Source organism: Musca autumnalis, unplaced genomic scaffold (assembly GCF_047663935.1).
Source record: "Musca autumnalis isolate F117 unplaced genomic scaffold, ASM4766393v1 scaffold_2, whole genome shotgun sequence".
Classification (NCBI taxonomy): Eukaryota; Metazoa; Arthropoda; class Insecta; order Diptera; family Muscidae; genus Musca; species Musca autumnalis.
The window spans coordinates 128,519,595-128,591,683 of NW_027411755.1; the positions used below are offsets into that span (position 1 = coordinate 128,519,595).

General features: G+C 35.9%; 2 protein-coding genes across 40 annotated transcripts in view; both read right to left on the minus strand.

Moving 5' to 3' along the window:
• Positions 1–7,969: 7,969 nt before the first annotated feature.
• LOC141394636 (sodium- and chloride-dependent neutral and basic amino acid transporter B(0+)-like) lies at positions 7,970–31,319 on the minus strand. The gene is made up of 11 exons (XM_073969359.1): positions 31,018–31,319; positions 21,910–22,044; positions 21,691–21,845; positions 21,565–21,601; positions 21,470–21,506; positions 21,287–21,413; positions 20,899–21,226; positions 12,394–12,542; positions 12,207–12,335; positions 8,541–8,747; positions 7,970–8,388 (listed from the first exon to the last, which is right to left on the minus strand). The coding sequence occupies exons 1-11, from the start codon at positions 31,178–31,180 to the stop codon at positions 8,077–8,079; spliced, it is 1,779 nt and encodes a 592-aa protein (XP_073825460.1). The 5' UTR covers positions 31,181–31,319; the 3' UTR covers positions 7,970–8,076.
• Positions 31,320–42,772: 11,453 nt separating this feature from the next.
• LOC141394628 (sodium-dependent proline transporter) overlaps positions 42,773–72,089 on the minus strand; it is a 77,226-nt gene continuing 47,909 nt past the window's right edge. For all 39 annotated transcript variants that reach the window (XM_073969331.1, XM_073969327.1, XM_073969325.1 and 36 more), the window contains exons 3-11: positions 66,000–66,131; positions 65,730–65,908; positions 65,620–65,660; positions 55,920–56,040; positions 55,506–55,848; positions 55,260–55,417; positions 55,060–55,188; positions 43,577–43,783; positions 42,773–43,442 (exon numbers count right to left, since the gene is read on the minus strand). In XM_073969331.1, the coding sequence (XP_073825432.1) occupies positions 43,164–43,442; positions 43,577–43,783; positions 55,060–55,188; positions 55,260–55,417; positions 55,506–55,848; positions 55,920–56,040; positions 65,620–65,660; positions 65,730–65,908; positions 66,000–66,131 (1,589 nt within the window). In that variant the 3' untranslated portion in view covers positions 42,773–43,163. The remainder of the gene's footprint in view (positions 43,443–43,576; positions 43,784–55,059; positions 55,189–55,259; positions 55,418–55,505; positions 55,849–55,919; positions 56,041–65,619; positions 65,661–65,729; positions 65,909–65,999; positions 66,132–72,089) is intronic.

Consider the following 72,089-nt stretch of genomic DNA (forward strand, 5'->3'; position numbering starts at 1 on the left):
ACTGGAACCGCTGCTGAAACAGCTAGATGTGCCGGGAGTCGAGCATCTCACTAAAATTCTCAACCTGTCGCTCGGCACCCACATCGTTTCCGAAGTTTGCAAAATAGACAGGGTGGTCCCGCTACTGAAGCCAGGCAAGGATGCCAGCAAAGGTCAATCGTACAGACCGATTTCACTTTTTTCGCGCGCAGCAGAGACACTTGAGACTTTAGTCCTCCCCAGCGTCAGAAATAGCTATCAGTTGCAGATCATTAGCATGGGTTCCGTAAGCAGCACAGCGCTACATGCCATCTCCACACGTGTTAGCCGAGGATCCAATCAGATCAAGCCGTTTGATGGAACAGTGATGGTTGCGCTCGATTTATCAAAAGCGTGAAACAGGGAGTTGTCCAAGGTGGGGCGATATCTCCGGTACTGTTTAAAATCTACCTCTCCCGTATGCGGATAATTGTACGATTTTGTGTCAGGTACCTTCGCGGATGTCATTTCTGGATGACTGAACTCCTATTTGTCTGATCTTACTAAATACCCGCCACTAAATCTACGGCCACTCTGTTCACCACATGGGCTTCAGTGGTGAGAACAGAGTTGAATGTCATGGTCGATGGTTGCATAATGAGACCAACAGCCCCAAACCCCAAAATTCGACAAGATTAGATGTAGAACAAGGTCCTCAACTCCCTAGCCAGCAGCACTTGGTTAGCATATAAAGAAACGTTGTTAACCGCATACATATGTATAGCGCCAAAATATGCGGCTCCGGTTTGGTTCGCGAATATAAGTCCAACGCGGTGGACAAATATTCTAATCTGTCAGCATGCGACAGAACTGCAACAGGGTGGCCCTCGTGTATTCAGTGGACCATATAAATGAGAAAAAAAAATTTATTCCAGTACATCAAAACAATGGCATCCTATACTCGGGCGTTGCCTTGGGGTGTAGACCCGTTTACACGGGTTATTTTAGCCGTTTCACCTGATTATGCGCGTATTTCCCTTATAAAGGTTTCTTGTGGAAAAAAAAAACAAAAAACAAAGGAACTGATGAGGATCTGTGGCGAGATCCGAAACTACAGTCTTTCCTGCCTTACCCCTTGGTAAACACCGCCAATTTTTTCCACTAATAAATTAAAGTTGTTTTAATAAAATATTAAAACAACGACTATGGGATTTAGTCTCACTAGCGAAAAAAAGTCGTCATACCAAATAAAAAACGCCATTTTTTCTTAAATAAATAAACCTTTTAGGAGGGTAAAAGGTTTATTTATTTGAGAAAAAATGAGAAAATCGAATAAATAAGTTTAATGTTTAATACACTTAAACTTTATAACAATAACAAACACGATGCTGCTGTCTTTTCGTGTGTTCCATACGGAGAACATTGATAACATTCTGCAAGCACAACAACATGGCAACATTAGAGCGGCCCAAAAAGCGACAACATCTTTTTTCTTTGAAAGGCTTACACCCTATTTTTGTATAATTGATCCAAAAACCTTATCTATATATATAAAAGAACAGTGAGGTGAGGTATTCACTGACTGACTGACTGATTCATCAGCGCCCAGACGAAACCGCTGAAGCTAGAAAGTTGAAATTTTGAGTGTAGGTTGCTGTTGGTGTGTAGGGGTGAGATAAAGCTGGGTTTTCGACCTAGAAGTGTACGAAAAGTACTAAAAGGTACTAAATATGGTACCCTTTGTATTAGGCATACGGTAGGAGCTAGAGTTCTGAAATTTGGTATGAGGGTCATTGATGGGGAGTTAGAAAGATGTACCAAAGGGTTTTTGGAAATTCGAACTATAAGTTTACGAAAATGGTGATCAGACTGAGCTGGAATCCTGAAATTTGGAATGGGAGTCACTAATGAAAAGTAAAAAAGAAAGGTTTTTGGAAATTCGAAAAGTACTAAATGGTACTAAATTTAGTACAATTGGGATTTGGGTGAACGGATAGATCTAGAATCCTGAAATTTGGAATGAGGGTCACTGATGAAGAGTAACGATGAAAGGTTTTTGGAAATTCGAACTATAAGGGTACGAAAAGTACTAAATGGTACTAAATTTAGTACAATTTGGATTTCGGTGAACGGATAGAGATGGAATCCTGAAATTTGAAATGAGAGTCACTGATGAAGAGTAACGATGAAAGGTTTTTGGAAATTTGAACTATAAGGGTACAAAAAGTACTAAATGGTACTAAATTTAGTACAAATTGGATTTGGGTGAACGGATAGAGCTGGAATCCTGAAATTTGGAATGGAAGTCACTAATGGAGAGTAACAAAGAAAGGTTTTTGGAAATTCGATCTATTAGTGTAGGAAAGGAATAAATGGTACTCAATTTAGTACAATTTGGATTTAGGTGAACGGATAGAGCTGGAATCCTGAAATTTGGAAGGAGGGTCACTGATGAAGAGTAACGATGAAAGGTTTTTGGAAATTTGAACTATAAGGGTACAAAAGGTACTAAATGGTATTAAATTTAGTACAATTTGGATTTCGGTGAACAGATAGAGCCGGGATGCTGAAATTTGGATTGAGGAAATGAGAGTAACTGATGAAGAGTAACGATGAAAGGTTTTTAAAAATTCGAACTATAAAGATACGAAAAGTACTAAATGGTACTAAATTTAATACAATTTGGATTTGGGTGAACGAATTGAGCTGGAATCCTGAAATTTGGAATGAGGGTCACTGGTGGAGAGTAACAAATAAAAGTTTTGGGAAATTCGAACTGTAAGTGCACGAAAAGTACTAAATTTAGTACAATTTGGATTTGGGTGAACGGATAGAGCTGGAATACTGAAATTTGGAATGAAGGTCACTAATGAAGAGTAACAACGGATTGAGTTGGAATCCTGAAATTTGGAATGGGGGTTACTGATGGAGATTAACAAAAGTACTAAATGGGTACTAAATTTAGTACAATTTGGATTCGGGTGAATTTTGGGATGAGGGGTCACTGATGGGGAGTAACAAAGAAAGGTTTTTGGAAATTCGAACTGTAAGTGTATGAAAAGTACTAAATGGTACTAAATTTAGTACAATTTGGATTTGGGTGAACGGATACAGCAGGAATCTTGGAATTTGGAATAAGGGTCACTGATGGAATGCTTGCCTACGTCTTGGTCTTTCAGTTAGTCATAACTCTCTTCCTACACATTTTAATATTGCTACAAACTCTGTTTCACTAATAGATTTTTTTGTTTATAGTAATTCATGCTCTCTTATATTCTCGGATCAAGTCCAATGCCCCTCTATCTCGCACCATGCTTTAATATTTGGTGCCATTGACATAAACATTTCTAATTCAGAACAATTTTTCGAGTTCCGTGACTTTAAGAATATCAATTGGGAAACTTTGCACGAATATCTTGTGGGAGTAGACTTTAGCAGTTTTTATGGCTCGACTAATGTCGATATGCAGCTTTCATTTCTCGATTCGCTTATTGCAAATCTCTTTTCATTCGTTCCCATTGTGAGAAAGCGAGTAATTACGTCAGCGGAGCCGTGGTTAAATAGTAGATCTATAACACTATCAAAATCTTTACGAGATATGGCATACAATAATTTTTTAAGATATCCTACGCAGCAAAATAGAGCAGTATATTGTACCCTTAGAAACAGAGCTAAGTCAGTTCTTAGAAATGAACGTAGGAAATACTACACAAAACGTTTTAGTGGACTTGACGCAACACAGGTCTGGAGACAGCTTCGTGCTGGTGGTGTCGTTGGTAGTGACAATAACCCCGCAATGGATTTTGACGTCAATGTTCTAAATGCTTATTTTACTGAGAACCATAGTGTTTGTAATGCGTATGTTGATTTGCCCGATGCTAACGGACTAGGTTATACCTTTTCCTTTAATTGCGTTTTCGAGATTGATGTTTTTAGAGCATTTAGGCGAGTTAAATCACAATCAGTGGGTGTAGATGGTATACCTGTTAAATTTTTAAAGCTTATTTACCCATACATATCTAACCAATTTACACATTTTTTTAACACAATGTTCACCACTTCAGTCTTTCCACAAGCATGGAAGGTTGCAAAGGTTGTTCCTATCCCAAAAGCTAAGGATATATATGCTATGGATAACTTGAGGCCTATTAGTATTCTGCCGGCACTTTCTAAAGTAGCTGAGCACCTCATACGAGAGCAAATTCAGGCATTTATTGATGACCATAAACTTATCTATAATTATCAATATGGCTTCAGGCGTGGACTTAGTACCACCTCTCTGTTAGTAGATTTAACGGATCTGATTAGGGAGACTGTTGATGGAGGTGAGAGTAATGTTCTTGTTGCCCTTGATTTGTCCAAGGCGTTTGATTGTGTAGACCATTCGAGGTTAATTGAGAAGCTACGCTGTAACTATGCGTTTGATAGCACTTCTTGTAAGTTAATTTGTTCCTATTTGTCAGGACGTTCTCAGTACGTTTCCCTTAACGGTGTTATTTCCAGCAGATGTAATATTTATGGTGGGGTACCTCAAGGTTCCATTTTAGGCCCCCTTCTTTTCATTTTATACCTCAATGACATTGGTAGTTCTTTATGTAATAGCAGTTGTCGTCCATTCTTGTATGCTGATGACATACATTTACTGTTTAAAGGTAAATCCAGCGCTCAGTTGGAGCATGATATTAATACTACCTTGTGCTCTATATCACGTTGGTTAGGTAACAATAATTTGGTAGTGAATGTTTCTAAAACCAAAGCTATAGTTCTGGGTCCCTTATGTCGCCTGAATAATGGTATTAATATACAACTTAATGGAATGTTGATTGAGTTTGTTGATCATTTAAAATGTTTAGGAGTTGTACTCGACACAAAACTTGATTTTTCAGCGCATATAGACGCGTTATACCCTAGAGTAGTTAATATTCTCCGGAAATTGTATTCTACTGAATTGTATTTGCCTCTCTTTGTCAAGAAAAATCTTGCTTATTCTATGTTAATATCTATCATTTCTTATGGCATAGAAGTTATATCGGGTACAACGCATGAACATTTTGGAAAAGTAGAAAAGCTGTTCAATATGATTGTAAGATATGTTTATAACATGCGCCGATATGACCATATTTCGGAGCAGGCAATGATTTTCCTAGGAGTCCCGTTTAATACTTTTGTTCAGCAACGAGTTGTTTCATTTCTTTATAAATCGGTAATTTTTGAACTTCCCGGTCTCCTGCGAGATCGGCTTGCTTTCTCTAGATCTACTAGAAACACACAACTTACATTTCCACGTTTTTCAACATCATTATACGAAAGATCTTTTATTGTTCGCTCTCTTCGTTTATGGAATCATCTTCCTGCAGAGCTACGAAAGTTTTCGTTTTCCAGAAGTATATTTCGACAAAGGTTTGAAAGCTTTGCAGTTAATAATACGTTGGGCTGATGTAATATTATTGTCACGAATATAACTTGTCATTTGTTTTGTAGAGTCTACTGTATTGGAATTCTGGTGCATTGATTCATTTTGTTATTACCAACAATAGGTATATATTAACTCTTTTTTTATTTTGGCTGGGGAGCCTTATTCATGCCTTGTAGTTTTTTAGCGCTCACACATATGTACATTTAATTATAGTTATATATAATTATAGTTATAAGATTTGAATTGTAATATTTTAAGATACATTTCCTGATTCGAAGACCACATTTGTAGTTATTGCATGTTGTGATATTAATAGGCCAAATGGCTTCTTCGCAACAACAAAATAAATAAATAAATAAATAATAAAGAAAGGTTTTTGAAATTCGAACTAAAAGTGTACGAAAAGTACTAAATATAGTACAATTTGGATTTGAATTAACGAATAGAGCTGACATTTGGAATGAGGGTCACTGATATGGAGTAAGAAAGATGTACCAAAGGTCGAAAAGTCCTAAATGGTAGTGAGTTTAGTATGATTTGGATTTGGGTGAACGGATAGAGCTGAAATCCTGAAACTTGGAATTAAGATTACTGTTAGAATGTAGAAATGAGATATGGAGGTAACTTTGGAAAATCAAACTAATGTGCACGAAGCAGGACTAAATGGTACTAAATTCTATACAATTTGTGTTTGCGTGAACAGATTTAGGTGAACGGAAGGAACTGAGGTATGAAAGTTTTTTTTTGGAAACTCGTGTAGGAAAAGTGGTAAATAGTACAAAATTTCAATTCGATTTTATTTAAATTGTAATTCAAAGCCCATCAGTGTAAATTACAAAATACATAAGAATTGCTTAACCAATAAAAGGAAAAACTACTCGAAAAAAATTTGGTACCTTTTGTTATTTGCTATATTGTACAGAATTTTGTACAATATGTGATTTTGTAAAGGGGTAGAACTGGAATTTTTAAATTTGAAATTCGATACTGGATTTGAAAATCGGTATTAGATTAGCAATTGTTGTTTAGAGTGGAGGTAGGGGGGAGGTTTTGAAAATTCGAACATATTAATACAAAAAGTACTAAATAGTACTATAATTGGTTTCAGGGGAACATATAAAGCTGGAAAAGTGAATTGCGGTTGGGATATATGTTGGATATAAGGAAGTAAGTTTTGAAACGTTTAATTATGTGTACGAAAAGTTTGGTAACATGTTGGTTCCTAAACAATTTTGGTAATATCGACACCTCCAAATAATAGTATGCTAAGTCTAAAAAGTGAGTTTTGCAGGAGAAGCTTTCAAAGTGTGGACATTTTTTGAACTTCAGTACTATGCTAAGTCAATATTTGTTTATAACTTCTGTTCGGATTGACCGATCATTACCAAAATTTGACAGAATTTAAGTTAAAGGACGTTCGACACCTCCAAATAATAGTTTGCTAATTCTGAACAGTGAGTTTTGCAGGACAAGCTCTAAAAGTTTGGAAATTTCTTTGACCTTCAGTACTATGCTAAGTAAATATTTGTTTATAACTTCTGTTCGGATTGTCCGATTATTACCAAAATTTGACAGAATTTATGTTAAAGGACGTTAAATATAAAAATGTAAAGAACTTGAAAACATGCTAAGTCGACTTAGCATACTATTGTTTGGAGGCGTCGATATGTAAACGGTTAAAGTGAGAAATACCTTGAGATAAAGTTCGGAGTTTGAAAAATTGTACTGAATATTGTTCCATTGATTTTATGTTAACACGAAGGCGTTTCTAAATAATGTACTGGAATTATGTAGTCAAACGTGAAGTATCTTTTCAAAAAATGTTTTTTGTTTTTTGTATGATAATTTGGAAACATGGTCCAATACGACAATTTTGTTAACTACAAAGTTTTCACCCCCTGATAATAAAAAGGTGCGATAGCAGATATGTTTTTTTTGGAATTAAAGGAATTAAATCTATTAAACGTTGGTATTAAAAATAGGTTGCAGTACAACAGAATCGCCAGTGTTCACCACCTTCATATTAAATATTGTTCATATATATTTTATGCCCTTTCCGCATACGAAGTAGTGGGCATTTGCTAGTATATAATATATTATGTCGATCGATTAACGTTAACCCGTGCCAGCGGAGCGATCTATGTTTCCATAGTAAATGTGAATTTTCACTAAAATGATCTAAAGGCGGCATTTATAGTCCAATCGATGCAAAAACTTTACCAATTCATTGATTTTTATGATTTTGTTTCATTTTATTTAGATAAAATTGCACAGAATTATGTTGAAATCGGTTCAGATTTGTATATAGCGCCCATATATATTTTCTTATGAAATTCGAACAAATAGCGGCCTATAGCAATACTGACCTATTTTAATATTATTTCGATATAAATTCGTCCGATATCATGAGTATGTACAACTACTTTCAGATTTGATAAGCTCCTAAGCAGTAATATGTACCGGAATCGTGAAAGGTGGTCAATAAATCCACTGTTTTACTCCTCCGAGGAATAAGTTAGGAAGGGAAAGTTTTATACTTCCGCCCGACTTTGATCTCATCCTTTTTGGTTTGAATTACAATATAAGTGAACCTTTAAAAAAGCATAATATTACAGTCTTTATTGCATAATCTATAATAATAATTTTATAAATAATTTAATTGAATTTATTATTTAAAAATGTTTTTTTTTTTTTTAATAATATTAAGCATTTTCAACATTCTGATCATCAAATGTTTCATCATCCCATTTGAGATCGGTCAACGGATGTGTCATATTGGAACTATTAACAGTTTCTTCATAACGTATACGCTCTTCAGGTTCCACAGGATACCAATCGTTGGGACGACAACATTTCAGAAAACGTTCTTTCAAAGTACCCTGCGATTTGTAAAGTGTATAAATAATGCAACCGGGAATGGAACACCAAGGTAAAGTTTTCATGAACATGTCAAATCCATTAGGAGCTCGACTACTAAAGGCATAATTAAATACCACAATAAATAATACAGCGACCTAAAAGTAAAATATTAAGAAAATTTATTCAAATGAAATCATTAATAATTTATGTATCTAGATTAAGTGTTTTAAAAGGATTTATTTTGACACCTTTTCATTAATTGGATGTCAAATGGACCTGTATAGAATTCTTCCTCTAAACAACTTACCAATACTACCAACATGCACAGTGGAGCATAAAATCGTAAAATATAAACATCAATTGTGTCGAAACGTTTATTAGTCATAAAATAAATATCACGTTGAAAACGTTCACGGCCATAGATCCATGTTACCAATAAAATGAGGAGTAGATTTATAAGCGATTGACTAATAAATGTTTCCATAATTAGATTCACACTCGATTCGTAGCCACTCTGAAATACATAAATAAAGATTTAGAAATATATGATGACACACAGTTCATACGAAAAAATATAAATATCCACCACTACGTGATAAAAGTTTAGCCCACAGTCGTGCACTTTTTATGGATCCTAAAGATACACTTGTCATTTTGTCTGGCTCATTTCTTACAAAACGTCAAAAAGAAAAAATTTACCGTTGTAAAGAGGGTCGCTAGGACAACCTACTGAAAAAATGTCAACACGATCCGAGAGGAGCTCTTAAACTTCACTTCTTACGAACTTTGTGTGGGAGGTACCCGAAAGAGTGGGCCGATATGGCCTATCTTTGAACTGAAACTAAGTTTGGGCTAAATATTACGAAGTACAAAATTTGGTTCGAATCGTGCGCACCATCTGGCCAGACAGACTGACTGACGGACATGGCTAAATCGACTCCAAATTGTCTGAAACGAACTTCGTCCAAACATACTTGGTGTCTAAAACCGTTATTTCAATTAGGCACATTTTTGTTCGTATCAAAGTGTATATACCCTTGTTAGCATAAATGCTGAGGGTATAATGAGCGGCCCCTTGGATTACGAATTATCGAGATTCTACTGTATATAAATATAGAAAATCGTCTTCAAGGGCAAATTCGCAAAAAAAAAAAAATTAAAACAGTCGATTTTTCATGTTGTTTATTATTTACAGCCTAAAAATATGCTACAACTTTTCATAAATTGCATAAATGAAATTGGTAGCCCACAATATAAAGGTGACACGACTCACGGTAGAGAAAATAATCATTCTGGCATGTCTTAGAATAGCCAGCCCCTCAGAGAAAATTACTCTTGCTTCCGGACTGATCGAAGTAGATAACATTTTGTTGAAATGTAATTTGAGTCTGCAGAATTTGTGGTATTGAAAATGGGTCATATAAATCCACGTCTTTGTACCCGGTTTAAGGTATTTCAGCCACATTTTCCAATCGAATTGACCACATCCCTCATATAAGGTTTTGAAATATTATATACATATTTACCCTGGGGACAATAAACGCCCCCATATAACGGTACCTTCAGATTTAAGGCATGTTGAAGGTTTCAGCCATATTTGTATCCTCAGCCTTTGACATTATTAAAATGTGTATCATCGAAATAATGATTTTGGACCCCATGTAGTACCCAGGTTCTAATAAGGACTGTACCGTCCACTCCTTTGGCACAAGTGCAATTTACAGACATGTCTCGAATCGTTTTGAAATCAGGTTGTCCTCGCAGCACCTATTGGGCAAATCCATAGTTCTTGAGAGAATGGCTCACAAATATTTACGAAACTTTCAACATAGTAACATGTTTTCCAAACGTTTATCACGTTCCATTAAGTTCCATGCCGGATAACACATTCGGGTATATCCCTCACAAAAGCTCAATATTTTTGGCATAAGTACAGTTTAAGGGCTGTTAAAGGATCGTTTTGCAATTTTTATCGAGGGTGATACTTGTATTCCTATCCATGCTTCCAGACATAATGGTCAAAAAGCTCTAAGAAATCGTCACCCACCTAAATCTCAAACGTACATTAAGTTCCAAGAAGGTCTATATCGGACAACAGATTCGCGTACCTCCTTCACAAAAGTTTAAAATTTTAATTTAAGTGCAGTTGAAGGATGTTCGAGGATGGCTTTGAAATTTTTGAAGAATGTAGTTCTTGTGCTGTTTACAATGATGTAATTTTTTCGTGAGCATGTCCATGCTTCCGGACATAATGGACAAAAAGCTCTACGGTGACCAACTTAAATTGTTGGTTGGCACGATAACTATCGAAGGGAATGACTCCCAAAATTAGTTCTAGTGCCAAGATGGAAAATGTCCGTGCATTTCTTCCGCAAAAGTTCAACACCTTTGCACCTTTATCCTGTTTAAGGCCACTTCTCGGATAGTGTGGAAATTTTAATAGCGGGAAGTCATAGCAATTAATACCCGTAGGTGTTTGTCAGTTCACCTACCGAGGATCAAATCTCCCGAAGAGCAGACACAGCAAAAGCGACGAAGAGGAAAAAGAACCACGCAAAGGAGATTGTTCCGAGAATCCTATGGCAGAGGGCGACAAAGTGAGCTCGTACGTGCGCCCGGCCGTGGTATCGACTGCAGAGATTGGGGACCAATAGAGGTTCCGGCAACCTACCAAAGACTATTTTCCAGCCATTGAGGAAATGACCAACATCAAGATTTTGGATCAGGGGGTTAATCCAATTCAAATCTTTAGCAGCGGGGTCAAAGGGACATGATGGTGTTAAAATTTGCCCAGCATGTAAACATTGTCGCCCTCACAGATTTTGTTAGCAGATCTCTACGGGAAAGCGTCAAAATCAAGATTGCGAGGAAAGACCAAATTCATAATTTAACTAACCATTTGTCGAAGGTTGGGGCAGGAAGCTCGAGACGAATCGCATGCTCGAAGTCTTTGGTCGCTAAAACAAGGCTTTGGGAGAAACACAGGGAGAAGCAGTCTGGCAGTGCCTTTTACATCTCCCAAAGCAGCAAAGTGAGGTTTGGAGTGGACGAGGAAGTCAAAATAAACAGCGAGGAGGTAATACCTCAAACCTACAAGGAAGGGGTAAGCGGTACTGAAATCAGTGACTCCCAAGAAGCCCGCTTTCTGGACGACCAATGATCCGGTTTAAGTGTATGCCCACCTCTTTTCAACCTAACTTAATCCGGTTTAAGCCGGGGGAAGTCGGCCCCCTGACGTCTCACTAATGCAGCCACACTGCTGGTTGTACTGGATTGTTTGGATTGCTTCTGTACCACTTCCCTTGTTGCCGGGAGCGGCCTTTAAGCCAGTCCCTCAACTTGGGCAGATGCAGGCTCCTCAACCTGGGCCGATGCTTGGATTTCTGAACTAGTTTCTGGCGATTTTGCTTTTGCGCTTAGACCTGGCTTGATCTTGGCAGACTTCAGCTTTTCCAATTCCGCCTCGATATAGTCCATTGTTGAACTAAACTTTTCTCTAATAGTTTTGTGTAGGTTCTGAGCTATGTATGGATCATCCTCTGGCAAAGACGGGTCATTGCGGATCTTGTTTTCCGCTTTTTCAAACGTCTGCCAGAGTACTGTTAGCTCATTACGCTTGCCCATGAAGAACTCTTCCGTTCTTCTGTCAAGCGGAGCCTTGTTTATTGTCGACACGAATTTGTCGAAATTGTTGTTGTTATCGATTTTCTCGATCGTGTGGATTTTTTTTGTTGCTAGGGGAAGACAATACTTGCTGAGATATTTGTCCCGAAAACGTCCTAACATCTATCGCTCCAAAGTTTTTAGAAGTCTTGGTTACATGAATTTTGTTTACCGATACCTTAAAAGCCTTAGTACATAAGCGGCTGGCTTTTATTCTTAAATTATGTTTCGTTTAAGAAAAATTACTTGAGTAAGGATACCATGCAGCTTATGTACCACTTATGTTTTTATTTTGTTCTTTCATACATACCAATGATGAAAAATATAGAGACAATACCGCCATAGCTGTTATTATATAACAGGTAATACGTAATTTGTGTTCTCTCAGAAAAACAAATTCATCAAAAATACTCGTCAGAATAGAATGTAATTGAATAACCTGCAAATAAAGATAACGATTTTTCAAACAATTTTGATCGAAAACAATTTTAACTTACCATCAAAACTACAGCTGCTGTAAACAACATAGCATAAAATAGAATACACCATAAGTTGGGCCAAGCAAATGCTGCCAGTGAACTACCGCTGTGAAGGAAAAATGTTCCAAATTGAGTCTGTTGTCGAAAGAAAAGGTCATCGGTTGAAGCTGTAACGAGAGAAGTGATGAAATAGAAATCAACTTTCAGCTGGGAAAGGGTTTGCTTGACACCAACAAAAGTAAAGCGGTTATACATTTGAGTAGTTCTCATTAAAAAATAATAATATGATCATTTGGTCCTAGGGAAGAGTTTCTTTAAAAAATCCCACTTTAAAGCAGTGATGATAATACCGCCATGTTAGATTCGGCTTGCGGAAAGAAAATATGAGAGTGCTGATATTGAAACTACAGGACTAACGTTTATCAATGCCGATTAGTTCTGCCTTTCAAGGCAAGATGCCATTGAGACAACAAGATTCACAAATACAGTTTTCATCAATTCTATCCTCAGTACCTCACCAGGTATGCAAAATAAAAGCGAAAATCATGGTTAATAGAAGAGAGCTGCACTTATAAAAGAACATTGTATATATTTGAATCTTGATCTATAACTGCCTCAAAGGCCTCGAGGTTATGGATGTTCTTGCGTGATGAATGTCAAAAATGGGTGATATGGTGTTTGGAAGTGATTTTGGTCCAGCGACAGCCCGATGAAGGGATGACCGGGCAGTTGGGAGATGCATTGACGTTGTGGTTACCCGATGCGGACACTTAAGTCAATGATAGCTTTGGCACAGCAGAGACCCAATATGCGCTGATTTCTTGTCTTAAAGCAGAGGGCATGTTTTACAACCTCACTTGACTCAGACGGCAACTCAACCAACTATGCAACCAGTGGCGACGCTATGCTCGCTGATGTCGCGCCTTGAAGGCAAGTCAACCCCACTTGGCTCAGATGACAACACAAGAAGCTACAACAGGGGCGGTCCAACGCATGCTTATTTTAAAGCCAAGAGTACGCTTTATAACCCCACTTGACACAGACGACAACATTAGAGATGGTATTTACCGGGTATTTACCCGGTAAATACCCACACGGTGGGTAAATACCGGGTAAATAGCCATTTGTGGGTATTTATTTGGGTATTTACTATATTGAATGGCAAATACAACATTTTACACCCTATTCCTGGGTTTAGGTTGTAAATTCGTTTCAAAATGGATAGTTTTACAATACTTTAAACTAGTGGGTAAATACTTGGGTAAATACCCGAGTATTTACCCAAGTGTTGGGTAAAAACTCTTTAACTACCGAACCACTTGACGTAGGCTGACAAAATTTGGCTTACATCTTTCTTATGTCAATAGAACTTCTGGTACTGAACATGGGGTCTCTGGGTCCATGTTTTGATATAGCCCCCATATAACCGTACCTCCCGATTTAAGGTATTTTTTGTCCATTAGCCACATTTTACAATAATATTGGCTGTAGCTTGGCACAGTGAGCTCTCAATATGTAGAAAATATCCTTGCAAAAATTTGTCAATATAGATCCACGTTTTCCAATAGCCCCCATATAAGGGTACCCCGATTTCGAGTATTTACCCAAATGTTGGGTAAAAACTCTTTAACTGCCGAACCACTTGACGTAGGCTGACAAAACTTGGCATAAATATTACTTATGTCAAAAGAACTTTTGGTACTGAACATGGGGTTTCTGGGTCCATGTTTTGATATAGCCCCCATATAACCGTACCTCCCGATTTAAGGTATTTTTTGTCCATTAGCCACATTTTACAATAATATTGGCTGTAGCTTGGCACAGTGAGTTCTCAATATGTAGAAAATATCCTTGAACAATTTGTCAATATAGGTCCACGTTTTCCAATAGCCCCCATATAAGGGTACCGGGATTTCGAGTATTTACCCAAATTTTGGGTAAAAACTCTTTAACTGCCGAACCACTTGACGTAGGCTGACGAAATTTGGCTCAAATCTTTCTTATGTCAAAAGAACTTCTGGTACTGAACATGGGGTCTCTGGGTCCATGGTTTGATATAGCCCCCATATAGCCGTACCTCCCGATTTAAGGTTTTTTTCATCTATTAGCCACATTTTACAACCAAATTGGCTGTAATTTGGCACAGTGAGTCCTGAGTATAATATATCCTTGCACATATTTGTCAACGTAGGTCCACGTTTTCCTGTAGCCCCCATATAAGGGTACCCCGATTTCGAGTATTTACCCAAATATGGGTAAAAACTCATTAACTGTCGAACCACTTGACGTTGGCTGACAAAATTTGGCTCAAAACTTTCTTATATCAATAGTAATAAAGGTATTGAAAATGGAGTCCCTGGGTCCATGTTTTGATATAGGCCCCATATAGCCGTACCTCCCGATTTAAGGTATTTTTAACTATTAGCCACATTTTACGATCATACTGACTGTAATTTGGTACAGCGAGTTCCCAATATGTATAAAATATCCTTGCAAAAAATTGTCGACGTAGGTCCACGTTTTCTTGTAGCCCCAATATGGGTTTCTGAAATCGGGAGGTACCGCTATATCAAAAAGTGGACCCAGGGACTCCATTTTCAATACCTTTAATACTATTAATATAAGAAAGTTTTGAGCCAAATTTTGTCAGCCAACGTCAAGTGGTTCGACAGTTAATGAGTTTTTACCCACTTTTGGGTAAATACTCGAAATCGGGGTACCCTTATATGGGGGCTACAGGAAAACGTGGACCTACGTTGACAAATATGTGCAAGGATATATAATACTTCTTGAGGACTCACTGTGCCAAATTGCAGCCAAGTTGGTTGTAAAATTCGGCTAATAGATGAAAAATACTTAAATCGGGAGGTACGGCTGTATATGGGGGTTAAACCAAAACATGGACCCAGGGACTCCATGTTCAATACGTTTAATACTATTGGTATAAGAAAGTTTTGAGCCAAGTTTTGTCAGCCTACGTCAAGTGGTTCGGCAGTTAAAGAGTTTTTACCCAAAATTTGGGTAAATACTCAGAATCGGGGTATCCTTATATGGGGGCTATTAGAAAACGTGGATCTATGTTGACAAATTTTTGCAAGGATATTTTCTACATATTGAGAACTCACTGTGCCAAATTTCAGCCACTATGATTGTACAATGAGGCAAATAGACAAAAAATACCTTAAATCGGGAGGTACGGTTATATGGGGGCTATAGCAAAACATGGACCCAGAGACCCCATGTTCAGTACCAAAAGTAAGATGTATGCCAAGTTTTGTCAGCCTACGTCAAGTGGTTCGGCAGTTAAAGAGTTTTTACCCAACATTTGGGTAAATACTCGAAATCGGGGTACCCTTATATGGGGGCTATTAGAAAGCGTGGACCTATGTTGACAGATATTTGCAAGGATATTTTCTACATATTGAGAACTCACTGTGCCAAATTTTAGCCACTATGATTGTACAATGAGGCAAATAGACAAAAAATACCTTAAATCGGGAGGTAGGGTTATATGGGGGCTATATCAAAACATGGACCCAGAGACCCCATTTTCAATGCTAGATATTCTCTTGACATAAGTAAGACTTATGCCAAGTTTTATCAGCCTATGTCAAGTGGTTCGGCAGTTAAAGAGTTTTTACCCAACATTTGGGTAAATACTCGGGTATTTACCCAAGTATTTACCCACTTGTTTAAAGTATTGTAAAACTATCCATTTTGAATCGATTTCATAACCTAAACCCAGAAATAGGGTCTAAGATGTTGTATTAGCGATTCAATATAGTAAATACCCAAATAAATACCCACAAATGGGTATTTACCCGGTATTTACCCAATTTACCCAATTTACCGGGTATTTACCCATTGGGTATTTACCCACTGTCCATCTCTAGACAACATAACCAGCTACGACAGTGGAAGTCCAATGGACGCCGCTCTTCAGGATTTGCAATCCAACTTGACTCAGACGACAGCACAACCAAAATGCCCTTACGATGATCAAAACTATCTTCTGTTCAAGCCGAGGGCACTGTTTGCATCCCCACTCGACTTAACAGAAACTAAACCAAATCTATTTTCACTGGTAGTCGAGGGCTTGTTTAACAACCCCACTCGACTAAGCACAAATAAACTCCACTTGACTCAGCAACCGTCCACAGACGATTGTTCCGATTATCTTATTATAGTATGTCAAGCGGTCACGCGGACTTAATAAAGCTGAGGGGTTAAGTGGTTTATCCTAAGCATGACAGTTGGCGTATCATTAATGCTTAAGATGTCTACCACTATTCCGTTGTCCAGCAATTGGCTTCTATACAAGAATCATAAATCAATCAATACGATCGAAGTTGATCGCGTTCTATATATTCCTCTTAGCGGGTCTTCTGAAAGTTCCCTCAGCACCAATATTTGTCTTATTCCTAAGCATGACGCAAATATTCTTCGCTTCCATATCTTTTTATTTGAGCTGACGATATGTCAACCGAAGAGGCGAAAGAATAAGCGATGATAGGTCGGATAACTTTTTTGAACATAACGGCATGTTAACTTCTGACGATAGTCCTCCTCTGTAACAAATTTTTAAAATTCATCTTCTTTTCCGTTACTCAAAAAAAGAGTTAGAGAATCGCACTACAGGTCTTCGAGTTTGGGACAATAAGCGCATTTTTCCAAGTCGAATGAACATTACCGATGTTTTGGCAGTGGTTGAAGAGTAAGTATAACTGGGTATCCTGCTTTCTACAAAGCAATGTGCGGGATTTTGTCAATGTCACAAATATTGTTAGACGATCTTTTTGCTATTGCTTATCTGACCCTGTCTGGATCAACGAATCCTCTATCATTCCATATTCCATCGTATTGTTTATTGTTGTTGCATCGGCTTTTATCTCATCGCGGAATTCTACCAAGGACGTGATGTTCTTCATTCCTTCTTCTGCCACATCGACAAGGTATTCTTTAAAGATTCCTCCATTTGATTGATATGCTGAATGTGGTCTGTCAGAATTTCGGCTTTTTATACCCTCCACCATAATATGGAGGGTATAATTAAATTTGTCATTCCGTTTGTAACACATCGAAATATTCATCGGAGACCCTATAAAGTTTGTGGCATATATATTCTTGATCAGGGTAAAACTCTAAGTCGATATAACCATGTCCGTCTGTCCGCCCGTCTGTCTGTCCGTCTGTTGAAATCAAGATACAGCTAGCAATTTTTAAGACAGAGCTTTGTAATTTGGTACAGCAGTTTCTATTACTCCTAGGATGTTTGGCACTGCAAATGGGCCTTTTAGCTTCATTATCACACCAAAATGGCTGAAATTTGGTACTTAGTCTTCGTTGGGGCTTTAAAACTTCCTCCCAGAATTTTGGTATAGGTCCACGGTACTTCCCGATTTTGGGTATTTTGAAGTTTGTGGCATCAATATTCCACTGAAATTGTAGAAATTTGGTATTTAGTCTTCATTTGGGGTATAAAACTTTCCATATGAAATATGTCGGTATAGGTCCATGCCTTCATATAGTCTCCGTAGGACAATACCTCCCAAATTTCGGTATTTTGAAGGTTGTGGGCTCAATATTCCTGTAAAATGGCTAAAATTTGGTACTTAGTCTTCGTTGGGCGTTTAATATATTTTATATATTTATTTATACAGCCCCCATAGAAGCGTACCTCTTGATTTTCGGTATTTTGAAGGTTGTGGCCACAAAAATTCACCGAAATGGCTAAAATTTTGTATTTAGTCTTCATCGGGAGTATACAACTTTGTATATGAAATTTTTATACCCTCAGCATTTATGCTAACGAGGGTATATACACTTTCATACGGGCAAAATGTGCCTCATCGAAATAATGGTTTTAGACCCCAAGTATGTTTGGACGAAATGTGTTTCAGACAATTTGGAGTCGATTGAGCAATGTCCGTCCGTCTGTCTGTCTGGCTGGCTGGAGCGCACGATAACTCTCGAACGGATGAACCGATCCGGTTCAAATTTTGGCTTTCGTAATATTTTTCCCAAACTTATTTTAAGTTCGAAGATAAGCTATATCGGTCCACTCCTTCCGGTACCTCCCCCACAAAAGTTCGAAAATGTTCGGAAAATTTGTGCGCACGATAACTCTTGAAGGGAGTAACCGATTTGGTCCATACTTTGCCCATCGTGGAGCGTGTACCAGACTTAGATCAGGTTTTAATATGGACTCAATCGGCCACTCCGTCGGGTACCTCCCACACAAAAATTTGGAAAAGTTCAGTTTAGGACCATCTCTCGAACCGCTTTGATTTTTGCGTTAGCAACTTGTATTCACTGCCCTCCTTACGACGGTATAAGTTTAATTAGGGGCAAGTCCATACTTCCTGAGAAAAGAGCCTGAAAGTTGCAAAAAACCCCTATGACACCGTTTGAGGAGGTTGGAGGGCAAAATAACTCTCAAACAGGTCTGCCGATTCGGTCCAAAGTTTGGCGTTAGTAATATTTTGTCCAAACATAGTTTAAGTTCGAAGATAAGCCATATCGGTCCACTCCTTCAGGTACCTCCCCCACAAAAGTTCAAAAATGTTCGGAAAAATTGTGCGTACGATAACTCTTGAAGAGAGTGGCCGAATTGGACCATACTTTACACATCATAATATATCTACCAGATATAGATCAGGTTCAAATATGGACTATATTTGTCCACTCTATCCGGTACCTCCCACACAAAATTTCGGATACATGTTCACTTTAAGACCTGCTTTCGAATCGCTTTGATTTTTGTTGAATCAACTTGCATTGCTGCCTCAATTGCGATGGTAAAAGTTGTTTCAGGGGCAAGTCCATACTTCTTGAGCAAACATCCCTGAAGTTGTAAAAAACCCCTATGGTACCATATGTAGTGGCTGCAGATCCATTCTTTTTAGTATCTCCTCCGCAAAACTTTTGATCTATAATCCTAATCAACATTTTTGTTTTTCAAACGCGCAAAATCTTTAAAACTCCCTAAATACATGCGTTTTTTGGGAAAAAATTGTTTCAATATACACAGGCTGAGGGTATATCTCTGTCGGCAAAGCCGACTGATACTTTTTTACTTGTTTATTTTGAAGTTTGTGGCAACACACCGAAATTTTGATATTTGGCATTTAGTCTTCGTTGGGGGTATAAAACTTTCCCCCAGCAATTCTTCGGTACCGGTTCACGCCTTAGTATAGCCCCCATAGAACGGTACCCCCGATTTTCGGTATTTTGAAGGTTGTGACCACAATAATCCAACGAAATGGCTGAAATTTTGTATTTAGTCTTCGTAGGGTGTATTCAACTTTCCCCTCTAAATTTGTCGGTAAATGTCCACGCCTTCATATAGACCCATAGGACGATATATCCCAATTTTTGATTTTTTAAAGATTGTGGCCTCAATATTGCTACGAAATAGATAAAATTTGGTATTTAGTCTTTGTTGGGGATACAAAACATTCCACCTGAAATTTTTAGGTATTGCCCTTAAAGAACGGTTCATCTCGATTTTCGGTACTTTAAAGGTTTGTGACCACAACCTTCAAAAAACCGAAAATCAGCCACCGAAATAGCTGAAATTTGGTATTTAGTCTAGGTTGGAAGTAAAAACCTTTCTGACTGAAATTCGTCGGTATACCTCCAGTTTCGATATAGCCTCCCATAGAACGGTACCTTCCGATTTTCGTAATTCGGGGAGTTGTCACGTCAACATCCCACCGAAATTGCTGAATTTTGTTATTTAGGGGGTTATAAAATATTCAAGAAGAAAATTATCAGTATAGGTCCACATATTCCTATATCTCCCAAAGAAGCGTACCTCTTGATTTTCAGTATTTTGAAGGTTTTACCGACATTATCTTACCGAAATATTGAAAGTTTGGTATTTAGTCTTCTTGAGTCTAAAAACTTTCCGCCATAAATTTGTCGGTATAGATCGAAGTTTTGATATAGCCCCCATAGAACGGTTCCTCCCGAATTTCGGTATTTTGAAATTACTGAAATGTTGTATTTAGTCTTCTTCATAAACGAAAGGAAACTAATTGTTCCATTTTACTTAAATATAACTCTTGGTGGAGGGTATAACAAGTTCGGCCCGGCCGAACTTAACGCCGATCTTACTTGTTGTCCATTGTTGTCTGCCTGAAGGAGAGTTCAGTTGTTCTTTTCGCTTTTTCAAAAGTTTTGGAAGTTACTTGGGTGCTTTCTAAGTATAACTTAAAGTGATCCCTCTCGTGGATTCCAATTAACTTCTTGATTATGATGCTTAGATTCCTGATATTCGCTTTGAATATTGGGTAGAGTGCACAATCTATACTTCGCCAGAGTGTATTGCGTAGACTTGTTCGTTAATCTATGAACCTTTTGATGTTCGGTAGGAGATACCAAGAAAATTTTAGTGTGGCTCATTTACAAAGAAAATTTTAGTGTAGCTCATTTACTGGGACAGTGTATTAGTTTCCTGTCTTAACACCACGTTTACAAAAAATATTAAATTGCTTTAGTTAAACAAAGATGAATACTTACATTTCAAATGCAAATTTATGAATTTATCCAACATATCCAAAGCGAAGATGACAAACATTTGTCCAATACCAATTATCCAACTGCTTCGGGTGATATTCGTTCGGAATTTATTAAAACTCGATAATGTTATGAAAAGGCCCCAACCTGGACCAAATGCACTAACTCCATAGGCTGGTAACTTTGCTAATTCTGCAACGAAATCTTTCCAATTTGGTAAAAGTATGCGTCTGTAGTGTGCCATTGTTCCGGGCACGAAAGAATAGCGGAGAATGAACAACAACATGAGACCCAGTACCAACTGGACCGAGTAGCGTATAAATTGACCTATCTGAAGAAAACGTCGGTTTAAATGTTATAGTTCATTTCAATATTATTCCGGCTACCATACTTTTTCCGTTGAAGTTAATTTATAAAATACCAAAGCTATTATGACCCACAGTAGCAGCACACATAAGGCCAAATGCCAGGACATGTGAATATCCAATCCCATGAAATTATATTTGCCAAAAAGATTGCTGAAAACTAAAATCTGTCAGTTAGGAGCAAAAGATGAACGCTTATGGGACTTTACCTAAAATACAAAGACGATGCAACGGATCGATAGCAACCTAAAATAAAAAGAAACCTATGAAGAAAAATGTTACGCATTTCATTTTCGAACATTACCTATTTTACATGAATCTTCATTCACAGTGGGACAAAGCTAAAACAACCAATAAAACCATGGACATGAAAAATATTAATAAAATACGTCAATAGCTCCTATTATTTCCATTCCATACCACAACTTACAAGAACATCCTCTTGTGTCCATTTCCGAATACCCTCACAGCTCCAAGGTAAAGTCGCTTTAAATGAGGCAAACAAATACACCAACGGTATGATGGCAAACACGCTATAATAGATTAAGATACAAACATTCAGGAACAACGTTACATAACCAATGCCTGAAATTAGAGATGCAATTTGTTATTATTGCAATTGAAGTTGATGCTCCTATGGCTTACTTACCTTTAAAGAGCGGACATAATCGTATGGCTGATATAAAACCACTACTCGAAAATTGACCCAAAAATGATTTCACCAGCAGCAATGGAACCACATAAGACGTTAAATTGATCAAATACACTGGCAGAAAGCCACTAACTGGAAGAGGTAAACAAATAAAATAAGAAATGTATTATTTGTTTGCTATATTGTGGGGTTGGGGACAGATGGCTCCTCAAGTAATAAAAGTCACAAACATTTTAAGCCTTTTTGAATCTACCATTTTAACGGGAATGTTTTGTATTCCTAACAAAGACTACGTACCAAATTTCACCTATTCAGTTAGATAATGTGATTAATACCGTCAAAAATCCCAAAATCGGGAGGCACGGTTCAATGGGAGCTATGTCATAACGTGGGCCGTTATAGCCCATTTTTAATACCAAACATTCTAGGAGCAATAGAAACTACTGTACCAAATGTTAAAACTCCATATTAAATATTGCGAAGTGTATCTTGCTTTAAGAAGACATACGGAGGGTGATCGTTATATCGACTTACAATTTTATGCTGATCAAGGGTCTTCCGCGCACAATGGTTCCGATTTTCCTGGTCAAACTCCCAATTTTTTTGTCGTCACCGATTGTTTATTTCTATATGGGATTCGATAGTTATCATATTAAAACTAAGGAAACTCAAACATTTAGGTCGAAATATTGGAAGGTGTGGGCGTGGTGTAGAAAGGAGACATTTTTTCTCATTTTTGGCAAATATTTAATGTTTTGCAAATGTCTGAAGAAATAAATAGCAAACTATAACAGATATTGTGTACATTATTTGTTCTGCCTTTAAGAGCCGCTTTAATGAATTACTGTAACGTTTACACGAAATGGGATATTTTATTATTCCTCAGGTACTATATTATAAGGAAATTCTAACTTTAGTGGAATAGAACATTTAGGGAACAGTATGGAACAAAGTTTCGTTTTCGCAGAATGATGCCTGTGAGTGTCCTCTTTCAGCCCATATATCCCTTTGTACCCGTACCGTTCCACCCGTTTAAAACTTTTTATACTCTCCACCATAATATTGAAATATTCATCGGAGTCCATATAAAGTGCATGTATTCTTGATCAGGGTATAATTCTAAGTCGATATAACAATGTCCGTCTGCCCGTCCGTCTGTTGAAATAAAGATACACCTCGCAATTTGTAAGATAGAGGTTTGTGATTTGGTATAGAAGTTATCTCACCGAAATGGCTGAAAATTGGTGCTTAGTCTTGATTGGGGGTATAAAACATTCCCGCAGTATTTTGTCTGTATATGTCCACGCCTTTATATAGCCCCCATAGAACGGTACCTCCCGATTTGCGGTATTTTGAAGGTTGTGGCCTCAATATTCCACCGAAATGGCTGAAATTTGGTATTTTGTCTTAATTTGGGATATAAAACTTTCTGCCATAAATTTGTCTGTAAGGGTCCACACCATCATATAGCCCCCATAGAACTGTACCCTCCGATTTCCGGTATTTTTAAGGTTGTGGCCACAATAATCCACCGAAATTGCTGAAATTCGGTACTTAGTTTTCTTCATAAACGAAAGGAAACTAATTATTCGGCCCGGCCGAACTTAACAACGTTCTTACATGTTTATATTTATTGAAATTACATGAGTAATCATACAGTGGGTGTCACTGAAATTTGAAAATGTTCATATTAATTTTTCGTTTATTCGTTTATGGCAACAGTTATATTAAAACTAAATGATTTTTTGTGCAAATCTCTTGCTATTGGTCCCCAAAACAATATTCCGTCAAAATATGCAATTTTTATTTGCGATTTATAAAAATACGGTCAAAAATAAGAATTAACTACTTTTTGGGGGTGCCAATAAAAATATTGCAAAAATTACCAAATCGATGGTTTCTTGGAGAATTACCAAGAGTGTGTTCCTGCTTTAATGAGCTTAGTTAAACCAAAAATTAAGGCTCGGCATGTTACACTCCAAGGGTACTGGTGTCCAATTTTTTTTTAAATCTTGATCTTTCGTTGACAGACATTTTTCGAGTTTTTTCTTAAACTGGACCCAAAAAATTTATAAGGGTTGATATCAGGATTTTGGCCCGTGGTATTTATCAGTTTAGTGTTGTTATATTACATCAGCACCTTACACAAATAAGAATTATATGTCATGATCTGGCCTTTGGAATCGTGGTAGTTGAACATGTTTGAGCCTTTTGAATCCCTTTTTACTGACTTTCAGAATAATGACTATTAAATATTTCCTAATGATGCCTGTGGGTATATCTTTCCAATCAATATTATGCCCGTGAACCCGATTTTGCATACGTTTTTCTTTGGTAAAGAATATACTACCCAAAAATTTCGTATCCCAGCTTTTCTAGAACGGGTTTAATTTGCGTATTTGATGGGTTTGATGGGTTTTATTGAATTTGGCACACTTTTTGAGTTTAATTATGATATTAGAGGATAATATCTATACATTTAGTAAAAATGAAGTGATTCCAATACTATTGAGAGAGGAAATAGAGCTTTATTGTAGGTCGTTTCAAATTCTGCACTGAGGGTCTATTTTTCTCTATATGTACATTCCAGAGGTATGTTGATGTTTTCATAGCCAAAATCAGACTGTTTTGCATTGGCCCATTATCCGCCAACACATATTGACTCAATATTCATTTTGCATACTTGTCTGTGTGTTGCAATGGCATGGTGCAATGGCATGCACACCCGCCTTGCACTCAGAAGGTCTGCGGTTCGATTCCCAGGCCAGGCAACATCAAATTTCCAACGGTGGCAAGATCTTCTTCTTCTTTATTTGCATATCCGTTATCCGGATGTTAAGCGATCATACAATATTACATTTGGTTTATGTGGAAAGCGGTAATTGTCGGTTTTTAGCCGCTGTTAGAAGACTGAGTTCATCGCGGTATCCGGTCCAGTCTTGAATATTTTTTAGCCAGGACAATTCTCGTCGACCTCTACCACGTCTTCCTTCAACTTGGGATTTGAGAATGATCTACAGGATCTTATATTTGTTGTTCCTCATCAAATGTCCCAAATAGGAAACTTTTCGGGTTTTAATGGTTTTAATTAGCTGCCGTTGTACATTCATTCTGGTGGCAGGATACCCCTCAGTAATGTTGGCGACATTTCCTGAGTATTTCAGCCATGTAAAACTTCTCTACAAGTGGTGTCGTAAGATACGCCGTTCGGACTCGGCGATAAACAGTAAGTCCCATATCACTGAGCTAATATGAATCGGGGTGCACTCATTGATATGAGAGAAGTCTCCCTTGTCCCGCCTGGGATGTTTGTGGAACATTATTTATATTTATACTTGTCTGTGGCCGATTCGTCATTGTTTATTGTTAATATAGTCTCATGCGTTTTTTACCTGTCAGAAGCCAATCCATGACAGAACTTTATCACATCCAATACTGTTAGTCCATAATTAGCCGCAAAAGTCATAAAAATGCATAATGACTACAAAAATTTGCAAAAATTATTATTTTATAGTACTGCTTTCTCGTTGCAAAACATTTATTGTCACCTCAAAGTAGTAGGTAATTCTTATTTTAGTCCGTGTTTGTTATAAATTGCAAAAAAACTGTGTATATTTTGACGGAATATTGTTTTGAGGACCAATAGCAAGAGTATTGCACAAAAAACTGTATAGTTTTTACATAATTTGATGCCATAAACGAACAATTAATATTAGATTTTTTTTTTAAATTTTCGCCTTTGTAATACTTTTGTTGTCTAACTTTATATTCTTGATCAGGGTAAAATTCTAAGTCGGTATAACCATGCTCGTCTGTCCGTCTGTTGAAATCAAGGTACTGCTCGCATATTTTAAGGTAGAGCTTTTTTATTCTGGTATAGAAGTTTCTATTACTGGGATGTTTGGTATTGCAAATGGGCTATATCGGACCACGCCTTAATATAATCCCCATAGAACGTACCTCCCGATTTTCTGTAGTTTGCACGTTATGGCCACAATTATAGAACGGTACATACCAGATTTCGGTATTTTCATTGTTATGTCCCAATATTTCACCGAAATGGCTGAAATTTGGTATTTAGTCTTCGTTGGGGGTGCAAACTTTTCCACCTCAAATTTGTATGCATACGTCCACGCCTTCATATAGCGCCCATAGAACAGTACCTTCCGAATTTCGGTATTTTGGAGGTTAGCCACATTGTTTTACGAAATTGATGGAATTTGGTATTTAGTGTTGTTCATAAACGAAAGGAAACTAATTGTTCAGTTTTACTTCAGTACAACTCGTGGTGGAGGGTATAAAAACTTATCACCGAGCGCCTTAACTAATTTTAAATGGAAGGTGCTTACAGATGAGAAGTTTTTGCAGATTCTGAAACTACAATGCTCATAGATGAAAAATATCAAGAAACAAAAAAAAAAAATCGCCGGAGGGATTTTCAAATAAATCGCGATTTAAGTTCACATTTTTAGGGGTTCTTTAGGTTTTCACGATTTTGCTTGGAATTTATATCAATATATATATATCAATCTCTTGTCTTTATATATGAGAAATTTCCTTTAAAATTTTTTTTGACCTATTAGTGGTCAAAAACTGTCTATTTTTTGTAAAAAGTAGAATTTTGAATTTCGCTGTTCACCATTTTTTTTTTTAAAATTGATATTTTTAAAATTCTCTCGTTTTAAAGCAAGATTATTAGGTACTTAATAAGCCCACAAAAATATATGATGATCGGTTCATTCGTTTTCGCGCTATAGCCAACACCGCAAAACGATTTGTTAAAAAAGGGGGTATCCTCTCAGTGAGGTGGTCGCTGAAAAAGAGAATTACATATTCGTCTGCAAACCTCTGCAACTGGGACCTTTATATATTTGAAGTACTCACTTTTTACTACTCATACAGCAAAAAATATTGATATACACTTTATACCACTTTTTTCACACTCCACTCAATTTAAAATTTGCTTCAGAAAATTAATAAACTTAGTAATAGATGTTTGGGTAAATGTAAACACCATATGATTAATATTTACATGCAAACAAAAGTGTAGCCAAGTTTACTACATCCCAAGAGAACTTAGGAACAACTTTTGCAGCGACCGTTACTTTTAAATTTTAAATATTAACGCATAATATAATTTATAATTTTAGGAAAAAAAAAACACAAAAATACATATTAACTAAAATTGTCGGATTTAAATCCTCATCAGTACCAAAATTCAGATTTTTCTTAATTAATATGTTTTCTATCACTCCCTGTTATTTAATTTGTTCAACGAAGTATTTAGTTTTTACCATTTTTGGCCACGGTCGTGACACTGTGCGACGTCCTCAGGGGAATTCGTCTAACAATTTAAATTTGGTTAAGGCACACCGTGTTATATATTAAAGGGGTTTTTGAAAATTTTGGGCGTATGAACCGACAAAAAATATGGATTTGGATAGAAGCTCAAAAAGGAATGGACCGATATATTCCATTTTGAAAGTGAGTCTTATTTTGGGTGTCTTCCCCCTCGATAGATATCGCGCCCACCTGTCGTTTCAGTTGGTCACCATATAATTCAGAGGTTTTGGACCATTATATCAGGAAGCATGTACTTTCCTACGAAAAACATGATATCGCTGTAAACAGGACCACTAGGTAAAAATTGTCAAGGGATCCTGGCACAGACCCATTACCCGGTTGCTCTGTTTATGATATATGGCGCTTACTATTTTAGCAAATATTTTCGAATTATTGTGGGTGAGGTACCGGAAGGAGTGGACCTACAAGCACCACCTTCGACTTTCATCTAATATTCGAAGAAATATTACGATATGTAAAGTGTGGATCAACTCAGCCACTGCATGGTGTCATAGAGGGGTTTTTTTACCCTTTTCGGGCTGTTTTCTCAAGAAAATTTTTACATTCGAAATTGAGACAGTGAATGAAAGTTGCTTCAACAAAAATCAAAGTGATTCCAGAGCAGTTCTTAAAGTAAAGTTATCCAAAATTTTGTGTGGGAGGTACCCGAAGGAGTGCACAAATATAGTCCATATTGGAACCTGATATATATTTGGTAGATATATTGGAATGTGTGAAGTATGGATCAAATCGGTCACCACCATCAACAGTTATCATGCGCACGATTTTCCGCACATTTTTGAACTCTTGGGGGGAGGTACCTGAAGGAGTGGACTGATATGGCTTATCTTCGAACTTATACTAAGTTTGGACAAAATATTACGAAGGCCAAATTTTGGACCGAATCGGCAGATCCGTTCAAGAGTTATCTTGCGCTCCAACCATTACACACGGTGCCTTAGGGGTTTTTGCACCTTTCAGGCTATTTTCTCAGGAAGTATGTACTTTCCCCTGATGAAACTTGTACTGTCGTATAGAGGTCAGTGAATAGAAGTTGATACAACAAAAATCAAAGCGATTCGAGAGCAGGTCCTAAACTGAATTTTTCCGAAATTTTGTGTGGGAGGTACCCGAAGGAGTGGACGGATTGGGTCAATATTGGAACCTTATCTAAGTGTAGTAGAAATTTAACGATATGCCAAGTAGGGACCAAATCGGTTATTCCCTTTAAGAGTTATCGTGCGCACAAATGTTCCGAACATTTCCGAAGTTTTGTGGGGGAGGTACCGGAGGGAGTGGACCTATATAACGCATCTCCGAACTTAAACTAAGTTTGGACAAAATATTACGAAAGCCAAATTTTGGACCGACTCGGTTGATCCGTTCGAGAGTTATCGTGCGCACCAGCCAGCCAGGCGGACATTGCTAAATCAACTCCAAATTGTCCTACACACATTTCGTCCAAACATACTTGGGGTCTAAAACCATTATTTCGATGAGGCACATTTTGCCCGTATGAAAGTGTATATACATACCCTCGTTAGCATAAATGCTGAGGGTATAATGACGTAATTTCGATCGTAATTAGTGCCCCTTTGTAGGCAATTTGTGTAAAAAATGCATAGTCTTTGAAGTTATTCTCCAACAAATGACTATAAAAACTCATTAACGGTTATGTCTAGAGTACTTACAAACGATTTAATGATATTTGGAAAGTCCTGTATTATCTAGGTTTGCCCCATATTACCCTAGTCTTTAACGTCGTTGCCTTGATAGAGGAAAACATCTGGTCATAGAACAATTTTTTGCAATTTTCTTTGAAAATAGTTTTCTTGAAAACCAAATAGCATCAAATTTGTAGGTAAAAACTTCCTTACCTTTATATGGGGCTATATATAGGTCATATTGACCTGCTGCGAACGAAAAACGTTTCTCTGTAAAATGTTAGTGTCCTATCTTAATAAATAATCATTAAGATTCTTGCAAAAAGAGAAACAAACTTAATATTCTATACAAAACTGAAGAAATGTTAACAGCATCTCAATCAATAAAAGTTACTGCCTTCCTATACCGAACCAATTCAATTCATAGGGACATAACATTTGTATGAAAGATTTGGTATTGAACAAGGACATTCATTTTAGAAACGTGGGTATATACACTTTCATACGGGCAAAATGTGCCCTATCGAAATAATGGTTTTAGACCCCCTGTATGTTTAGACGAAATCCGTTTCAGACAATTTGGAGTCCGTCTGTCTGGCTGGCTGGTGCGCACGATAACTCTCGAACGGATGAACCGATTTGGCCCAAAATTTAGCGTTCGTAATATTTGTTCCAAACATAATTTAAGTTCGAAGATGGATTATGTCGGTCCGCACCTTCAAGTACCTCCCCCACAAAAGTTGAAAGATGTTCGGAAAAATTGTGTGAACGATAGCTTTTAAAGATAGTAACCGATTTGGTCCATACTTTACACATCGTAAAATGTTTATCAGACATAGATGAGGTTCCAATATGGACTCTATCGGTCCACTCCGAAAAGTTCAGTTTAGGACCAGCTCTTGCATGGCTTTGATTTCTGTTGTAACAACTTGTATTTGCTGCTACCCATACGACGGTACATGTTTCATCAGGGGCAAGTTCATACTTCCTGAGAAAATAGCCTGAAAGGTGCAAAACAAAAAACTTATGACACCGTGTGTAGTTTTTGGAGCGCAAGATAACTCTCGATCGGATCTGCCGATTCGGTCCAAAATTTGGCCTTCATAATATCTTGTCCAAAGTTAGTTTATGTTCGAAGATAAGCCATATCGCTCCTCTCCTTCAGGTACCTTCCCCACAAAAGTTCAAAAATTTTCGAAACAATTGTGCGCACGATAACTCTTGAAGGGAGTGACCCATTTGGCCCATACTTTACACATCCTAATATATCTACCAGATATAGATCAAAGATTGTCACATCTCAGAAAATCAGCTTTCAAGAAAAACACATTTTAAGTTGCTGTTTGAAATTTGACTCCTCAACTTAAAGCGATTATTAATAAAAAATATCTACATGGACCATATTCTGCAAAGAGCTAGCTATATCAGTGCTAAATTTCTGTGCAAGATCAAGCATGATTTGAAGTGTTTAGTGCTTCATAAGCTAAAAAAACGTTGTTGCTGCTTTATGCCAATCTCTTAGAAAATAAGCTGTAACTCGCTGAGTTTCAGAGATATCTACATGAAAATTTAACACAAGATAGAGTTGAAGTAGTAGAAAAAATAGAAATTGTTAATTCAGAAAACGCATTTTTTAAGTTATGCCACTCTTAGAGTAAATAAGCGATATGTATGTACATTACAGTTGGGCAATCTCGTTAAATTAAACGATCTCGTTCCATGGACACCGTTGGTTCACACGTTGGTTTTTATGATGTTACTCATTCGTTTTTGAACAAGGACAGTGATCCGGATCGTTCAATTGAACGAGGTTGCCCAACTCTAATGTACATATGTGTGTACTTCTGGGAAACTTGTGGCTTGATTCACTTTGTTTTCTTATCAATTCAATTTAAGTTAGTCTATAAATAAATTATATTTATACAAGAAGACACATCACAAAAAGAGCTGATATTAATCATTATTTTCATTTCAATCCATAATATCCCATGTAATCAACAAATTGGCAAAAATGCTTAGATAGCAGCTATACGCTGCAATACCGACTTATCTCTGACATAATGTGTGGTGGTCTTTGTTCACTTTTACTTTTGTTTACCTCCAGATTCCACTGTCGCTATCCACGTTAGGGCAAAAACGTCTAAACGAAATCCCATGCTTAGACCAGCGTAGAGAAAATCGCTAGCTTTAGACCAATAACCGCGTTTCAAATCGGGCACAAATGGCCGGCCGCCACACTCGTACGATGATTCATAAATCATTATCACTACTTTCGAGTATTTAAATGGCTAGTGAAACTGTATTATTCTTTACTTATTTATTGTTTATTTTCTTTTATTAGAATCTGGGTTATTTGTTCACTTGTTTATTATTTTTCTTTTTGTCACGATGTGGTTTATTCGAAATACAAACACGCTTTGAGAAAAGAATATTCAAATCTTACAATTAATATGTACGAAGAAGAGGAATTTTGATATTGGAGAAACCCAAGGCAAGTTATCGCTGCAAACAATGCAACAGAGTGCAGAGGTTATGTTTTCAATATTGAGCTTGTGAAATTCTTAAGATGTTGTTTTTTTTATTTTAAACATTAAAAGTGAGTGAAAGTGATTCGAAGACAAATATTATATTGATAGCAATAATAACATTATGATTCATAATATATGTACATTAGGTCTGCCCAAAAAACGACAACATTAGGGCTGCCCAAAAAGGACAAATTTATTTAAATTTTTTTCAGCTTGAACCAAAAACCTTATATATGAAATTTTATGGCGATCGGTTAACGTTAAACCGTATCATCAGAGGGATTTTTGTTCCCATAGTAATTTAAATGGGGCCAAAAGGTGCATTTTCTCGAAAATTCTCTAAAATTCGCATTTATGGTCCAATCCATGAAGATTTTTTAACAGTTCATTGTTGTGGCTAAAACGAATCCTACAAACAGTTCTGAAAATCGGATCGGATTTTGGTAGAGCTCCGATAGGTCGATTTTAGGTATTCACTATAAAGCTATAGTGAAATCTGATCCGATTTTAATTTAGGTGGCACGGGTTAGCTTTAACCGTTCGCCATAAGATTTAAAATATATGTTTTTTGTATTAAATGGAAAAAATTAGGGGGGTAAGCGTTTCAAAAAAAAAAAAAAAAAACGTTATCGTTTTTTGGGTCGCCCTATGTGGGAAGAATCCGTTCGTCTATTTTAAATTGTAATCGAACTCCAGATCGCAATAATGAATATGCACTTATGTTTTGGCGAAAATCATAAATATTTATCGAGTAAAATGGACCAAAAACGAAATTCTGGCTCAATTTGGTCGTTTCTCTACAGATTAAAATCATAAAATCAGCCGTAAGTTTCAAAAGAGATTAGCGCATGCAATTTAAAATTTAGCGAGCGAAAAGGACAACAACTTTTGTGTAAAGAATGTCAAAGTTTTTTTACTTTATGTCCTATATCCATTTTTTAACGGAGTACACATTCCGAAAACTTTTATGTGGATGAGGGATTAACTGACGTTTCCACACGCAGAAAAATATGTTTGGCTTCAAACAAATATTTGTTTGGGACAAATATATGTTTGCATCGAAACATAATTTGTTTGTGTCCAAATATATGTTTGTAACATATCTTTTTTTGTTTGGCTACCAAGTTTTATGTTAGAACATATTTTTTATGGCTGGAGAGAGGATTTTTGTCAAAGAGAATAACAACAGGGCTCCCGCGGCTGCGGAATGCCGTTTTATAATAAAGAGCCGTGAATGGTGTAATAGGAGACGCAGAATCTTTGGTGGAGTGTATGCTAACCAACGTAGCAAGCGAAGAGGAAAAGAAAACAATTTTATTAATTATGTTGTTCTTTTTTCTTCAGTTTTCTAGAGACAATCGTGAGTGAATGAATAAATCAGTGTTTTGTCTTTTCTTAAAGAAACGGTGCTTTTTAGGAAATTAAATATCCAATACATTTTATAATTGAACTAGCTGACCCGGTCCGCGTTGCTGGCCCGTTGTTTGGGTTCTCCGTGTAAACTTTAGTTATCTATCCAGCATTGATACAGCCATAATTAGGCATCCCTCTAGAAACTTCATAATATAAATGAATGTTTTGACATAAATTCCATGTAATTGTATCCCCCAAATTTAAGATATAAAATCTCTTTTATTATACCCTTCACCATAAATTGACAGTTTAAAGCACTATGTGACCCACATATAATGATCGGTGCACGTCAATTAACATTGCTATATATTGGATTGTTGGTCTCGGTTGGGGTCTTAATTATTACTGCAGAGAATTGTCAGTATAGGTCCACGTTTTGATATAGCTCCCAAAGAACGGCTGCTTTTCGCTATTTTTGAGGATTTAACATCATTATCACACCGAAATGGCTAAAATTTGGTTTTAATGTAATTTAAAGAGGAGAGCATAAATATCCGTATCGACCGAAAGACACGCCTTTTTATTTGCGCTCGGTATGCAACAGTTATAGGTTCACGTTTTGATATAGCTCCCATAAAGCAGTACCTCCCGATTTTCGATAGTTTGGAGATATAGTCACTTTTGGGGGTCGTAAACAGTCTTGCAGAGAATTTACAGTATACGTCCTCGTTTTGATATAGCTCCCATAGAAGGGTGGCGCTTGATTTTCGCTATTTTTGGTGGATTTAACCTCTGGATAGTGACATCTCAAGTTATCGGGATTTTACTGTATTCCAAAATGTAGAGTTGATCGCGCTATCCCACTTATTATATATTATATAGTATATTATCTGAAATAATAAATGTTTGAACATTTTGTGATGACCGCGATATTTCACTTCCGCGAAGGCCATTCAGGGTCAAGACCGTAATTACAGTAGTATTGCAAACAATCTGTAAACAACACGTTCAAAAATATCATGGACTTTAAAAAAAATTGAAGGAGAACCTCCGGTCACTACACTTAGCCATATTAAAATAGCTCACGACCGCGCTATCCCACTTGTTCAAGCTAGTGTTCATATCATTTTTGTGTCACGCTTACTAAAATTATGTATATTAATTGAAATAATACATTTTTGAAAACTTTGTGATGACCGCGACCATTCAGGGAAAACAATCTGTAAACAATACGTTCAAAAATATCAAAGATTTCTGATTTTCTTAAAAACATTGTGGGGAGGACCACCGGTCACTATTCTTAGCAGAACAAAAACAAAAAACAGCTTACTACCGTCCTAATTAACTGAAATAATACATTTTTGAAAATTTTGGGATGACCGCGATTTTCACTTCCGCGACGACCAGTCAAAACTGTAATTACCATAGCATTGCAAACAATTTGTAAACAATATATTAAAATGTATCTTGAATTTCACGGTTTTCTTAAAAAATGTGAAGAGGACCACCGGTCACTACACTTAGCGGGATAAAAAAATAGATTACGACCTATTCTCATACCTAAAAACTCCACATACAAAATTTCATAAGATTTCCCAATCGATTTTTCGGAATTTCTATATAGTGACATCTCAAGTCATCGGGATTTTACTGTATTCCAAAATATGGCGTTGACCGCGTTATCCCACATATTGAAGCCAGTGTTTTAGCGGTTTTGTAGTCAAGCTTACTAAAATTAGGTATATTATCTGAAATAATACATTTTTGAATAATTTGGGATGACCGCGATATTTCACTTCCGCGACGTCCATTCAAAAAAATATATAGCCTATTTTCACCACCGGTGTTCCCAGTACATTATCTGAAATTTTCAAGAAAATCTATTCCGCCGTTTTTGAGTCTATTCGGAACATACAAACATACTAACATACACACATTGCCTTTTATATATTAGATAAAAAAATTTTTTTCAAAAAAATATTTTTTGTTGTACGAATGAATAAATATATGCTTACTAATAACTATAATAACGTTTATTTCATTCAAATATTAAAAAAAGTCGCGAAAAAAGTTACTTTGAAAAAATTTTAAATTTTTTGTTTTTTGTTAAAAAATTATATTTTTGAATAAAAATAGTGAGAAATACATTTTATGTCATTTGATTTATCTCATGTGGCTCTAAAGTTTATTTTCAATTATATATCTGTTTTCAGTGACTTCAAAAAATTGTCCATAATTTTGATAAATTCAAATTTTAAAATCATTTCGTGCGTGAGGTTTTTTCACCGAATCACCTTACAATTAAGATTTTATGTAATCTTATGGCAAAAGTCATCACGCTATGATACAGGGATATGAGGTTGTAAAAAAGTCATAACCCTAGTACACATTCCGGAAACTTTTATATGGATGAGGGATCAACTGTCGTTTCCACACGCAGAAAAATATGTGTTAGAAATATGTTTGGATTCAAACAAATATTTGTTTGGGACTGATTGCAAACAAATATATGTTTGCATCGAAACATAATTTGTTTGTGTCGAAACAAATATATGTTTGCAACATTTTGTAACATATCTCAATTTTATTTGTTTGGGTACCAACATATTTACCAACATATCAAAGAGTGCCCTTCTGCTGTCGGTGTGTGTCAATTTGCTCACTCACACAATTAAAACATAAAACACTGTAGAAAGAGAGTTTTTGTTTTTGAAATGAAAATTTTCAGTACACAATTTTTTTCCATTACACAAGACAACCTAACAAACCAACATTACTCGAAAAAACATCATATTTGAATTATAAATTCCTGTGTAGCCAATGGAGAATAAACGAAACTTGATTCTCTTGAAAATAATGAATGTTTATTAGGCCGGGGCGATTCGTATGGAAGGAAAAAACCTTAATGGACCCTTCGCGTTTCTTATTTATCCACGTTTTTTGGACATTTTGGCATATAACAGGCAAACCATTGAGATTTTCGATCGAACACAAGGACAAGAATTGTAGCCAAGACAGTAGTTAAGATATCTCTAATACATCGCAAGAGCATTGGAACGCTCCTTCAGGCAGTTTTGGCCTTGAGGAGGTGCAACCTTTTCGAAAAATGTCGATAAATGGCACTGTGTTACAAAAGTTGACCAGAAAAATATTAAAGCGTTTTGATGCAAAATTATATCGTGTTGGGATCCATGGACAACGACAATGCCTTTAGTTCGTTTGTATCACTTCGTTTTATTTTTTTATAACGGTAAAAGTAGTGAAAATTTGGGTTTCTTACATTTTCAAATTTAAGCGGACATATTTTCTTTTTCACAACGGATTTCTATTGATCCTTCTTCCTTTTAAAGGGGTGAATAATATCTTTCGAACAAGTTACTATTTTTTTAAATCGGTTAATAAATGGCTATGTTATAGTGGTTTAAGTATGAAAACCCCCACAAAAAAAAACTATAACTGAATTTCTCACAATTTTCAAAAATATAATGTTTTTTTGTTTTGTTCAATATTTATTTTGAAAATTGTGAGAAATTCAGTTATAGTTTTTTTGTGGGGGTTTTCAGACTTAAACCACTATAACTTATCCAAGTTCCCCAAGGGCTGCCAGTCATAGGCTTGAGGGCATTGATTCTACTTCTGATCTTGTCAGTATTTTGGGGTAGTTTGCGTTCGGAATTAGGATACCATCTGCCAACATGTTCAAGGGGAGACTCATTTCAGCCGTCAATGTAGTGAATAGTGTGGCGGTGGATATTGCTGCGGATGTTTTCACATTCTCAGATCCTCCGGTAGCTGCTCATCACAGCTGCAGCCGCTGTTTGTCGAATATCTGAAAACGAAACAAATTTCCCAGCAGAGGCGACGGAAATAGCAAGCGAGCATATGAAACTTAAAGACCTAAGAGCTAGAGAACTTACACTTGAAGTCACAAGGCTTTTAGGCGAACATATGTGGAAAATTTAATAGACCATCTGAAATAAAGCAACATTGGAACAGGATTAAGTATTTTATGAGTAATGGTTAAATCACTCTAGAATCCGAGAAAGTTATTGTTACTTTCAACGGCAGTGACAGATCCGAAGAGATGTGCTTGTTATTTTAAACTACAAGAAGAGTGTGTTAAGCCGATTAAGAGTCCCAAGAGATTAGCCGAAGAGGTACCACCACAACTTACGTTGGGGGATATTGCAGAAACTCGAAATCATGCAAAGCATAGGGCGCGAGCGGAATCTCAATGATAGTGTTTACGCAACTGGATGAACCCGGAGTTGAGTATTTGATAAGTTTCACCGAAAGGAGCGAATTATACAGGCAGATCTGTGTCCTGACGCCAGTAGTTTCCAGAGGCGCTACTCCTCCTCATGATGAGAAGCAGTTTCCCAGTCGCCCAACATCAGCATGGATTCTGAAAAAACAGCATTACTAGAACAGGCCGTTCGACCTAACTTTACCTACCGAAGGCCTTTGATACTGTCAGCTATACCAACCTGTTCGAGGATACAGAGAGGATTTTCCTCCAGCCCTATTTAAAACGTTTGGCGCGACATAGAGGTCGTAATGTAGGCGCATGATTGTAGGACCTTGACGTCGGGTCCTGACTTAGTACATTTCTTCCATCTAAATAGGCAGCTCTCTGAAGCGGTAATTGCTAAATATTTGTATACCCTGCACCATAGTATGGAGGGTATATTAAGTTTGTTTTTCTGATTGTAACACATCGAAATAATAATTTGCGACATTATTAAGTATATATATTCTTGGTCAGCATAAAATTCTAAGACGATCTAGCCATGTCCGTCTGTACGTCTATTGTAATCAGCGTCCGCAATAGTTGAGATATAACGCTAAAATGTTGCACCCGTATTTCTTTTTTTCATAGGCAGGTCAAGTTCAAAGATGGGTTATATAGGTCCACGTTTTGGTATTTATCTACATTTTTGACCTAACTAGCTGAAATTTTACATTAATGGACTAGAAGCTTCTCCACTAAAAATTGTAAAGATAAGTCCATGTGTAGGTATAGCCCCCAAATAACGGTACCTCCCGATTTAAGGTATTTTGAGGATTTTAGCTACATTTTCCTCCCAAATTGGCACCAATTTGGCACTTGGAGTTTCAAGACATCAAAAAACTTCTGCACAAAAAATGGTAAAGATAGGTCAACGTTTTGGTATAGGTCCCATATAACGGTTCCTCCCGATTTAAAGTAGTTTCAGGTTTTTAGGTCAATTTTTTAACCGAATTAGCTAAAATTGGACATTTGACCAATGACCAAAAAACTTCTCTACTAAACATTGCCAAGATAGGTCCACGTTTTGGTGTAGCCGCCATATATCGTTACCTCCTGATTTAAAGTATTTTGAGGCTTTTAGTTACGTTTTCTGGCCGAATTAGCTTAAATTTGACATTTGAGGTTCCCAATGTCCAAAAAGCTTCTCTACCAAAAATTTGCCAAGTTAGGTCCACGTTTTGGTGTAGCCCCCATATAACGGTACCTCCCGATTTAAAGTATTTTGACATTTTTCGCTACATTTGCAGACCGAATATTTAATATTTAATTATTTCATGGTGGAAGGTATAAAAAGTTAAACTTCTTAAAATGTTATGAAGTGATGAAGATGATCTAAGAGAAATTATGGGAAATGAAGAGTTGTTGGGACACGCCATATATCCGATCATGTCCTACAATTGTGATGTCCTGCGAGCTGTGCAAAATCTCCTCTTATCCTCGTATGAATATCGTGCAATATATGGAGCAATGAAATGCAGATAATGAGCATTGAATCCCCTATAACCATACGGTTATTGGCCTCCGTAAGGAACAAATGTCGGGCATTTAACGCAGAGCAGAGCTGTTCATGTACACATTAATCCCTTACTTTACTACTACACCCGTATATACCATCTGTACAGGAAAGATTGGTGTATAAGGCATTTCGTATTCCGACGACGAAGTTGGATACATGCTGGGAGATGTTCTGGTCCATAACTTATTCAATAAATTGGGGTATAAGATATTCCGGTTATGAAAAGTTCAGCCCCGCCGAAATTAACGCTGTTTTTATATCCTCCACCATTTGTAAAGTGCAGTACACATTGTCAGTTTTGACTGTCGATGTTTTGCAATTATCGTGAACTGTCCAACCGTCCAACAACCACAAAATAATTTGTGGTTACATGATGAATGATAAAAATGACACCATATTTCATAGTAGTTTTTCATGCTCTACACGGTGGTATTTTTGATATTTGCAAAATTATAACCCTAATGAATACCCTACACCAACAGAAAACTGTTTAATCTATATCAAATGGTATAAAATATATTACCATTTACCCTTATATTACGTATATCTCATCCCAATGATACACACCAGCACTGAATATAACATCAAAATTCTGAATTCGCAATACCTTAACGTACTAAAATTAATGTCATTTAGCAGTTTTTGTCCACATTACACAGTGGCCCGTCCCACTTGTATGGGAAGGTGCGACAAAAATACTTATAATCGTCGGATCAATCTGATTTTTTCAGTATATGCTAAAAATAAGTAAAAAATACTTTAGCCAAAAAATCGTCAATATGGGTCCAGTTTTTCCTATAGCCCCCATGTAGCCCACCCGATTTCAGGTATTTTGAAGCTTTTATCTACATTTTCGGCCCTAATTGGCTATATTTTGGTATTTGGGGTTCCCAATGGTCAAAAACCTTCTGCGCCAAAATTGTGGTCTTAGGTCCAGGTTTCGGTATAGCCCTCATGTTACGGTACCTACCTATTTCATTTATTTCGAGGGTTTTATCTACATTTTCGGTTCGAATTGGTTGTAATTTGCTATTTGGAGTTCTTAGTGGTCAAAAAACGTCTCCGACTGGTATCGTGGACAGGAAAGGAAACAAATTATTCCATTTGAGGTCAGAATATTTCATGGTAGGGGATATTATAAAGTTCGGTGCGACCGACCTTTACATTTTTACTTGTTTTTCATATTATATGTAGCATCATACATATATCAAAAATATACAAATGTATAAAATACACTCATAAGTAGATCCCAAAACAAAAATGTCTAAATTTCTAAAGAAAGAAACCAAAACAAACAATTAAAACACAAAACAAAGAAGAAACTGAGAATACAGTAGTACGGCATATTCACTGAAACGACCAGAGGCATCGTCAGTATTTTTAATGTCACACACGGAAATGCAAATATATGCAGGTGGAACAAAATTTTTTGTAAACTTGACACTATTTCGAACATTCTTCAGAAAATTTGGAGAGTGGCGAAGGATGGCAAATTTAGTAAAACTCAACTTCAATTCTTAGCACCTGGAAACAAAAATCGACAAAAAAGTATTATAAAAAATGTGATATCCAGCACATTTTATGCGAATAATGTGTAAAAATTTTTATGTAAAAGTAATTAGAAAACCTTGTACTAAAACTTCCATTTCGGAAAAAATAATTTTATCCTTTCAATTTTGAGTTACTTGGCTTGTCACAACCTTACTGACGTTTTAAAGTTTTTAAGAGATCATACGGAAATGTCAACTTCTTCTGTTTTGTTTTGCTAAATAAAGTTATAAATTACAAAAACTGTGCTGGAATATTAAAATATAATATGTTTAGAGATAATTTGCTGAATTGTCGCAGAGATTTGCTAATATCGGTTTTTCGATTATTGTCGCAGGTTGGGACCAGTGTGCATTAGTACAATTTTTTATGTGGATATTCACCTGGAACCCAACCCAAATAATAGTACTTTTCGTACTTACAGCCTGTTTATGTATTTCGAAACGAAAATATGTGCGCATGAAACACACCCAAACTTTAGTTTTGGAAATATTATTTCCTTTGCTTTTGCTTCAAAACAAAAAACAAATTTTGAACAAGTGTCCCGGGACGGTACATTTCTTTTAGGGAATATAATCCGACTACCACCAAACATATTATGCCTCTTTCTCTCTGGGACCCCCATAAGAAAAATTATGACCAGTAGCGTGATTGCAAAAAATGGAAGAATTGGATGCATTACCGACTATTGTGGTATCTCCCTTGTTTGACCACCTTCGCTAACCTACTTTACACGAATGTAAAGGTAATATTTTCTTCTTCAATTGACAGGCTTTGCCGTTGCAATACCCCTACTAGAAGCCGATATATTCACAAAGAATAAAACTTTGAATTTGTCTCCACATGAGTTTTTCCCCATTCCGACGAAGTATGGGTCTACGACCATTATTTCGATGCGTTACAAATTTAGGAAATCCCATCTCTACAATGATGCAAAGTATGTTGGCGTAGGTTGCCAAATAACGGACATATCGCAATATAGGCGGTAATACATCCCATATTTTATTTTTTGTGTAATCACGCTACACGTCGCAATTTTGATTGGATCGTCACGAAATTTTGTGTGCTAATGGGGGTCCCACAGAGAAAAAACTTATTGATTTTGGTCGGATGTTATTCAGGGGTCGGAATGTGAAAAAAAAACTTATTCGGAGAAAAGGCCAACGTTTTATTTCAAAGCGAACATATCTCTTCTGTACGAGGTATATCGAAAGCAAAAACTGACAATAAAAGTACACGCAGAAAAATTTATGTTAGAAATATGTTTGGATCCAAACAAATATATGTTTGGGACCGGTTGCAAACAAATATATGTTTGGGTCCAAACAAATATATGTTTGGGACCGGTTGCAAACAAATATATGTTTGCAAAATTTTGTAACATATCTCAATTTGATATGTTTGGGTAAAACATATTTTTGTATGTTAGAACACTTTTTTCATGGGTGGAGAGAGGATGTTTGTCAACGAGAGTAATAACAGTGCTCTCGCGGCTGTAGAATGCTGTTTTATAATGAAGAGTTGTGTGTATTGTATAATAGAAGACGTAGAAGCGAACATATATTTGATTGCAGATCCAAACATATATTATGTTTGGGACTGTTGCAAACATATATATGTTTGCTGCTAAATATGTTTGGGACATATGTTAGAGAATAGAAAAATCACTTTACAACGATGTGAAGTATGTTGTCATATGTGGTCAAACAACAGAGATATCGCAATAATCGGTAATGCATCCCTTTTTCCATTTTTTTGTGCAATCACACTACAGATCGCAATTTTGATCGGATAGTCACGAAATTTTGGGGTTTGATGGGGGCCTCACAGAGAAAGATGCCTATTGATGCTTGGCGTACATCCCACTTTTCCATTATTTTATTTGAGTTGTACTGGCGATGCACTTAAATGCGTTTCAACAAAATTGACCTGTATTAATGAAGACATTCAGAGCAAAGACGCTAAGCTATCCCAATTTTAATATTTTGAATTTTTCCAGTCAAAAGCTTATGCACATTGGTAATGGTGTAGGGTATCACATAGTCGGCCCCGACCCGACTATAGCCTTGGCTCACTTGTTATATTTATAGCCCACCCATCAAATCCCCATCCAAAACTTTTAATATTATCAACAAAATTTTCGGAAATAGCTATTTTAAAGGTCGTATAATTTTCATATGATTATCGCTTTAGATTACCTAGATATTTTTTTTTTTATTTTTAAAGAGCTACAACTTCATTATGGATGCACATATCGACAAAATTCTTTCAGATTCGTCTTTTCCGATGCGTTTACTGTAAGAAAGAAACGTAAACGTATATAAGAGATAATATCACATTTTTAGATTTTTGTCCACTGCGGCAACACTGTGCGCCGTCGTGACACAAATTTAACGACAATAAAACAAGCAAGCGGAATTAATTATAACGATTATAATATTCCTATTAAATTTTATTTAGTTTGGCTTTAGAATATTTTCCTTATCACTTATTAAATAATAAATTATTTTTATGTATATACAGGTATATAGGTTTTTATATAAAAAAATATTTAATATTAAATTTTATAATAAGTATACACACATTTATATACAGTAATTTCCATTTAATTGCATACTTGTTTTATCAGCATATTTCACTTAAATGATTCGACAGAAATAAACTATCAAAATTAATTTGCCAGAATATACAAATCATTTCATTTATTTATTAATTCCATAGATTTAAAATTTTGCGGATTCAATTAAACGAAAACTACTGTAGATAATTTCAATAATTCAATTAAAATAAATGTTTGTGTTGTGTGTTTGTTTTCTTTGCTTAGAGTATTTCCCCGTTTAAATTATAATTTGTTGTTTTTTGTTTTTGTCAATCTTTATCACTTATTTTGTTTTTGTTGATAACTTTGTTTTGTTCAGCAAAATTAAAAAAAAAAAAAACAGTATTAAAATTATGAGAAAAAATAAAGTCTTCTGTTTCAATTTGGTGGCCGGCCAATCATCCATCCATCAACAATTCTCATGTTCATTGCTGAGAATGACCAACATTTCCGATGTACCCATTATCTCTTCGTAGAAGCGGCGATTGTCCGCATCAACGGGGTGCCAATCATGTGGTGCAAAACATTGTTTAAAACGCTGACGCAGTGAGCCCGTCGTCCGACTAACCTTATACATCATGTACAGGGGTACAGCAGCAAAGACCAGGCATTGTGTTATCAGAATCAATACAGAGGGCGGATTGCTACTATCGTCGCTATAAGAGTAGGTTGCATAGATGACATCGCCCTGTATTTTGTGTGTGGTAGCATATTATAAGATAAGAAAACAATTTATTTATTAATAACAATAACATGGTATCAAATGGGCGTTTTTCACTAAGGGCATTCACATAAATCAAATTGAAACACTACAATACTTACAATGCAGAAACCCAAAAAGATGGGCGTCAAAAAGCGCAAAAGAAATATTTTGAAATTTGATATCGTTTTGCCAAGCATAAATTGTAAATCACACTGGAAACGCTCACGCCCGTAAATCCATGTACTAACGAACAGCAGCAGTATGGAAATGGTTAAATGTGTGACTGTAACGATGTCAGGCAAGATGTGTAAATGTTGAAAACCTTGCTGCAAAAAAATAAAAGAAGAGGAATAAAATTGTGAAATGGCGTTTTGTTTGTATATTTTGCACTTAGTAATAAAATTTAAAACTATTTAATAATTTTAGTACGGTATCCTGATTAGGACCAAAGCTGGAAACTCTTTACGACACACACACAAACATTTACTTTTATGGGAAATTAAAGCAAGCCAGATAAAAATTTTTTGAGAATCCCACATATGTTATCGGATATAGCCTTTTGGGAACACTTGGAAGAAGTTTTAACATGCACAGGGTTTGTTGGAGCTTTTGGTCCATTATCCAGAGCTATATAGTGTTGGTGGGAAGTTTATTTGGTTAAGTTGAGGGGGGAGCAAGTTGAGGGTGGGGAAGATGGGGGCGGGGAAGTTGAGGATGGAGAAGTTGAGGTTGGGGAAGTTGAGGGTGGGGGAGAAGTTGAGGAGGGGGGGGCCAAGTTGAGGGTGCTCCCAAATAAAACAAAAGAGTGGAGAGTAAATCCTTTTAAAACTCGTTTCTTCAAGTACTCGTACTTGCGAGTAAAAACGAGTAAGTTGAGAGGGGGGCAAGTTGAGGGGCCCCCTTGGGAAGTTTATGGGGTTTATGGGAAGGGAGGGGGATCCCCCACAACTTGCCGCCCTCCCTCAACTTGCCAACCCCCCTTAAGTTGCTCACCCCTCAACTTGACCACACATCAACTTGCCCACCCCTCAAATTGCCCACACTTCAACTTGACCCCCCCCCCCCCTCCTCGAGTAAACTCGTACTCGCGAGTGCTCCCAAATAAAACAAAAGAGTTCTTCAAGTACTCGTACCAGGGATGGAAAATTCAGTACAATAGTACTTTTTTCAGTACCATTTCACTATAAAAAGTACCGAAGTACCCCCGCGGCCAATTCAGTACCATTTCACATACTCTAGTCCCACAGGTTGAAACATTTTATGTGAAACTAAAAATTCAAAATATCACACGTCTATTAGGGCTTTATTATACCCTGCACCACTATGTGGAAAGGGTATTATAAGTTTGTTTTGGTAAAAATTCATGTAACACCGCGAAATATTCGTCGGAGACCTCCAATATGGTATACCAATCTTCATATCTCGGCGAGATAAAGCGATTTTGACATGTGCGTCCGTCCGTCCGTGTGTCCGTCTGTCCATTATAAATTGTAATCAAACTCCATGCAGCAATTTTGGACCGATCGTCACGAAATTTGGTATGGAGGTCGGCTTCACATCAGAATATATCGCTATTTTAATTGGTGATGATCGTGAAATATTTAGCGGGTGAAATGGACCAAAAACATAATTTTTATCCGATGTTGTATATGCTCTGTAGGTCGCAATAATAGTCAGATCGCCTCGAAATTTTAAATAAGGTAAGAGTATATGACAAAGTAGTAGCTTGCAATTTGAGATGGCGATCAGATAATATTTAGAGGGTTAAATGGACCAAAACTTTTGTGTGAAAATTGTGAAAAATTTTAGTATACAGCTTATATCTTTATTCCTGGAAGAGACATTCCGGGCAAGTAAGCTATACTTGGAAGAGGAACGCTTGAACTTTCTATTGATGTCAATTGTGTTGGTGTACATGATAAGATAACAGAGTTACAGCCTAATATACCCTGTTATTTGTTTGTAGTGTAATGATAAACACGCTAGAGGTCGCAATTATAGTTCAATAATGACGAAATTTTGCATGAGGTGAGAGTTTAGGTCGAAGAAGAGGCCTACAATTTTGGATGATGATCTGATATTATTTAGCGGGTGAAATGGACCATTACATTTGTATGAAAAATACAAAAAAATATTTTTGGTCTATATTCTTTTTCCTGGAAGGCATATACCGGCAAAGTAGACTACATATGAAAATAGAACTACTGATCTTCCCCCCGATGAAAATTGCAATAAAGTGTCTGCTAGATAACGGCCTACTGCTTAATATATAATGGGTTATGTGCAGAGAACCACATTTTCCCATTCCCACTTGTTGCATATTACATGGTGCCCTAACGTTTTAATTGTCCAATTGGATTTTTATACATACATTTTTATACATGTACATACATCGTTTTACAAAACGATTCCCCAGCCAGGCAAAAACAAATTTTAAAACGATTTTAATACGCGATGAGTTAATACATATATGTATGTAGTGGTGTAGGGTATTACATGGTCGGCCCGTCCGACTATAGCCCTCTCTTACTTGTTTTTTTTTTAAGTTTAACAAAATACCACACATATTAAAAAATATTGTACCGCCTCTATAAGCGGTGTTTTAGTGTGCGGCACGTCGTTCGGGCTTGGAGGAGGTAACATATCAATGATAGTCTGTATGGGAAATAGTTCTATTTCTAACGAATAATAATTTTTTCTTCAAAAAACATAGAAATAAATATATAAAATGTCGTATGGAATTTGACACTAACATTACAGCCCAGTTCAGTCAGCTGGGTATTGCTGTTACCTTTTCTTGTTCTACCATGCATGCATCTATACCCATAATTGTGTGTGGGAATGTTTTATACCCATATCGAATACAAAACAGCTAATTTCAGTTATTTCGATGGAATAATGTGCCTATACCTTTAACAAGCCGAAAATCGTATGGTACCGTTTTGTGGGGGCTATATCAGAACGAGGACCTGCACCGTCAGATTCCTGGGAGTGAGTTTTGTAACCCCAACGGAGACTAAATATCAAATTTCAGGAAGGTATAAAAATATATACGATTTTGCAACATTCTTTCATGATATAAGCCTTTGTTGTTGTTTTTTTGCTGAGTAAAATTTTTTATTTAAAAAAGTACCTTTTCAATGAAAAAAGTACCATTTCAGTACTTCTTGGTATTTTTAATTTTCCATCCCTGACTCGTACTCGCAAAGACTTTTAACTCGCGAGTAAAAACGAGCAAGTCTAAATTATGCTTCGCGAGTAACGAGTAAAAATAGAGTATACTCGTTTTATTTTTTCTACTCGCGCGAGTACTCCCGCTCGAACTCGCTCGAATTTCACTCGCGAGTAGAATTACAGCGGGTATTTCGGAGCTCTGCCATTATCTCAAGAAGTATTTAATGGCTCCCGAAAAAAATTGCAGCGCATTGTAGCATAAATTTTGGGAGACAATGGGGTTGTATGTATACTAGGTATATATTTGGAGCCAAATTACCGGACCACGCCCACTTTTTACATATGTTATATATTGAAACCCAATGACCACACCCACTCTTTTCAATACATTATTTTTTGAAAACTACTGAACCTAATTTCATGCAATTTTCAGAAAATGTTCAGGAATGTTCCGTGCCCTTTATTTATAGAGGAATTTCCGGGTCTTATTTTTTATAATCGCTATCTATATTTGCTAAACTTATGATTTGGTATAGAAGTTTCTATTACTCCTAGGATGTTTTGTATTGCAAATGGGCTATATCGGTCCACGTTATGATATAGCCCCCATAAAACGGTGCCAACCGATTTTCTGTATTTTGAAGGTCTTAGCTTCTTTATCACACAGAAATGGCTGAAATTTGGTACATAGACTTCGTTGGGGTTAGAAAACTTTACCCCAGAATTTTGTCAGTATAGGTCCACGCCTTTATATATCTCCCATAGAACGGAATTTCGGTATTTTGAAACTAGTGGCCTCATATTCCTGCGAAATGGCTGAAATTTGGTATGCAGTCTTCGTTGGGGGGTATAAATCCCTCAGAAATTTGTCGGTACAGGCCCACGCCTTAATTTAGCCCCCATAGAACGGTACATTCCAATTTTCCACACCTTCATATAGCCCCCATAGAACGGTACCTCCCGAATTCCGTTATTTTGAGGGCTTTCAGTCTTCATTTGGGGTATAAAACTTTCCATATTCCAATTTGTCGGTATACGTCCACGCCTTCATATAGCTCCCATAGAACGGTACCTGCCGATTTTCGGTATTTTGAAAGTTGTGGCCTCAATATTCCTCCCCAAACATTTTCGGTACAGGTCCACGACGACTTTCCGTATTTTGAAGGTTATGGTCGCAATAATTCATCGAAATGGCTGAAATTTGGTATTTAGTCTACGTTGGGGGTTAACAACATTCCCTCTTTAATTTTTCAATATGGGTCTACGGCTTCATATAATGGTACATCCCAATTTTCGGTATTTTGAAGGTGGTGGCTTCAATATTCCACGAAATGGATGAAATTTGGTATTTAGTCTTCTACCCTAGACAGACGCACAGTGGAAAAAATACCGATCTAGCGCGCCAAAAGTAAAAAAAGTCTCATACGCCAATTTAAAAATTAATAGTGCAGTATTGATCTAAGGTGTCCACTGAATCTAACAGAAGTTAAAATAATTTGTTTTCCATCAGTCAGAGCGAAATAACAGTTCATTTTTCGTTGAACATTTATGGACTGGATTTCATAATATATTTTAGTAGTAAATTGGCGATCGTCTCATGCAGTCTTCCTACAAAGTAATTTTAAAGCTTTATTGTATTAAATATTTCTTGTAGAAAGGTGAAATAAAATATATTGAATATAAGATGTTATTTATTTTAACTTGGATTTTACACTTAAAACATGTGACATGCGATTTTTTTTCAACTTGAGTAATTTGTTAAAGCTATAACTAGGGAGTGTCACAGGATGGCGCCTAGATTTTTTATTTTATTTTTAGTTCTTAACAAATTTGCAAAATTTTAGCTGCAACAAACTGCAACAAATTTTTTTATAATCATTTTTATAAAAATTGTCAATTATGCCATTATTTTGTATATTTCGCACCATATCTCTAAAACTGTTACATTTTTCGTTGACTTTCCTTAAGAAAAAATATCCGCTTTACTGTAATTCATAACTCTTCAGAACATTCTATTCTTGTAAAATGCCTATATCACGCTGTTTTTGGTTCATTTTTCAAAGACAATTTTATAAATATGTCAACAATGCATTGATATCCCAAATATGAAAATAAACAGTCTGTGAACATTGCTTGAAATATGGTTTGCATAAGCTATGATATGAAATACCGCCTAAACAACACGAAATAAATATTTCAGAGTTTCAGAATGTTTTAAAGAATTTTTTGCTAAAGGTTACTTCTTTGAAGTCGCAATAGTTTAGCTGCTACTGACCTTAATTTCAGAAATAAGATAAACTTTCGTATATTTTATCTATTATATAATAAAAATTGCCATATATATTAATAAATGAATTAAAATGATCCTTTTTGAACTAAAATTATTCAAATCATGGATAAACATTCGATAAAATATTGATTTTTATTTTTGGCGAGCTAAATCGGTACTTTTTTCCACTGTGAGACGGCAGAGTTAATTTGCATTAAAAATTCCTTAATTTGAATTAACTTTTTACCCTGACAGACGATAGTTTCTGCATTTATGAAACAGCTGTTTGGATTGTTTGTTTGTACCCAGCAGACCATTTCATAAAGTTTTACAAAAGTTCACCACAATATGCGAAACACATATACTTTCTACCATTGACATTTTCACCACGATAATGCAAAAATAAATTAAATTTATCCGCGATATTTTTGAGTCCTTTTAATATTAAAAAATGTCGCAAAACTCAAAAGGAACATTTGAACAAGATATTATTTTCGATAGAATTGGTATGGTGGGTAATGAAATGCTTGTGAAAATAAAAATTTTAAAAATATATTTGATAGAAGGCGCGAAAAACGAGAAAGACCACTACTTATTTGAAAGAAACGCGAAAATTTCTGATTTGTTTTCCTTTTTTATTTTCTTAAACATGGAAATTTGACAAAAGACAATTGATTTTCAATGCAAATTGTGTCTCAGAGCATGAGTATGCTCTCTCTCCTACATGAATATGGGTTCTCTTTTACAGCATTGCCATATTGAAATACCTAAATTCAGTTTAAATTTTCTTTGATTTTGTGCATTAAGAATGTGGATAATGCACGAATTAATTTGAATTAAGACAGTTAATGCAAATTAACGCTGCCGTCTGTCTAGGGTATTCGTTGGTGGTATAAAATTTTTCCCCAGAAATTTGTCCGTTCAGGTTGTGGTGGTGGCCACAACAACCCACAGTGGATCCACTTGTATGGAGAAAGTGGCCAAAAATATTTAGAGCCAAGTTGGTGGTTTTCCCGCTACTTGTGGCGATTTTTGACGTACAAAAACCACTGTTTAAGCAGGAATGTCAACTGTTTTAAGGTAAAAATCGCTACAGACCTATGGTGCGTATGTGGCTGTAGCGATTTTTACCTCGGAACAGTTGGCATTCCTGCCGGTTACATCTTTGTGCTGCTGCGAAGAGTGTTCTAAGAAACCACGACCGTAACATTCTCCCCCCTTTCCCCTCTGAAGGGGGTATACGGTAAGAATTGTTTTATGCTGTTAATACAACATTACATGAACAAAGGTCCCGATTATCTTATGATTCAAAAATAATATTAGGGAAACAAAACAATCTCAAAAACAACATAAAATTCGACCAATTTAGCGGATTAAAAAAATCAACATTTTTGTCTGAAAATTGGTAAAATTTTTAATAAAGATCTTATAGCGTTCTTCCTGGAAGGCACGTAGCGTAACGTAAGATAAATTTGGTAGAGGATTTCTTCATTTTGCCATTGATGCCAATTATTTTAATGATAACAGAGTTATACGCTAATATATCCATAGAAACCCTATTCTAGGGTAGCTTTAGTCAGCGACCCACCATTTATAGTCTGGCACTAGATGGCAGCTGATTTTAATACTGAATAATCTTAAGCCCATGACCTACGTTGGAAAATTATTCCCGATGTGGGCACTGGTGGGCATCATGACTAAAACCTTAGGTCAAATTTAAGTATATGATCGAATTGGCATTACAAAATACACTAAGAAAATATGCAGCTAACTAGACTTCCACAACACGGTAAAATACAATTTTTTAATGAAAATTAAGCTATTACCTCCCACTTCAAAACCCACTACAATATTTTGCTATACGTATTAGTTTCGCGATATTTTGAATATATTTACAAAAAATATTAGTCAAATGTTCCGACTTTTGAAGCTATTATTAAGAAGATCGCGTTCAAATGAAACAAACACTAATACATTTTTAAAAAGGTCCATGTCATAGCTGTCAGAGTTGCCAGATGTTGTACCAACATTTTGACATTAATTTTTTTTTTTTTGGCCAATGGGTGGATCCACTGCAACCCACCGAAATGGCTGAAATTTAGTATTTTGCTACGTTGGAGGTTAAAACTTATCCGATTGAAATTCGTCGGTGTAGCCCCCATAGAACGGCACCTCCCGATTTTCGTGGTTCTGAAGGTCCACCGAATTATCAGAATAGGTAAGATAATGTGGCTAAAACCTAAAAAAAATATCAAGAGGTACGTCTTCCTATATCCTCCATAAAAAACGTACGTCTTGATTTTTTTAGCCTCATTATCTTACCTAAATATCCGAAATATGGTCTTTATGGTCTTTAGTCTTCTTTGCGTCAAAAATTTTCCGCCAGAAATTTGTCGGTATAGATCGACATTTTGATGTAGCAGAACGGTACCTCCTGAATTTCGGTATTTTAGTCTTCTTCATAAACGAAAAGAAACTGTTCCATTTTACTTCAATACAACTCGTGGTGGAGTGTAAAACAAGTTTGGCCGAACATAACACCTTCTTGTTAACTTTCATAATTAGATCGCTTTATGTAAACAGGTTACGGACAAAATCTGTAGATACATTTAAAATCCTCCTCGGTTTTACAATGGACCCAAGAAGTGAGGTAGAAAATACATATTTTGGAATAAAAAGTTATTATTAAAACTTATTACGATGGGCCAGCTACGCGGACCAGCAGTTTTTCGGCTGCAAATTTTAAGCAATTCGATTAGAAAATATTGCTAAAGTCTTCGACATACACTAAATCGATGGGTATCGTTATTTGGAAGTTATGCCAAAACGAGGATCGATGTAGCATACTATCGAACATAACCTTCCCCGCTAAGGAATTTATACACTTTTTAGCTTCGTAAACTTAATATAACATCCCTGCCATGGGGGATGGTAGAAAAAGCCTCTACCAGGAGAACCACGCTATGACATGAATTGTGGCAAATTCACTGAAGAGAAGAAAATATTATACAGGGCAAACCCAGAAAACTATTAAGAGGAGAAAATTCTATTCAGTTCCTCGAGAGTTATCCCTTGGCTTATGAGCCAACTCCGGGGAATATCTATACCATCAGCCTTTAGGCTAAAGAGGATATATGCACTTTCATATGATCAAAATGTGTCTCATCGAAATAACTATCAAAGGGAGTAACTAATATGGTTTATACTCTACGCATCGTAATTTTTCTACCAGGCATAAGGTCTGTACGATAACCCAAATATTTGTACAAATTCGTTAAAATTTTAACTGAATGCTGTTCGATAACAAAATTGTCCAGTAAAAGAGAGCGAGTCGAGAGAGATTTTCTCACAGTTTTGTGGCTGCTGGGAAAATTTGTCCCGTAAAAATTTGTAAGTTTGGCCAGCTGACTTTTAATCAGCTGTTCAATGTAAACATCTTGAAATGTTAAAATTGTTGACCAAGAAAATTTCACAATTTCACATTTTTTAGATTCTAATGCGTTTTGGTTAGGATTATTGCTTTAAATAAGTAAACTGCAATTTAAAATGTATATTTTTGTTTCATTTGTTTTAAAATATCAAAAGAAACAAAAACTATTTTCATAAATTTTCGGAAACAGCTGACTTTCTTGCAAGTTCTTACAAAATGTTGTTCGATAACTTTCTGCTTGAGAGAGTAAAATTCACTGAGAGAAGTTGCTGGAACTTGCTGAGTAATAATTGCTGGGAAAGTTATCGTACAGACCTATAGCATTGGTGCTCGCTTCCTTTCGGTAGCGTAAAAAAAAACACAGGTATTCTCTCTTTATTTCTGATTTGCCATTGCTTAGCAATGGGGAGAGTGTCTTACCACTACTAATACACGAACTATTCTGAGCACCCCTGACCTATAGATCATTGGTGATCACTTCCTTACGGTAGCGTAAAAACAAACCACACGTATTCTCTCTTTATTTCTCATTTGCCATTGCTTAGTAATGGGGAGAGTGTCTTACCACTACTAATACACGAACTATTCTGAGCACCCCTGCTATAGATTATGTTCGAATATAGACCAGGGGTGCTCAGAATAGTTCGTGTATTAGTAGTGGTAAGAAACTCTCCCCATTACTAAGCAATGACAAATGAGAAATAAAGAGAGAATACGTGTGGTTTGTGTTTACGCTACCGTAAGGAAGTGATCACGAATGATATAGACTACAGCAGGGATGAACGAAACCATACTCTAGCGTCGATTGCTTTTTTTTCTCTTGCATTCAGTCGTTGATGAGACGTCAACGAAAGAACGCAAGCACGGACGTACATACGTAAATTAGAAATAAAAATTTTAATTTATTGTTTGTTATTTAAAATTATATCTTTGATATGAACATACTCGTATGTATTAAAAAAATAAAGAACATATATTAGAAACAGGGGTGCCAAGTTGGTGGTTTTCCCGCTACTTGTGGTGATTTTTGACGTACAAAAACCACTGTTTGAGCAGGAATGTCAACTGTTTTAAGGTAAAAATCTCTACAGACCTATGGTGCGTATGTGGCTGAGTGATTTTTACCTCGGAACAGTTGGCATCCCTGATTAGAAACAAAATTTTTAAATTTTGTACTCTAATTTGGTACTCTTATCACTATTGTCACACATATTGTTTTGTGCATCCCTGGACTACAGCTTTTGAATTGCTTAGAGTTTACTGGCAAAACCAATTATTTTCGCGGTCCCAATTACGACGGCAAAAGTTTTTCAGGGGCAAGTTCACACTTCCTGAGAAAATGCTGTAGAAAAACCCACGGCCACTGAACGCAATGGCTGGTGCGCACGACCGGATACTGCGCACAGTGGTTCAGAAATCGATTTCCTGGCCCCATTTTTTGTCGTCACCGATTGTTAATTTCTATATAGGACTCGATAGTAAACATATTGAAACTAAAAAAATAGATCAAAATATTGGGAGGTGTGGGCGTGGCGTGCTTCTAAAGACGAAAAATGTTTCCCAATTTTGGAAAATACGTAATTTTTGTCAAATTTCTGGAGAAAGAAACAGTTATTTCTGAGAAACTGTAACAGATATTGAGCTCATTGTGTTTTTTGTTAGGTAGGTAGGATTGTTGCCTTTAATAGTAGTTTTAATAAATTACCGGGGCGTTTACACGAAGTGAACTATTTAATTTTTCCCCAGGTACTAAATTTTAGTGAAATTCCAAGTTTAGTGGACTACGACTTTTAGGGAACAGCTTGGTACAAAGTTCCGTTTTCACAGAATGATGCCCGAGAGTGTCCTCTTTCAGCCCATATGTGTATATACTTTTGTACCTGCCCCGTTCCGTCCGTTTAACACTTTTTAATTTTTGTTTGAAATTACATGGGTAAAAATGTGTGTTTTTTCATTCCGTGCCCATATAACTTATAGCTTATTTACACAAATGGACATTTTTTAATATATGAGTTTTTATAAGAGTTATATTAGTTTTTTGAAACCCAAGGAGTATTTTTTTATCAATTTTGGAAAAAAATAAAATTTTTTGAAAAAAATTGTTTCCATTTTTTTTAATTTTTTGTATTTTTATGGTTTTTTTATTGGGGTTTAAACTTTTTTAAATAGTCAGAAGATATGAAAAACTCAAAAACACTCATATTTTGACGCAAAATATGAAAAAACTCAAATTTTAAACGTTGACCTTGAATTCCTCTGCAACCGCTAGACCGACTTTAGTGGCTTTGATGTGTCCGAAAGCTGAAAGTGTTATCTGTCGAACAAAAATAAAAATATCTCTATCCGTTCAAAAGTTACAGGGTATTGACCAGGAAAAAACGATTCTGAACCACTGTGCGGCGTTAGTTCTGTTAGTCCGATTTTGACGAAACTTTGCACATCGTAAGATGTTAGTCAACACTTTTGCAAATTTGTTAGCAAAACTTAGGTACATATTTATTAGGAACGTCCACAATCGTTAAGATAAATACCCGAAAAATTTCGATATTTTTGCCGGAAAGTTCAAACATCCAAAAAGACATTCTTAAATCCCCCAAAAACATATTTTTTTGCGAAAAAGAACTTTGGTATACGATCTGTCCAAATATAAAGGTTTCAATTAACACAGGCTGAGCTTATATCTATGTCGCCAAATCCAACTGATACTTGTTTTAGTTTCTATCACTTACCTTTGTACAGAAATAAATTGATATAGCCATCATCATTGTGACCAGAGCAATTGGAAGTATTGTTGTTTTTCTACGCAAATTTTCAAATTCATCGAACAAAGCTCTTAGAACTGTCATCATTTGTACAATCTGCAACGAAAGCACGAGGCAGTTTCAATCGTACCTGAGTCTTTATCTCTATTAAACAATAATTTACTTACCACCGCTGATAATTCTGCCAAAAAGAGCATCAGAAAGAATAGAAATGCCCAAAAATTGGGTAAACTATTAAAGCTGCCAAATAAATAGGCAAAACATATGTAAACAAATCTCAAGTTGTGCTCCTCGTTGACATGAACATGTAATAAAGCAACGTGATCTGTAGAAAAAATGAAAAAGTCAGTAAAGAAATGGCACAAAGAACAGTGCTGCAGCTCCACTGTTGTGTGTCTGTTTGCCTAACTCACCTTCAAAATGATCCATGGCAATGCGCGTACACAATGTACCCATTTGTGTAATAAGAATAAATGTTAAGGCCACCCAATAGGTTTGCTTTTCAGAGTCTTGACGAAAACGATTATGGCTAGCCAGCGTCAAGACGCTACCACAACCAGGACCTAATAACCAAATAGGCATTAGTACAGCAGCTTTAATGCCCGCCATAACAGCCAACCGACTATCGGGTAGAGCGGGTTCCATATAGTCTACCACTGAATCCCATGAGATATTTACATACATTAACAAATGTACAAAAATGGCTGCAAACAAAGTAATCAGTAGCAGGCAAACGCATCTCAGGAATTTTCCTATCTGCAAATAGAGAATGTTGAGTAAGAGAGAGAAATGACGATTTTAAATTAATCAGAGTAATAAACACTTACAAATGATACTCTTTTCAGGCTTATTGCTAATGTTAGTAGCCATACTATAAAAACTCCGCCTAAAATAGGCCATGAGATCGTTAAGGGATTTTTGGAGCTGTCATCGGAACGTATGATGTAACTAAAAAAAGAAAACAAGAAGAATCTATAATATGCGTCTTATAAATATTTCTACAATACAACATAAAATATTGTTACGAAAATTACTGATAGATTTAAGTTAATTTAGACGAATTTCTGTTCAATTAAGAATTTGAATTATAACGTAAATTTTTATTAAGCATTTAGTTCATTTAAATCAAATTTACAACAACAATTACACTATAAGAATTCCAATCACTACTTTTCTATGTTCAACGCTTTCAGTTCACTCCCTCTCTTATTTATTTTTACAACAACAACTGTATGAAGTTCATTGTAATTGTCGCTTAGTCTTAATTTAAACTGTTTACTTAGCTATTGTTTTTGTACTCTTTCTTTCTATTTACTTTGACTATTCGATTATGCTTCTGCATTGTAGCCCCTTCTCCTCTCCCTTATTTACTACAACAGCCCCCTTAGTTGTAAACAATCACCGGCCAGTTTGTATGTGTGTATTTGCCAATTGGTTAGCGTTTCGTCTGAACATTGTAGAATCTCCCAGATCAAGGTGATCAGTCTATGTAGCAGCGGGCACATATAAGTAGGGAAAAGGAGCTGTTGGGATATAGTTGTGAATTGAACGCGATCTTAAACCGTAAGTGTAAGTAAAGAAGTAAAGTGAAAACCAACTGAACTGAAGTCTTGTGTGAATAACTGAAGTAAAGTCAATAAACCATTGTAGAATCGTAATCTAAAACGAACCCTGTTTTATTTTGTACAAATCGTATCGGGGACTAAAACAACGTCTACACGGGATTAAGTTCAAACCCTAATTCCGTAGCAATATGATATCTAAATTAAAAATTCTGATTTTAGTGTTTTGGATTCATATCTAGACACGATTGGCTTTGGTGCCTTCATCGATGGAGAAAAAAATACCACCATATACCTCAATTTACTGCAGATAAGCACAAAAAACTGAAAATGGGCTTAAAACAGTTTTATTTATTTATATATATATATACTAGCTGACCCGGTCCGCGTTGCTGGCCCGTTGTTTGGGTTCTCCGTGTAAACTTTAGTTATCTATCCAGCATTGATACAGCCATAATTAGGCATCCCTCTAGAAACTTCATAATATAAATCAATGTTTTGACATAAATTCCATGTAATTGTATCCCCCAAATTTAAGATATAAAATCTCTTTAATTATACCCTTCACCATAAATCAACAGTTTAAAGCACTTTGTGACCCACATATAATGGTCGGTGCACGTCAATTAACATTGCTATATATTGGATTGTTGGTCTCGGTTGGGGTCGTAATTATTACTGCAGAGAATTGTCAGTATAGGCCCACGTTTTGATATAGCTCCCAAAGAGGATTTAACATCATTATCACACCGAAATGGCTAAAATTTGGTTTTAATGTAATTTAAAGAGGAGAGCATAAATATCCGTATCGACCGAAAGACACGCCTTTCTATTTGCGCTCGGTATGCAACAGTTATAGGTTCACGTTTTGATATAGCTCCCATAAAGCAGTACCTCCCGATTTTCGATAGTTTGGAGATATAGTCACTTTTGGGGGTCGTAAACAGTCTTGCAGAGAATTTACAGTATACGTCCTCGTTTTGATATAGCTCCCATAGAAGGGTGGCGCTTGATTTTCGCTATTTTTGGTGGATTTAACCTCTGGATAGTGACATCTCAAGTTATCGGGATTTTACTGTATTCCAAAATGTAGAGTTGATCGCGCTATCCCACTTATTATATATTATATAGTATATTATCTGAAATAATAAATGTTTGAACATTTTGTGATGACCGCGATATTTCACTTCCGCGAAGGCCATTCAGGGTCAAGACCGTAATTACAGTAGTATTGCAAACAATCTGTAAACAACACGTTCAAAAATATCATGGACTTTAAAAAAAATTGAAGGAGAACCTCCGGTCACTACACTTAGCCATATTAAAATAGCTCACGACCGCGCTATCCCACTTGTTCAAGCTAGTGTTCATATCATTTTTGTGTCACGCTTACTAAAATTATGTATATTAATTGAAATAATACATTTTTGAAAACTTTGTGATGACCGCGACCATTCAGGGAAAACAATCTGTAAACAATACGTTCAAAAATATCAAAGATTTCTGATTTTCTTAAAAACATTGTGGGGAGGACCACCGGTCACTATTCTTAGCAGAACAAAAACAAAAAACAGCTTACTACCGTCCTAATTAACTGAAATAATACATTTTTGATAATTTTGGGATGAACGCGATATTTCACTTCCGCAACGACCATTCAGGGTCAAGACAGTAATTACCATAGCAATGCAAACAATTTGTAAACAATATATTAAAAAGTATCTTGAATTTCGCGGTTTTCTCAAACAATTTGTGGGGAGGACCACCGGTCACTACACTTAGCGGGATAAAAAATAGATTACGACCTATTCTCAGACCTAAAAACTCCACATACAAAATTTCATAAGATTTCCCAATCGATTTTTCGGAATTTCTATATAGTGACATCTCATGTTATCGGGATTTTACTGTATTCCAAACTATGGCGTTGACCACGTTATCCCACATATTGAAGCCAGTGTTATAGCGGTTTCGTAGTCACGCATTCTAAAATTAGGTATATTATCTGAAATAATAAATTTTTGAATAATTTGGGATGACCGCGATATTTCACTTCCGCGACGACCATTCAATAAAATATATAGCCTATTTTCACCACCGGTGTTCCCTGTACATTATCTAAAATTTTCAAGAAAATCTATTCAGCCGTTTTTGAGTCTATTCGGAACATACAAACAAACATACTAACATACACACATTGCCTTTTATATATTAGAAGATATATATATATATATATATATATATATATATATATATATATATATATATATATTTATTTATTAATTAATTTATTTATTTATTTATTTAATTATTTAATTATTTATTTATTTATTTATTTATTTATTTATTACGTCTGTGGAACAATTTATTTGCTCACCAACAACTTCAAATGCAACCGCTACGTTTGTGATAGTCACACATACGAGATTATCTCTCCCTCTTTCGAAAAACATCGTGTGCGTTAATTCCAAGATTTGTTTCATTGATTAAATTAGGCTTAATAGTAATCCAGTATGGAGATCGACCCAAGGACGCATACTTTCATGACATTGTTTCAATGAAACTTGCTCTAAGTCCAAACTAGAGTGGTTTCATTGAAATACCAGAAGAACGGACTTAGAATTGACGACAACGGACCTAGATTATCACAATTGTTTGCAGGTAACTGAATAAGTCAAGAGAGCTGTGGATAATCTAAAATAAACTCTCCTGTGATGATATGTCTTAGCAAAAATTCGGATCCGTTAATCATAACTCATTACAAAGTAATGTAACAAGTTAAAATACTTCACTACTTACTAAGTAATGAGTTCGGTGGCACAAAGCGTGGTGTCCAACTAAAATCCTAGGGTTGTGTGTTCAACGCTTACCCAGCGAAAAGTTTGCCTCCAAAGAGGCAGTTAAATGATATGTACAAGTGATTTGGAAGTGCATCAAATTATGCATTTTCACTCATGATTTTTACAAGGGAGTGACCCCGGAAAGAGGCACTCCATTGCACCGCATTTTAACTGACCCTTTGGCATTGCATTTTAACTGAACCTTTGGCACTGCATTTTAACTGACCCTTTGGCATTGCATTTTAACTGACCTTTTGGGGTAGAATAGGAGGCAGTTTAGAGCACGTGTTTTGAATAACAAAATAAAATGCATTTATTATTTGTGTAAAACAAAAATATTAATAACTTTATTAAATTAACACAAATTATGAAAATTCTCTATTGAATTCAATCGCAAACATGTGTGTTTCCTTAGCTCTTCATATAATCCAAGCTTAAGTGCTTTTGTTTCATCTGCTAAATGGGTTTGATATTGTCTTCCCATCACCAGTTAAGATTTCGACATGTACTCCAACAGCACTCCATTGGGAAATTTTCTTCTCGTGAGTTACCGGAAAAATGTTCACAAAATAAATATTATTTCGTTTGTATTAACAAATGTTTGGAAATGTAAACACGATTATCTCTTTTTGGACTGCTGACTGTAGATGTACAAACTGATTTATGTACATGTAGGGATCTCTAACAACTGCTAATAAAATGTAGTGAACGGAGTGCCTTTTTCACGACTCCGTTTGAACTGCATCCGGATGCTGTTAAATTGTGAGGAATTAGAGTGCCTTTTTCACGACTCCCTTGAACTGCCTCCGGATGTTGTTAAAATGTGACAAGTGGATGTGATTCTTTGGATTGCATCCAAATGCAGTTAAAATGTGAGGACTGGAGTGCCTTTTTCACGACTCCGTTTGAACTGCATCAAAACATGCCGTGACAGAACTAGTCCACATTGCACTACTTCCAATTTATTTTGCTGGGTAGTGTCGGCACGCGCGTTTTTTGTTAACAATATAAAAACCAGTAAGGAAAGCATTAAAGTCGGGCGGAGCCGACTATATGATACCCTACTCGTACACCATCACAATTTCAATATAATTTGGCCAAATTTTTTCTAGACTAAATTACGTTACATTTTCTATATTTCATCAAAATTAGACAGAATTAGGGTATAATTAAAATGTGCTGTAATTGAATACAAACTCCACCTCAACTGTTCTAAAAATATAACATATTTTTTAGCTTATTTTCCAACTTCTAGTGGCAATAGTATAACTAGTTATACTAGTAGTTATGGAATAACTAGTTAATCAGTGCGACATGCCCCTGTTAAAATAGTAATGCCCTTGTTATGTTAGTAACGAGTTTTGTAAGTAGTTACGACTACCAAAAAGTACTAAAAAAACTCATTATTTGGTAACGATTTTTTTGCTGGGGTGAACTCTTGCCCAATCACCTTATCTGGGGGAAAATATCAACCGATTTGTTGAATTGAAAAGCCTCTCCGGAAAGTCGTAAGGAAATCAAAGAACAAAGTCACTAAGACGACAATCAGTTCGGACTGGGACAACTACTAGGCTAAAATTAGTAAGTACAAGAGCGAAATCAAGAAAGCTATGAGTTTGCTTCAGTGAGTCTATTGAGGGGGTACAAGAAGCGGTCAGACTTCTTGAATACAATTTAAGGACAATAAGTCTTTAAGTAGTATATTTCGACACTTCGAATTACTCTGAGCTTCTATCTGGAGTTCACTTCTCCGGCTGTATGGATGTTGATGATGATCTACATTCCCCAGGTTACTGCCGCAACCACCTTAGAGATGCTGAACAGCTGATATAAAGGTTAATAAGTCTTCCATAATAAGTCCCAGAAAATAACAGGAAATTAAAGAAGTGCAGACTGAATACCTTTCTTAAAGTAACCAAAATTAGCAAAAAAAAAAAAAAAAAGAATATCAGTCGGCTTTGCCGACAGATATATACCCTTAGCTTGTATGAATTCATACTTTAATCTATGGACAGTGGCCTTCCAAAAATTTTGTATTTAGGAGGTTTTTAGAATTATGTGGCCTAGCCGGAAACTTTTTTGACACTTATCTTGGCGATTAAGGATGTTCCGCATAAATGGGAACATTTCGCTAATAAATTTGATTTGATGAACTTTTCTGGAAGAGATACATGGCATGAATTAATAAGTCGACCTCGTCCATTTTGGAAGTGGATCTAAATATAGGAGTCATTGCTTCGTTAGTTATTTGTTCCAACCAGCTATTTTAGTTGGTCACCGTAGGTTTTTTGGAGCTCATGGAAACAATCAATTATATTATTGTAATCAGAATCATATGGACTACCTTCGATGAAAGTTTAAAACCATCCTCGAGCAGCCCAAAACAAAGCAAAATTTTACATCCAAACAAAACACGGTGCTCTTGAAACAAATTTAAATGGAAGGTGCTTACACCTGGGAAGTTTTTGCGGATTCTGCAACTACAATGTTCATAGATGAGAAAAATCAAAAAAAAAACAAAAAAATCGCAGGAGCGCTTTTTAAATAAATCGCGATTCAAGTTGACATTTTTAAGGGTTGTTAAGGTTTTTGCGATTTTTCTTGGAAACCGCAAGTCCTATCAAAATGGTAATAAAGAAAATGTTGTAGCTATCAAAATTCTCTACAAGATTGATCTTAATGATATTTTCGTAGGTTTCACAACTTTTGAGATATAGAAGTTGAAATTGGGACAATTCAAATTCAATTCAATTCTGTGTGGTCTCCTTACAAAACAATTTCATGACTGCAATTTCCCAACTTAAGCTTATATATCTAAAAATATGGCACAACCTAGGAAACATTACATAATCCAGTCTTGTAGAGAATTTTCACAGCTATAAGATTTTCTCAGGTCCCATGCCGATAAGACTTGCCGTATTCAAGCAAAATCGCGAAACCCTAACAAAAAAACCTAAAAATGTAAACTGAGCTTATTTATCTCAAAAATGGTACAACCTGAGAACAAATCATAAACACCAATTCTGCAGAGAATTTTCACAGCTACAACATTTTGTTTAGCTCTATTTCGATTGGACTTGCGGTTTCCAAGCAAAATCGCAAAAACCTAAAACCCCTAAAAATCCCTACAGCAATTTTTTCTTGTTTTTGGATTTTTCTCATCAATGAACATGGCTGTTTCAGAATTCACAAAAACTTCCCCTGTGTAAGCGGTTTTCATCAAAAGTTAGTTAAGGCGCACCCTTCATGACATTGTTTTATAAGGGGGCGATGCAGTCAGTGCTTTGTCCCAATTTGAACTTCAATATCTCAAAAATGGTAAAACCTACGAAAATACCGAAAAGGCCAATCTTATAGAGAATTTTCATAGCTACAACATTTTCTTCAGTCTCACTTTTGATAGGACTTGCGGTTTCTAAGCACAATCTTGAAAACCTAAACAACCCCTAAAAATGTCAACTTGAATCGCGATTTATTTAAAAAGCGCTCCGGCGATTTTTTTTGTTGTTTTTTGATTATTCTTTTCTATGAACATTGTAGTTTCAGAATCCAACAAAAACTTCCCAGGTGTAAGCACCTTCCATTTAAATTTGATTCAAGAGCACCGTGAAAAATTTTACACTTTCGTGAGGAAGGTACCGGAAGGTATTGTCGGATATGGTATATCTTCGAACTTGATTTAAATTCAGAGAAATATTAAGGTGTGCAAACGTTTGACCAATGTGAGTCACTCCTTATCACGTCCAAAAGGGATTTTAATGCTCACAAAAACATTATATAGATGTACAAGGGTCACACGGACTAGCTTCGGTAAGCGACAATTTTGTTGCGTAAATGGTATCCGAGGGTGTTTTCCGATATAGATCTTCTTGGAAATTTATGTGCTTTTGCAAGAAATTTTACGATTATCTCAGGATGTATGGACTTGTCCCCTGGAAAATTGTATCGTTGTGCGAAGACAATCTTCTACAAAAATCTAAACTATCGGAGACATGTCCTTAACCTGCACTTTTGTAAAATTTTGTGTGGGAAGTACCGTCCACTACGGTCATAGTCCATCTTCGAACTTCATATAATCCATCTTCGTACGTGGACCAAATCGAACAGCCAGACAAAGAGACGAACGGATACGACTAAAAAATTATCGTCTAAAACCCTTTTTTCGATGAGGCATATTTTTTAATACCCTTGTTAACCCAAAATACAGTAAACTGCAACATTCAAAAATAAAACAACTAAGAGTGAGAAGGGTGCCACCGTGGTGCAATTGTATTTTGTAGTGCAAAGAAGACTAAATACTAAGTTTCAGCTATTTTGGTAAGATAATGTGGCTAAAACCTCCAAAATACCGAAAATAGGACGGTACCGTTTTATGGGGGCTATATCAACACGAGGAAGGTTTTGACTAAACTAAATGCCAAATTTCAGCTATTTTGGGTGAGATAATGTGGCTATAATCTTAAAAATACCGGAAATCAGGAGCTTTCAATGGGGACTATATCAAAACGTGGACCGATAAAGCTCGTTTACAATACCAGACGTCCTAAAAGTAATAGCAACTGATAAAGCTTTGGCGCGAGCTGTATCTTGATTTTAACATACAGACGGACAGACAGGCAGACGTACAAACGAGCATGGTTATATCAACCTAGAATTTTATACTGTCCATGAATATATATACTTTACAGGGTTTCCGACAAACATTTCGATGTGTTATCTTACACCATATTATGGTGGAGGGTATAAAACTACCATCTAAGTACAAACAAGTAAAAGTGGGTTTAAATTTACCCGGATAAAACCTTTTATAACCTAACATCATGAACCAAATATTACGCCGCTTACAAAACTGATCGGAGCGATACGTTTCCAAATTTTTGTATGCATTCCTAAATTTTAATGAAATCAATTTAGGTCGTTTCTCTCGTGAAGAGATATAATCAGTCTCTAGTGCTATCGACTCCTCAGTCCCCAAACAAAGGGTTTAGTCGGGTTTATTCGAGAACAGAGGCGAATCTGACGCACATTGGCTGAACTAATGATTCCTTACGAGCTAACGCTCTAAAAGCGGATGTAAAGAACCTTGATTCCATTATAGGTGATTCGATCGGCATCTTCAAGCAAGAGCGGTTGACCTTCAGAACATCTTGAAGGTCATTGGATTAGAAAACAGTAAGATCAAGTTGTGTTGGCGAGGCTCTTGCAATCAGAAGCTCTTGAACAGATATAGCGTAGTTGGTGCATCAAATATCTCAAATCGACCGAAAATATATATGGGAACTATATCCAGATCTAAACCCCTATTCTGACCGATGGCTAAAAAATAATCTTCCTCATTTTTTAGCACAATCAGACAATAAATGCCACCTCTACGTGGCCATAGTCAAAATGCCAAAATGTACGCATATTAGATTTTACGTCCTATTGTTATCAAACGTTGACAGCATTGGTGGCGTAGTTAATAAATATTACGCCTAAAAATATGCTCGATTTTTCAAAATGTTAATACTGTACGAATGTTATTACAAATGAAATTAAAAGTTCATAAAATTACTGTAGAACATTAGTAAAAGCTTTGTTCCTTTACTTTTTGAATGGTAAAAGTTGTAAAAGAGAAAAGTGCCAAAATTGCTCTCTCATGAACATTTTTAGCAGAAAAGTAAAGGAACGGAAAAATGGTAGATTTGGTAGCAATGTCAAAAAAAACATAAAAAATCAATTTTCTTCTTTTATTTCACAGTTTTTAATTTTGTTTTGTCAGCGTTCGACTTTTTCTTCTGTTTTTCGTCCATTTTTTTCTTCATTGTGAAATAATCGCCAAACAAATGTCGAAAAATTAGTTCTACCATTTTTTACCTGCAGAAATTTGTCTGGTAGCATGTGGAAGAAGAGAAAGGCATATGTGCTCTCTCTCCTCTCTCACTCTCTTAAAAATTGCTGCCAGTTTTACCATTTTTTGAGGTTAAGGAACGCGTTGCAGGTTAAAAATAGTAACAAATGCTAAAAATGGTAACCTCAGGTAAGTAAAGGAACACAGCTAAAATATTCAAATTATTGGAAAGAAGTTTCTGCGACTGTAAATTAATTTTATCATTTATATAACATAAAAAACTGCAAATACATACCGAAAGAATTCTTCCGAGGAATGTGGAAAAATCTCATCTTCCTGAAAAAAAAATAAAATAAAAAATTCTTTAAATTCCACACAGGAGGTGTCCAAACGAAGACAACTCACATCGTAATCATCATAAGTGCTATGTGTTGAACAATTTGGAGTATTCCATGAGTTATTACAACTCATCCATGGTATCACAGTTTGTAGAGAATTGACGGCATAAACTAAAGGAACCGCTGCTATGACGGCATAATATGATAACGATATAAAATTATGTAATAAAATGGAATAACCAATGCCTACGGAAGGAAGATACAAGCAACAAAATTGAAATCTGTGGTTATTTTTTAAATAGATTATTAAATTTTAAAATAAATATTATGACATTACCTTTAAATATGGGTGCTACACGAAACACTGATATTGTACCCGAAGATGAAAATTGTCCCAGAAATGTTTGTATACCAAAGATGGGTATTGCGTACAGCAGAACACCCAACAGATATGGCAATAACGCGTATGCTAATCAGAAAGAAAAAAAAAACAAAATAAAAATGTAGAAAAAAGCGATAAATGCAGTTTAACAGAAGCAAGGCAGCAATCATTTGAAAGGAAAAAATAAATCAATTTGCTCTAACCTTTCAATGAACCTTTCTAATCAGCTCAGTATAATTGAATATAATCACAGCTGTGACGGCAGTATGTCTAATGAAATGACTTGATTTGCTATGGTAGACTTTGCCATACTAGTATATGTTTCTTCATGAAATACGAGGAAAGGAAATTAGTGTTAGAGTCTTGCAGTTTTAGATTGCAGTTACTGACATTTTCATTGAGAAAATAGTAAAGAAAATAGCAAGAAGAAGTAAAGTTACGTAAAGCTATTTGAATGGTTTTTTAGTTGATTTTATATGCAATATTGACACAAAGTATAAAATTTCAATAGAGAGAGAGAGCTCACAATATTTTAGATATAAGTTTGAAATTAAGAACATATTATATTATATATTAGTTCCTGGATATTTGTAATTGAAAATGAACCATATCAGGCCACGTTCAGTATAGTCCCCATGCAAAAGTTCAGCCCAAATTATCCAACAGAATTGACAGAATAACTAAAAAATCTTTCAAATGAATATTAGAATTTTCAACCACATTAGCTCTTATTTGGGATATTAATTCCCGCAGAGAACTGATAATATACATAGGTCCACGTTTTCGGTACTTCGAAGATATTAGAATTTTTTTAAATATTGTCTGTAATATGGATTTTCGAATTCCTTTTGGCTGGAGAACCTCTGTTGTAGTATTTATATTTTTAATTCAAATACTGTGGTTATAGCAATCAATGAAAAATATTTTATTGCTCTTTGCAAGGCCTATAGAAGGTCGGCCATTCAGAGTTCTGTCAACAACTTTTAACAACAAACATAATAGATTTTGTATTATTGTGATTTGAGTTTCTTTGTATTTTAAATCACAATAATGTTTTTGACAACAAGCATAACAATCAGGTGGGCTTAGTGTCCAACTGTATAAACTGTGGCTCTTTGTAGTTTTTAAACTCCAATAAACGTTTTTGTATTTGTTTTGTACACCAAGGAATTTTTAATTTTGGAACTTGCGGACTCACGGTAATTCTTACTGTGTTGAATAGATAAAAGAATCTTAGGAGAATATCTAACAACTTCCGTGCAGAAAGTGGTCAAAATAGATCCACGTTTAAATGAAGGAATTGCATTCGCAAATATGTATGTCGAATAGAGATATACATACAGTGTTTTAATGTGGTGGAGGACCCGAACATAACGCCTTTTCCTCTTCTTTAAAGTACATATCCATATATCACACGCTAAGTCCATATTTACATTAGGCAATATTCCTTACGGCAATTGCCAGTTTGTTGGTGAGAGAGGGTGTTGAGAGTCAAATGGTTACCATATGCCCCACCTCTCTCTCCATCAAACTGACAATTGTCGCAGGGAAATTGCCTAATATAAATATGGACTAACTTAAGTCCCATTAAAAAAGTTTTGTGTCATTTTTGCCTTCATTTAAACACATTTTTTACCACGATTGTGATTGTTTAAGTCTGGAGTATTACCTAGGGTTTTGGGTAGGGAAATCCCGCACCGGGATTTCCCGGGAATTCTCGGTTTTTTGATTACGGGATTTTCCCGGGAAACGAAAACATATTTCCCGGGAAATCGGGAAATATCTTTTTAAATTTATCGCAACTAATATTGAATTAATGAATAAACTCTGTCCGTCTCTTTTATACCATAGAATCAGAATTCTATTAGATTTTACAGAATCAATAAATTACAAAATATTTGGAAATATCTTTAATCTACAACCCTGTTTTCAGGGATAAAGTTATAAGAGCCGCACCAAAAACATGGACTATAACGACGGATTTTTATTCTTTATTATTTTCTATTTTAAAGTCCCTCAGTCATTGGGCTAAAGAGGGTCCGGCTTGCTGGCTGGTGGCCACGATAACTTTTGAACTTTGAACGAAGCCACCGATAACGTCAAATATTTAGCATTCCCCACAAAAGTTCAACAATTATCGCTAAAATGGTGCGCACGATAACTCTCGAAGGGAATAACCGACCGATTCGGTTATAATTTTCATATGGTAATATTAGTTCCAGGCATAGAACGGGTTCCACACAAAATTCGAAAAAGTGAAGTTTTAGAGCTCCTCTCGGATCGATTTAAAATTTTTTTCAGCAATTTGTCTTTACGGTCCCCTTTACGTCGGTACAAATTTTGTCGGCGGCAAGTCCATACTTCCTGAGATAATGTCTTAAACCAAGAAACCTTGACGGCAACAACTAAAATGAAAAATTGGCATGATAACTCCTGCAGGAAGTTACTGATTGGTCCTAACTTTGCATATCGTATTATATCATCTAGTCATGTATGAGTTTGAAATATGGAATATATCGGTCCAGCCCTTCTGGTACCTCCAACACAAAATTTAGGAAAAGTGCAGTTTAACAGCTTATCTCGAATCGTTTTGAAATTCTTTCCAAAAAGTTTTACTTGAAGGCCCTGTTACTTTTGTTGGGAGGGCAAGTCCACTCTTCCTGAGGTAAAGGCACAAAATCTCAAAAAAGCCTGCCGATACCAACTACATTGTGTAGTACGTAAGATAACTGTCGATGGGTGAAATCTCCCACACTCTCTCTTTTAAATGTTTGGCAACATGTTATGTGCCCTAGTTACAACGGTAAAAAAAATTCGGGTCAAATCCACACTTCCTTAGGAAGTGGCTCGAAAACTCAAAAAGTCCCTAGAAACGTCAGAAGTATTGTGTTTGCTTCTTTTCTTTAGGTCCGAGGCTGAGGGTATATCTCAGTCGGCACAGCTGACTGATACTTTCTTACTTTTTTCAAGCAATCTTAAGCATAAGAATAATAATACGATTTGGAATTTCTAATCAATAACTTAATTGTTTGAGCCAAATAACTTTCCATAGAGCGATTTCATTAGCTTTGAATAATGGAAATGGTCAGTGTGGGCAAAATCCGGGCAACATGGTGCATTTTTCCATATTTTTTCGATTTTAATCGATAGAGCGAAAACGTGTCCTCCATTTTTGATCCCGAAACTCTTTGAAAATATTGTATTTCATATAAGTTACGATGGAAAGATAAAAAATCACGAAAACATTGATCCACTCTGGTATTTTAAAATTTCCCGGGAAATCCCGGATTCCCGGGAATGGCGATTTTTGGTTTCCCGTTTCCCGGGAATGATAAAAACCGGGAAAACCCAAAACCCTAGTATTACCCCAACGGCTTAACTTCATTATTACACTATGCAACACTGAAAATGCAAACAACTTCTAGTATTAATTTTTTGAAAGTACATATTTAGACTACAAAAACCCTAGTTGGGTTTTGTCCTGTCAGATCCAGTTCGGATTTTATGGCCTCATCTAAACCGGGCTAAATCTACACTTTTTCGCATTTATCAGGCCTTTATCTCAGAAACGAATAGGAATTTGGCCTAGCTGTCTTTAGCAATATTGTAGCCATAAACTAGTATTATTTATCTTTTGAAGAAACCACATAAGAAAAACTCCATCTAGGGCATCAAAATCTATAAAATATAGAAAATTTTACATAATTGCTGAAATTCTGGTCAGTATCGGCTAAACTATTGGGAGTTGAACCAAGTAACCTTTTGCAAAAATCTTCTCAACAATTCTTTAGAACATTCTGAAACTCTAAACTGCTTACTTCATGTTGTTTCAGCGGTATTTTGCATCATATCTTTTACAACAAGTATTTTAAACACAGTTCACACCAACAGTTTATTCTGGCATTTCGGATTTCACTACATTATTGACATTTTTATTAAATCGTCGTTGAGAAATGTACTGAAAACAACGGGACAGAGGCATTTTACAACAATGACATGTTCTGAAGAGTTGTGTATTACATTCCAGGGAATATTTTTCCAAAAGAAAATATTCAGAAAAAATTAACGGTTTTGGGAGATACGGTGCGAAATTTATAAAAATTGTGGTATTTTTGCATATATTTTGAAATTTGAGGCAATAAATGTAGTTTTTCGAGTTCATTATTTCTCCAAATATTGTTTTCTTGTCCTTATCTACAAATTTGCTTCAGAGGTCAGAAGAAGATTCGCATTGGTTTCAGAGATATAGCCCCGAATTTCTTTAAAAACTCAATATTTAACCATGTTTAGATGGGGCCATAAAATCCGAGGTGGATCTGACACAACAAAACCCAACTAGGGTTTCTTGGCGTTTGGGTCTGTACTTTCAAAAAATCTTCAGTTCGAATTGTTTGCACAAGATCACCTTAAAAATGTTGCACAGTGTTACTCTCAATTATAGAGAGCAATGTTTACAAAACGCACTGACAGCCTTGCAAAATTTACTGATCGCTTCAAAATACATACATTTTAGTATGTGCCGGCAGGGTTTTTGATGGAGCTTTTAGGCCATTGTCTCAGGAAGTATGGACTTACTCGGGAAAAATGGATTGTACCATTGTAATAGGGACCTTGAAAAAAACCTTCTGCAAAAAACTGCACTTTTCTCAAATTTTTGTGTGGACTTGAAATTGAAATCGATTTTCCTGTCCTCAATTTTGTGCCGTCACCTATTATTAATTTAATATATTGGGTTTGATTGTAAACATATTTAAACTAATGAAACAAAAAACAAAATAGTGAAAGATATTTAAAGGTATGGGCGAGGCACATTCCCAATGACAAAATTTTTTCCCAATTTTGGAAAATACGCAAATTTCTGGAGAAAGGAAAACTATAACATTGTTATTGTCGTTATTGTGTTCGTTGGTTCTTTGTTAAGTAGGTAGGATTGTTGCCTTTAAGAACAATTTTAATAAATTACCGTAGCGTTTACACGAAGTGAGCTATTTTATTTTTCCTCAGGTACTAAATTTTAGTGAAATTCCAAATTAAGTGGACTAGAACTTTTAGGAAAAAGCATGGAACAAAGTTTCTTCTGAGAGAGTCTTCTTTCAGCTCATATATACTTTTGTATATATGACGGACGGACGGAGGGACGAACTTGCATTAAAAAAAACCAAAAAGTAAAAACACAAAAAATTGCATAACATATATAATTTTCAACCGATTTCACTAGTTTTTCCGGTTTTCGAAAGCTTACTTAATTTTTTGGTAAACATAAATAGTTACACTGTTTGGTATCTTCTTAGCAGCCTGAAGCACAAGGAAAATAATTTTCCCGTTTTTTGATGCGATTTCTACGCACTTCAACCACTATAACTTAGCCATTTGTTAACCGATTTCAGAATAAATAGAAAATTAGAAGTATTGAACGTTTAAAATTTAAAATCTTTGAAACCCCGTTTTTACAATATTTACTGTAATAAAACAACAAAACGAAGTGACCAAAAGGAACCAAAGGTATTTTCGTTATCCATGGACCCAAACACAATAGAATTTTTGCATCAGAACTCTTGAATATTTGTCGTGTAGCACAGTGTTATTTAATTATTTTCTTTTTTTTGTAATTTTATGGTTTGTTTATTGCTGTTTCACCTTTTTAATAGATTCGAACATATGAAAAACTCAAAGACACTCATATTTTGATGCAAAATATAAAAAAAACTATAACGTTGACATTGAATTCCTCTGCAACTATTAGGCCGAATTTGATAGCTTCATCGGAAAGCTGATTGCGCTATCTGTCGAACAAAGAAACAAAAATATGAAAATATCTCTATTCGTTCCAAAGGTTACAGAGTTTTGACAACAACCTGCTGATAAAAATTTCAAAACGATCCGAGAGGAGCTCTTAAATTTCACTTTTCCCGATATAGTCCATATTCGAATCCGATCAATATCTGGAAGAAATGGCACGATGGATGAATCGATTGCTCCCTTCGAGAGTTATCCTTTAGAAAAATTTTGAACTTTTTGGATAACTTCGAATTTTAACTAAGTTTG

Bases quoted from the DNA above. Each gene is read 5' to 3' on its own strand.
- LOC141394636 (XM_073969359.1), bottom strand. From the start codon at position 31,180: ATGATTTATGAATCATCGTACGAGTGTGGCGGCCGGCCATTTGTGCCC. The intron at 21,846-21,909 runs GTAAGTAAGCCA...CTCTAATTTCAG, and splicing joins ATTATGTCCGCTCTTTAAAG to GCATTGGTTATGTAACGTTG. The intron at 21,414-21,469 runs GTAAAGTCCCAT...TTTAGTTTTCAG, and splicing joins GCATCGTCTTTGTATTTTAG to CAATCTTTTTGGCAAATATA.